The 72,089-nt window shown below is 43.9% G+C and overlaps 2 protein-coding genes across 6 annotated transcripts in view; one reads left to right on the top strand and one right to left on the bottom strand.

The window, feature by feature from the left end:
- Positions 1-26,243: 26,243 nt before the first annotated feature.
- On the top strand, positions 26,244-39,608 carry LOC139263488 (elongation factor 1-alpha, somatic form-like). The gene is made up of 7 exons (XM_070879692.1): positions 26,244-26,387; positions 26,625-26,804; positions 28,104-28,400; positions 28,714-28,864; positions 29,216-29,472; positions 30,430-30,664; positions 39,496-39,608. Exons 1-7 carry the CDS (start codon positions 26,244-26,246, stop codon positions 39,606-39,608), a joined length of 1,377 nt encoding a protein of 458 aa, XP_070735793.1.
- A 30,827-nt stretch (positions 39,609-70,435) lies between these two features.
- Positions 70,436-72,089, bottom strand: part of LOC139271360 (arf-GAP with SH3 domain, ANK repeat and PH domain-containing protein 1-like) — a 525,010-nt gene continuing 523,356 nt past the window's right edge. For all 5 annotated transcript variants that reach the window (XM_070888507.1, XM_070888511.1, XM_070888508.1 and 2 more), the window contains one exon: positions 70,436-72,089. This exon is cut by the window's right edge and continues 1,106 nt beyond it. The gene's annotated coding sequence lies outside the window, so the exon portion shown is untranslated.

Raw genomic sequence — 72,089 nt, 5'->3', positions numbered from 1 at the left:
AAAATACTTTAGTTACACAAAGAGTTAATCAATCAAGACCACAGCCCACCAAACTAATCAAAAAGACCAAAGCGATCAGGAATCAAATCCTTCAAGTTCTGCGACAAAAGCCATCAAGCAACACCAAAGAAAGTAGAAAAAAGGTGGGAAAGGCTGAATCCAGCTTCCACCCGGGAGACTGGGAAACCTCTATCGAGAACACAGAGAATCAAGTGGAAAAATAATTATTCCTGAAAAATATCACAGCGATTTGCCTTTCAGAATTTATACTGAGTGTTGATCCAGTAAATACTTCAGGAATATGGATCTTCAACATCTTCACACTACAAACCTACCTCAAGTCTTACAGCAAGGATTAGGTCAGAAAAGAGGAAAAAAAAGATTACATAGGATATATGGCACAGAAACAGGCCATTCTATGCCAGCATTTATGCTCCACTCGAACCTCCTCCAGTCTTTCCTCAGCTAAATCTATCAGCATAACCCTCTATTTCCCTTCTCACTCATATGCTTACCTAGACGAGGTGGGCTTGCTGTTGGATTAGTACTCACATACATGAGGGAAAATCTTCTGGTTCCAGCTTTGAAGCGGTGAGATCTCAAATCAGTGAAATTGAGCTGGGCTGATCTCATGGGATTTCCTGAGATCAGCCTGATTAGTTATTCATAGAAAGTTCCCAACCAATATATGGCCAGCCTGTGAGAGTTCACTGCCAATGGGGTGGGAAATAGCATGCAGTTACAGTTGTTATTTAAAGGGGTGATGCATCATTGCTGTGCAGAAAAAAAAATGATAGTGAAAAAAGACATTCTCTGGGACATGATTGGAGGTTCTTGTCAAAGAAGTGCAGCAAAGGTGGGGTGCACTCTTTGGCATCTCAGAGCACTGATTCTCACAGAATAAATGTCTGCTTGGTAGGAGGTGGCTACCAGAACAAATGCAGTCTCCAACATCCAGAGGCAAATGAGGAAATAAGTAAATAGCCTGATGAAATCTTCTAAGAAGGCTAGACAGCATTACATTTGATTAAGTGGATGGATGAAATATACAGGCCACTAAAAGTTTCTCATCTTATTACACCTTTAGGCTGATTGTTCAGGCCTCAGAAAATAGCTCTTTCCCGTCTTCCATGCATTGCCCATACTACAGCAGGGAACACTATTACTGCCATTTAAAACTGTTATATTAACATTTGGAAAGGCGACACCATAAAGCAAGCTTACCGCACAGCTAACCTGCATGATGCATGCTCACATTGTCACACAAAGGCTTAGATAAAGGGTAGACATTTGGTCGTCACTTGTTCTTCAAACTTGCAACGTCTCAGGACTGTGTTTTTGCTTGCAGGAAAAAGTGCCACATAACAAAAGAGCACAAAGTCAGAGACTCAACATCACTCACTCCATTTGTAAGCAAGCACAGGGCACAGGTACGTGTACCCTTGGGCAATTTATTCAGTTTGAAATGGGTGCATCTGGTGATACACACAGCGCAAGTGAACAGGAGTAGGTGATGGTGCCAGAGGAGAAGCAGGAACCAGTTTGTGTACTTCCTCAATTACTGGTCACTCCAGCCACCTTGCACAAATGATATGCCAGAAAGCAAAACCAGGCAGCCAACCCAGCAGTGAATATGACATAGCTATTTGTTGGGCCATCTCATGACTAGTACAAGGAGACAGGACTACCTAAGTCCCAATAAGTTTCACTGACACCCAGCAGTCAACCGTTCACATACTCCTCCTACTGGGGATGACTGAGAAAGAACATTAGGTTTAGTTTTAAAGAACACAACACATACACTGTCATCAAAGGAAAGCACTAGAGCAGCAAAAAAGTGAGCATGTATACAGATCAATACAATTTGATTGCACTTTATATTGAGTGTGGAAGAGAGTTTTATTGAGATGATGTGGAATAAAGCAATAACAAATAAAAAGAATGGGATCTATAGTAGCTGAATTAGTGAGGGTACCTTTAGCCACTGCATTGTGCATGTGAAGGATTGTTGATATTTTAGGTGGTTGGGGCATTTAGGTAAAGGTTTTGACAGTGAGCAACTGCTGAATGGATTTTGCTCCATGCAAAGATTCAGCAGCAATCTCTTCCAGCTTCTTATCTTCACCTTGCTCTGTGTTTGGCTGTCCTCTTCCATGCTTATGCCAGAGGACAATGATGTTGGAGAGGCTGGCCAGACTGTATTCTAAGATGCCTCTGCTCTGTCCATGCTCAATTATGATGCTGGTGGCTGCATGGAACATTTTAAAGGCTAGAAATTAGGCAGGTTTGCGCCCGTTTACCGCCGTGGTGGGGTGGAAAAAGTGATTTTTTTTGGGGGGGCAGTAAATGCAGCACACAAAATTTAGCACCCGGGCGGAAAATTCGGCAGCGGTTTTGCGCCGGGGATAAAAATGATCACCCGCTCATTTTTTTTACCGTTTTTATGACGTCAATTGGCGTGCAATGCTTTCGCTATCGCTGCGGGCGGGAAATTCGCCGATACCGTCATTTTTACCACCCACCCAAAAACACGCTGGAAAAAATCAAGTCCTACCTGTTCGGATCCACAACACACCCGGCACGAATGACACCATCTTGAAAAACGGAGATGTTGTTAAGTGCATAAAAGGATTTGGAGAGTAGGCTGTGTTTTACACAGTGAGGTATTTGAGAGTTTATAATTTGTTTTTAAGGCTAATCGAGGTCATTTAAAAAAGGAGGCTATTATATCTCTGCCATTATTGCTGGCTGCTTTTTCTATGCAGCATCGAGCTGGAAGAAGGCTTATTCAAGAGTATTTTGAGCATAATCAAAGAGCTCGCAGACGTATGGGGAGGAGGCCTTACCCCCCACGAGTTTACAGGGAACAGCGCTCATGCCTGCAGCTGTCTGAGGCACAATGCGTTTGAAGGCTGCACTTCCAAAAAGAGGTGGTCACAGAGATATGCCAGCTGATACAGGCAGACCTGCAGCATCAGGACTGTGTTGCCCGGTCAAGTTGAAGATGACTGCGGCACTTGTCTTCTATGCCTCCAGCCCCTTTCAGGCATCAGCAAGGGACATATGCTGCATCTCAGTTCACTACACATAGCTGTATTCGCCAGATGACTACTGCACTGTATGCACGCAGGATGGACTTTTATAAAGTTCCCAATGACCAAGGAGGCACAGAATGAGGGGGCTGTGGGTATTGTAAAAATTGCTGGCTTCCCCAAGATTCAGGCATCCAGTGACTGTATGCACATCACCCTGCAAGCAACTAGAGGAGCCAGAGGTTTACTGAAACCAAGAGGGATTCCACTTCCTGAACATATAAATCATCTGCGACCATACTCAGCACATCATGGCAGTAAATGCCTAGTTTCTAGGGAGCATCCATGATGCTTTCATCTTGCATGAGAGCAGTGTCTCATACCTGTTTGAGCATCAGCCACAAGGCCAGAGCTGGAGTAAATTTTGAATGAACACAATTTGTAAAACTTTTATAAAACAAAAACAGGAAAACTAAGGCAAAACAATCACCCCTGCATCTTTTAACTGTGGCCACCTTAACCCCCCAGATCTTAACCCACCCCCTCGCTTCTTGCCCCTTCCCCTACCCGCGTTGGGAGCAAAACGGTGTGTAGCAAGGTGCGCAGGGCGCTGCTATTGTTGGGCCAGAGACAAGGGAGACGTCATTCGATCGCCTGGAGAAGCTCAGGGTATGAAAAGCCTGGCCTCCGAATCGCAAGGCGCTTGCTCGGCCTCACCACTCAAGTGCTGTTGGTCTGGATGGTATGACACTGGGGACTGCAGTGCCAAAAGTCCAAGACCATCAATTGCCGCAGGGCATTGACAGCCTCGGTGTTCTCCCGGATCGCAGCTGCAATCTGCGACATGCCCTCCCTCACGTTCGCAGATTGTACCGCGATATTGCCGAAAATGACACCCAGGGCCTGGAGGAGTTCCCGACCGAGTTAGACGCTCTCCCTTGACAGTCCCATTATATCCAGGTGTGCGCCGGCCTGTCTTTCAGCAGACTGTCTTTGCCAACCCAACCTCCGAAGAGACGGCATATGGGGTTCAATCCTGGGGGTGCATTGCTGCACACAACTTGGACCCACTGCCTCAGATGGGACAAAGCCTGTGAATGTGGCTTCCTCCGATGAACTTGTGGCCGCAACTAAAAGATGTGCTAACTGCATCGCCCTCTCCGCTACCTCCACCCCTTCCACCCCCTCCAGCCCCACCACCCCCGCAACAGCTTCATGATGTTGATCCTCCCGTGGATGATCCTCAGCGCGGCCCTCATCTGCCTCCTCGACCCACACATGATGGGCTGAGATGAAGGCTTGCATAGGGGGATGTGGCGCCTCAGAATCCTCATCTGCAAAATAGAAAACAACAGATGAGTGGTTAGTAGCAGGGAAGGGGGCAGGGTGACACGTGCAAGGTCACATAGCACCGGCTTATTTGAAGGACCACCACTACTGCGTTATATATGTCGTCGAGAGACACTGCATCACATTACCAGACCCCGAGTCCACAGACACTGCATCATATTGCCCCAACCCAGCCCAGAGATTTTGCAAGACTTACTGTCAGTTCGGAACATGGGCTCAGCACCCGCATGGGTAGTTGACCTCCCGGAGGCACCAATTAAACCAGCCACTCACTCCTCCAGGTCTGTTAAGGGATGGGTTTGGGGCGGACCACCATCTGTCCGTTGCTGCTTGCAGCGATTGTGGGACAACTTTTCCTGTAAAAATGACAATAGGAATGGTTACCAGAGGGCCCTTCTGCTCTTGTAGCACACACAGATAGCCATCAAAGCACTTATACAAATGGTGTGCATTTAATACAGCCGTCTGTTTAATGGCCCTGGTAGTTGCACGTGGTTCATGAGGAAGACATTGACATGCAGAAACATCTTTTAAGATGTCAAAAAGCAGTCTTAATAATGTGTAACTATCATTCATGGCAAATAAGTGCAACACTAAGCCTACCTACAGCAACATGTGTCAGATTTACAATTTAAGTAATCAAGGAGTGCATGAATAAAAATATTACTTCCTCTCACGACCCTGCAATGGTCATTCCACATTTTCCTGCATTGATGATGGTCCCTGGAAATGCCATCTACTGAGGAGACCTCCTCAGCAACACAGGTCCAAAATCTCTTTACAATGGCTGGAGGGTTGGGGGGGGGGGAAAGGAGGTGGGGGGTTACTTCGACCCCTTTTATTAAACTCCCCCTATCTACTCTCAATTGCTGTTATCATAGGCGGTTCCTTGAACGAGGATGACTTGCTTCCACATGAGTTCACAGATGTTTCAATGACGACCCGATGTTCCAGTCCAGAACTCCAATTGAGGGGGTGGAGGATGCCCGTGTGTGGATTTTTTTTTTTTTTTTTTTAAAAAGTGTGGTGATCGTTGCACATCAGCCACCACACTGGTTTGACAGAGCTAGGCCTTTATCCAATGGCAAGGGTTAACCAGGATGACTGGAGACCTGCCCTGCTGCACGGACCTTGTGCGCACACATATCGCAGTGTGGGCTGGCCTGTGCTGCCCCTGGGCCCTCGGCTCTTCTGGGCCCCGTACCATCATTCGTCTCACCTCCACCACAATCTCTCGCCGCTTCTCCACACAAACATTCGCCACACCTCCACTGTCATATGTATACTCTGTATATATACTATGCTGGTACCACTAAAGGGTGTAACTGTGGGAGGCCCAGGCAGGAGCTGTATAAAAGGCAGTGAAGGCACTCTGCAGTTACAGTAAAGAGACTAAGGTCACAGCAGTTCAAGCACAACACTAGGCCTCGTGGCGTTATTCTACAGATAAGTAGAGATATATTAACTGGCGACGAGTACAGATCACAGACTTACACGCAGAGATGGCTGCCGTTGGTAATTTAGAAAAGTTTACAGAGGGTGAAGCCTTTACTCAGGTTTCGCTGGCCAGGTATCGCTTCTACACACACCACCGCACCGAGGGCCAGGATTTAGAGGAATATGTCGCAGATTTACGAAGGCGCATGGAACCGTGCAAATTTGGTGGACTCCTCAACACAGGACGTGAAGCGGACCATCACTTTAAGCCAGACGTTCATGACCTCAATGTTGAGATTCTCCCAGAATCAAAACTCACTGGCAAGTACTGTGCAGAAAATAACTGTTGATCAAAGAATTAGTCCGACTCAGAGCCCGCCAAGGGGTGTAAATGTGAATTGTTTAACATGCTGGCATTGCGGGGGTAACCATAGGGCCCGTCTGTGTCGATTCCGACACGATGTGTGCAAAGGCTGCGGCCAAAAGGGCCACCCACAGCGAATGTGCAGAAAACTGCGACTCAAAACGTGGCAGAGGAGTCAGCATGAGGTTTCCAATCCTGCAAGGATCATAAAGTACAAGCTAGAGACTCAGCCCGAGGAAGCAATGCACGAGGCGCACACCTTCACTACCAAAAGTCCTCCCATGATGAAGAAAGTCAAGATAAATGGCATTCCTGTTTCCATGGAGTTGGACACGGGGGCGAGTCAGTCACTTATGAGCCAGAAGGCATTTGAGAGGCTGTGGGGCAACAAAGAACAAAGACCCAAGCTGAGCCCGATTGAGACAAAGCTGCGCACTTACACCAAGGAACTGATTCCAGTTATCGGCAGTGCAAACGTAAAAGTATCCTATGATGGAGAGATAAATGAATTGCCACTGTGGGTTGTACCAGGCGACGGGCCAATGCTGCTTGGCAGAAGCTGGATGGGGAAGATTCGGTGGAACTGGGAAGACGTCAAAGCACTATCTTCAGTGGACGATGCTCATGTGCTGAGCAAGTACCATAGACATAGACATAGACATAGAAAATAGGTGCAGGAGTAGGCCATTCGGTCCTTCGAGCCTGCACCACCATTCAATGAGTTCATGACTGAATATGCAACTTCAGTACCCCTGCAGAATTACTCATGAAACGTGCACTCAAAACCAGGCTCTCCTTAGTCCATCCCTGACCTCAACGATCAGGTGGAAACCAGGCGTTATCGGCAAAACATGTACCATGATCGCGCGGCTGTATCATGCGACATCACTTTAAACGACCCGGTGTTTGTGCTGAATCACGGCCATGGCCCTAAATGAGTCGCTGGCACTGTTTTAGCCAAGGGGATGAATAGAGTGTTTGTTGTCAAACTGCTTAACGGACAAACATGCGGAAAGCATTTGGACCAGACCAAATTGCGATTTACAGGTAACCAGGAACTACCGGGAGAAGACCTTACCTTCAGCGATCCACCTACACACACCCAATCAGCAACAGACCTAGCTGCCACCCACGAGGATGATGCCAGTCAGACCAACAGTGCTGCAAGACAGCAGTGGCCCGAGCAACTCACCCGTGCTAGAAGTGAAACTCAGACGATCAACCAGGGAGTGTAGAGTTCCGGATCGCCGCAACCTATAACTAACTCGCATCAAAGACTTTAGGGGGGGAATGTTGTCATTATATGTATACTCTGTGTATGTACTATACTAGTACCACGAGAGGGTTGCAGAGAACAAAATTCACCAGAACCCCTCCAATCTGTGTTTGGGCTCATTCGAAAGGAAATTTAATTTGGGACTATCAACCAAAAAGTTTGGAACTCTAAAGTGTTTATGGAAGAAACTACGAACTTTAATAGAATTATGAACTTTTACAAGACAAATTCAAGCCTGTGGGCGGGCCTAGGGAACAAAAGACGGCCATTTGATTATTGGAACTGTCTGGGTGTGAGGACTGAGTTAACCTGTCTGGAAGAACGAGTATTTGGAAATCTTCCTCCACAAGAGACATTACCATCACAAAATCACCCAGAGGTGCCCCCCCCCCCCCATCAACATGGGTCTGGACAAACCACTTCAGCATATACATCACAAAGAGGCCCAATCTAGCTTGTATGTGAAAGACTAAGCACAAAAAGACATTGCAATTACCAAACTAATATTTCCATCAGGAAACAGTTTTCGAACATCAACCCACCCAGGACATATCAACTTTAACGAGCCCGACAAAATATTACAAAGAAGAACCAAGCCCACCAAAATGATACAAAGGATTGTGAACAGATTAGGCGGCATGATTAGTACACTGAAATCGTATAACAGCCCCTGTTTTCAACAGAGGTTAGTGGGGGAGAGAGGTGGTCGCTGCTACCTCATCAAGACAAGGAGAGAAACCAACGTGACAGTTGTAAAACTAACTTCTCCGGCCTCGAAGTCTTGAAGTCCTGAAGGAAGAAAGGAAGGAAGAACATCACCATCTACCATTAACTATCAAAAAGATTGGTAAGCATAAGTCCCTGAATGCCCTGGCATCTAACCTAGCTAGAATTAGGTATTGGGAGGTGGGAAGTATAATTTTACTGCAACCCCCTTTGAATATGGTACTTTATTAGAGTGATTTTAAGTTTGAACTTGTACCTTTCCTTGTATTGTTCTTTATTAGAGTGATTGTAAGTTTGGCTGTGTATTTTCTTACTAGAGTAATAAGCCTGTATTGCCTTGACTGTAATAAAACCAAAGTTCTTTGCATCAAACCAGCGTCCTCTGCACTTTTGTCACCCCCCCCCCAAATAAATCCAGAGTACAGAACCCATGGGAGGGGGAGCGATTCGAAACCGCTCAAGTTGGTCAGAAGGGAACCTGACCCCCTCAGAGGCCACACACAGCCCCCCTTACAGGGTGCAACTTGGGAGGCCCAGGCAAGAGCTGTATAAAAGGCTGGGCACCATGCGGTGAAGGCACGCTGCAGAAATTAAGAGACTAAGGTCACAGCAATTCAAGCACAGCACTAGGCCTCATGGAGTTCTACAGATAAGTAGAGACACATTATCCACCACGATCCCTCACCGTTCCTCTGCCACAAAAACACTCGCCGCACCTCCGCCATGATCTCCTGCTGCACCTTTCCGTCACGATCACCCACCAAATCTCAGCCACAATCGCTCATCTGTCCTGATCACTCGTCGCAAGTCCGCTCCTCAAGTCCGCATCCCACTGTCAGCCACTCCTCTACTGTACCAGGGCCATGCCGATGTTCCTGCCTACATTGAAAACATCGTGGCCACCCTGACCTGTGTGAGAACATCTGTGCAGGGTCCTGATGACATCACCCAGTCACCCGCCTCGAAGTCAGCGCACATATGTGTCAGCTCACGCTGGAAGCTGCAGTGGCATGCTCCAGCTCTTTTTGAAGCCCCGACCTGCGGAGATGTTCTCACACAGGTCGGGGTGGTCCACGGTCATGCTGTTATCAGTGCCTCATTGCTATCGGAACTAAATTTCCTGGTCCTCTACCTGCTATGATCACACTGCTGTATCTTTTCATGTCTGTGAAAAATGGCAGATTGAGACCTGGGTGTACTGCGTATGCACACCCTGCCACCTGACCAGAATCGCGGAGAAAAAAAATTGTACATGCGCAGAAGGTCCGTTTCTTCTTCAGATCACTGAATTCGGCTCCGGCACACAAATGCAGTCGTGTAAGGCCAGATTTTACCACTATCACTACCGCTAGTCACCGTTTGCCGAATTTTGTGGCCTCCAGCCATAGCGGTATTCCGGCACTAAAAAAAATTCAAAAGCTGCGATTATCGCCCAAAGAACGGTCATAGCGCTAATTATGGATTTTCTAGCCCTTTGTATCTTAGCTCAGCTGCTGTTTGTTGCTATTTGAATGGATTGATCGTTGGAGTTGAAGATAGGGTTGCCAATCTTCAGAATTGTCCTGGAGTCCTGAGGACTTAAAGATTACTCTCCTGGACACTGTTGTGAGTAACCCAGGATAAATTTTAATTGATCAACTTTGTTTACTAGTTTTAAAAAAGTGTTGGAGATGGGGGAAAAAGAACGCTTGACTAAACAGAATGGATAGACCTCGGAGGTCATGTGATGAAGCCTCCAGGAATAAGTCCAACCAGAGTTGAAGATGATTTTCTTGGTCATCCCACTGTCAGCCTTCTCCTTCAAATAATTCTGGCACAGTGGACCACCTTAAAATGAAACGGTCAGAACTGCTGTCAGGGACGTGGCAGTAACAGTGGCCACAGATGACTTGCACATTAATGAAGTAAAAGCCTTTTAATTCCTGAAAGTAATGTGATTGTGTGCAGGGAGCCACAGCACCACATGCCTACCATCAATGATAAAGTTCGCTTTTGGGAATCATGCTGTGTGAAAACATTGCACTGCCCTCTCATTCTGCTACTGGCTCCCAGGGGGAAAGTCATTAAACTGTTTGTCACCTGCTTGATGCACCTGTGAACTGCAGATTGATGGATATTACTGATGAGTCCTGTGGCAGCATGGAAGAGCCAGACATGTAAAAGTTTGAGGGTAGTGACTGTCACAATCACTGGCAGAGCCATCCCTATGGCTGGACATCAGCTTCTAGAAGACAACCTGGCAAAGTAGAACTTCACCTATATTCCATGGCAAGTGTGGATCTGCATGACGATCATGGGCCAGAACGCATGTGAGCAGTCCACCTCTGCTGCAATCTGACCTGCCTCACATCCCTCCTTTATCCTCAAAATAATGCAAAAAGAGTGATCCCCATTTTCAAAATTGTAGTTGCAGTAACCGAAAAATCTGTGTCAAAACACTTGGGTAAAACTCTCTGAAAAAGCCTTGTAAAAATAGCACTAAAATAAAACCTAGCATTAAGTCATCAAAGGATTATGAGAAAAGGTTGGTAAAGCTTAGATTTGTCTGCCTTTGAGAAGAGGCATACGTGAGAGGACCAAACAGAAATATACACAACATACTAAGTGGAACTGAAAATAGAAAAGATTAATCCTAACCAGTATTCAAAGGTAAAAAGTGTGTAGGGTAGTGGAGGCAAAAAGCTGGAGCCATTCAAAAGACAGTTAGATGCGTTGATGAATGGATTGTAGGTTTCTATGGAGGGATCGGCTAGATGGATCAAATGGCATCCCTCTGTAATTATTTTTGCATTCTTGGTGGTAAATTCCACATTCAAAATTTGTCTTAAAAATTGTTGAGCTCAGTGCACACTCAGCTTGATTCACAGGTGAATTGCACCTACACTTAAATGCACCCACCTGTAGTATGTTAACAGCGCATAACATGCATGGATCTGGCAAGATCAATCATGAGCCACACTGGCACGATAAGTGATGGCAACTAGAAAATAATACTTGTAGTAACCATACTGGCTACTTTTTTAATTTTATAATAATTGGTAAAGAACAAGAGCAGCGATGAAGAGAAGTTTTATTTCTTTATTTTACGTAGAGCATTATGATGATCTGGAATGACTAAAAGGGTGGTGGATGCAGATTCAACAGTAATTTTCAAAAAAGAGAATTGTATATACACACACACACACACACACACACACATAAAAAGGAATAACTTTCAGGGCTATGGGGAAAGAGGGAGAGTGTGGGACTAAGGATAGCTCTTTCGAAGAGCTGGCGCAGGCACAATGGGCTGAATGACCTCCTTCTTAACTGTATGATTCTATGATGTCATTGAACTTGTGGGTCTTGATATAATACTCAGTTCCCAGGCATTAAGGAGATCATTGATCCAAGATTACTGGAACATCGAGAGAAGCAGATTTGGGCCTGCTCCCACATAAGGCACACAATGGAAGCCATGGAGCTGTGGCAGGAGGGGAAATTCCTGCCCGCATCTGCCTCAATTTCCTCTCAATGTGGAAGAATGCCATTTTGAGAGGTGCTTAAATAAGCTGATTTTAGACCTTGCACCTAGGCTTCCTTAGATGGCTTGTTTTTAGGCTTAGCTTTCCTGCGATCACATTACTGAGGGGGCCAGGCAACAAAGCAAATGAAGTTTGAGAGGGATTCTACCTTCTTTTGCAGCCTTGCCATGGATCTTCAGGGATGGAGCTTCTCTCCCTGCTGTTGAAAAACAGCAACCAGACAGTCCGGAGCCTGGCAGCCAGTCACACAGCCACAGCTATTCAGACTCACAGCTGTGTATGTATTCCTAGCTTAGTTACCAGGCATAAGGCCCTGCCAGTGTAAAGGCCTGTAGAGGATACGACAGACTATGCAAATAGAAACATAGAAACGTAGAAAATAGGTGCAGGAGTAGGCCATTTGGCCCTTCGAGCCTGCACCGCCATTCAATAAGATCATGGCTGATCATTCCCTCAGTACCCCTTTCCTGCTTTCTCTTCATACTTCTTGATCCCTTTAGCCGTAAGGGCCATATCTAACTCCCTCTTGAATAAATCCAATGAACTGGCATCAACAACTCTCTGCGGCAGGGAATTCCACAGGTTAACAACTCTCTGAGTGAAGAAGTTTCTCCTCATCTCAGCCCTAAATGGCCTACCCCTTATCCTAAGACTATGTCCCCTGGGTCTGGACTTCCCCAACATCGGGAACATTCTTCCCGCATCTAACCTGTCCAGTCCCGTCAGAATCTTATACGTTTCTATGGCCTGGCCCGGCCCGGCCCATCAAATTCTGGACAGGGGGAGTGCAGAAAGGATCAGGTACAGAGAGAAATATCAAGATTGCAATGTCACTCAACAAATTAAGTAATTGGTTCAAAAACAGAAAATTCTGAAAATCTCAGCGGGTCAGGCAGCATCTGTGGAGAGAAAGCAGAGTTAACGTTTTGGGTCGATAACCCTTAGCCAAAACTGAAGAGTGTTCAGAAAGAATGGATTCTTAACAAGCACTGAAAGGGGAGGGGAAGAACAAAAAAAAGGTCTGTGATAGGTTGGAAGACAGGAGAGATTAGAGACACAAAAGGGATGATGGCCCAAATTCAAATGGTAATGCCCGGAGTTGGAAAATCATTAGTCCAGATAGGGTGTGAATGGTGGGATAATGATCAGCTGCCATTAGAGACAAGGAGAAAAAAAAAGAAATAGGCTCGGGGTGGGGGGAAGAGGGAGCCAAAGATTGGCAGCAGTTATGTTCTGAAATTGTTGAGCTCAATGTTGAGTCCAGAAGACTGTAAAGTGCCTAAACAAAAGATGAGGTGCTATTCCTTGAGCTTCGCTGGAACAGTGTAGCAGACCGAGGACAGAGAGGGAATGGAGTGGAGAATTAAAGTGACAGGCGACCGGAAGCTCAGGCTCACACTTGCAGACTGAACGGAGGTGCTCCGCAAAGCGATCACTCAATCTACGCTTGGTCTCCCCAATGTAGAGGAAACCACATCGTGAGCAGTGAATACAGTATACTAAATTGAAAGAAGTACAAGTAAATCGCTGTTTCACCTGGAAGGAGTATTTGGGGCCCTGGATAGTGGGAAGGGAGGAGGTAAAAGGGCAGGTGATGAATCTCCTGAACTTGCACGAAAGGTGCCGTGGGAAGGGGAGGGGGTGCTGAGGGGTGATTGCGGAATGGACCAGGGTGTCGTGGAGGGAGCAGTCCCTTCAGAATGCTGAGAGGGGAGGGAAAGATGTGATTGGTGGTGGGATCACGTTGGAGGTGGCGGAAATGGCAGAGGATGATCCATTGAATGTACAGGCTGGTGGGGTGAAAGGCGTGGATAAGGGGAACCCAGTAATGGTTCTGAGAGGGAGGAGAAGGGGAGAGAGCAGAGGTGCAGGAAATAGAATAGACACAGTCGAGGGCCATGTTAACCACGGCAGAAGGGAATACCCTGTTGAGGAAAAAGGAAGGCATGTCAGAGGCACTAGTGTGAAAGGTGGTGTCGTCAGAGCAGATGCGACGGAGACGGAGAAACTGGAAGAATGGAATGGAGTTCTTTACAGGATGCGGGGTGGGAGGAAGTGTAGTCCAGGTAGCTGTGGGACTCAGTGGACTTATAGTGGACACTGGGCAAAAGCCTATCCCCAGAGATGGAGACGGAGAAGTCGAGGAAGGGAAGGGAAGAGTCGGAGATGGACATGTGAAGGTGAGGGAAGAATGGAAATTGGATGCAAAGTGAATGAAATTTTCAAGTTCAGGGCGAGAGCAGGAAATGGCACCGATACAGTCATCAATGTTTTTCTAACTCCTGGCATTACCATTTGAATTTGGGCCATCATCCCTTTTGTCTCTCTAATCTCTCCTGTCTTCCAACCTTTCACAGACTTTCCCTTTTCAGTGCTTGTTAAGAATTCGTCTTTCCGAACACACTTCAGTTCTGACGAAGGATCATCGACCCAAAACATTAATTCTGCTTCTCTCCACAGGTGTTGCTGAGATTTCCAGCATTTTCTGTTTTTATTCCAGATTCCAGCATCCGAATATTCTGCTTTTGTATAAGTAATTGGTTCGGTCATTCAATGTTCTATCCTTGACCTCCCCCTATTCCTCATATATATGCTGCCTCTTGGAAATATCATCCATAAGCATTGGTCACCTTTCATATTGATGCTGATGATACTCAGCTGATACACATGATTCCATGACTGTTGCTGTACTCTGACAAAGACGTGGAGGAGCCATACCTTTATGCAGCTCAACAATGGCAATGCTGAAGTGATCTTGTGTGGGTCTCGACAGAAATTGTGCCTTTAGCCCTGATCCTGTCCACTTTCCCAGAGGTTTACTCAGGCTAAAATTATGGTGTGCAACCTCAGCATTCGGTTTGACCAAGCTGAGCTTCAAACTCCAAATCCACACTGGGATTATTTTCCAAATCCTTTTCCTCCTTCAACCACCTCCCCTTATTACAATCCTCCTCTCTTGTTGTCTACCCCCACAAGCCACACCGGAATTTCTCACCATGATGTGCTCCCTCAGCCCCTGCACTGAAAAAATTCCTCATGATTTCAAGCACCATCACAGCTCCCCTTGCCCTTTCGCTTCTGAATTCACTATCCTCCTCGCCGCCTTAAACCTCTCCCTCCAGATAACTCTTATCCATATTAATGGTCCATCCTTCAATCTCTACTCCCGTGGTCTTGATCATAGGCAAGGTTATCTCACCAACCGCACCCCGCTACCCCCTTCTGTGTCTACCCCTCGAAAAAAAACTCTTCTCCAAAGTCAATTACAACTGAACTTTCCAACTCCCAAATGCCCAGCTTTCAGACCTCCATTTGCCATGATACTTCTCCAGGTGGTCCCAGGGTGCAACAGGCGCAATTGGCGCCAGATTTAAAGGGAGGCTGGAGAATCTTAGATCGCTGTTATCAGCGACTGGCACGGTTACGAGCAGAACGCTGCATTAGTGGACACTATAAAGCGACACATTTATGTGAGTTTTCAAGGTCAGTAAGACATTTCAATGGGGGCAATGCTAGTTAGGCAGCAAATCATGCTGGTTGCTATTGGCAGGCGGCTTCAAGCTGAAAGGCGGCTTATTGGCCATGGTTTGCAATGGAATCGAAGAGGTCGCAGCCATTTGGGGAGGTGGCCTTACCCCCCACGGGTTTATAGGGAACGTTGCTCATACCTCCACATTTCTGATGCACAGTGCATTCGAAGGCTGCGCTTCTGAAAAGAAGTGCTGACAGAGATATGCCAGCTCCTGCAGGCTGACCTACAGCCTACCAGCGCCTGTCAAGGTGAAGGTGACTGTGGCGTTGACATTCTATGCCACCGGCTCATTCCAGGCTGCAGCAGGGGACCATTGCTGCATTCGCTAGGTGACAAGGGCATTGCACACGCGCAGGGTGGACTTCATAAAGTTCCCAATAAGCATGGACAGCCAGAATGAGAGGGCTGTAAGTTCTGCATGATTTGCAGGCTTCCCCAAGTTTCAGGGTGCGATTGACTGTACGCACATCGCCCTCCGAGAACCAACATAGAATGGAAAGGTCTTCCGAAACAGAAAGAGATACCACTCACTAAACGTTCAGCTGGTCTGCGACCACACTCAGCGCATCATCACAGTCAATGCCCGCTAACCAGGGAGCACACATGATGTTTTCATCTTGCGTGAGAGCAGCGCATTATGCATGTTTCAGCGACAAAGACAAGGTCAGAGCTGACTGATCGGCGACAAAGGATATGGCCTGGCCACCTGGCTCATGACCCCTCTCAGGAACTCTGCCTCAGAAGCCAAGCGACACTATAATGACAGCCATGCAGCCACACGCAACATAATTGAACAGACAATTGGCGTGCTGAAGCAGCGCTTCTGATGCCTGACCGCTCTGGAGGCAGCCTTCAACGCTCCCCACAGCAGCTCTCAAGAGTTCATTGTCATGTGCTACATGCTACACAACTTAGCCATCATGAAGGGACAGGCATTGCCAGTGGGAATTGCAGAACCACCTTAGGGAGGAGGAGAAAGAAGAAAAGGAAGAGGAGCCTGGTGCGGAAGCCATATAACGACCACCACGACCACAGGGGAGGCAGCATGGAGATGTGGCCGCTACAAGAGCCTTACGTAGGCAGCTCATCATTGGCCGAGCTGAAGCAAAGCTTGTGCCTGTGATGCGCACGATTTTGCAGTGTGACCAATGACACACGCCACAGACTCTGGAACTTCACTGTCACTTCTAGAGGCCACCAGCCTGAGTGGGCAATGATGGCCTCGTTGGACTCCCGACTCACAACGACAATCTGCGACACTGCCTCCGCAACAGTCTCCCCACCCCCCGCCCCCAAGATGGATCACACCGACTAAGGCCTCACTCACCTCTTGGCTGAAGCACCTGGCACACTGCCTTCCCTCCTGATCCTCCATCTCAGCAGAAGTGGGCCAGTTTAAATGTGTATAGGAAGTTGCCATGTCCTGCATTTGTGTTTGCAACCGGAAAAGAAAGCAAGAGGAAAAAAAAAACAATGCGCTTGCGGGAAATGGCCACCTCCTTCACTGCAGAAAGTTGTGGCTCCGGTACACAAAGTCAGTCGTGCAATGCCTGACTTTGCACTAATGCTCCTCCAGATGACTTTTTTCATGAAAACACATGACAAGATCGCAAACGATTTCTAGGCGCAAACTTTTGCGCTCCGTCCCTATTTGTGCCCCAAAATGGTAAGAGCCAAAAATCCAGCGTTTGCATTTTATATAACGCCTTTCATGACCACCGGACGTCTCAAAGTACTTTACAGCCAATCAAGTATTTTGGAGTTTAATCAGTGTTGTAATGTGGGAAACGTGGCAGCCAATTGCACAAACCAAACTGAGGCAAACAGCAATGTGATAATGAGCAGATAATCTGTTTCTGTTATGTTGATTGAGGGATAAATATTGGCCAGGACACCGGGAATAACTCCCCTGCTCTTCTTCAAAATAGTGCCATGGGATCTTCTACGTCCAGACGTAGCCAGAGGGCAGAAGGGACCTCGGTTTAACGTCTCATCTGAAAAACGGCACCTCTGACAGTGCAGCGCTCCCTCAGCACTGCACTGGATTGTTAGCCTTAAATTATGTGCTCAACTTTCTGGAATGGGACTCGAAGTGTGCTACCAACTGAGCCACAGCTAACACTAGGTGACACAGTGCCAAGTCTTCTATGACATTATGAAATCATTACCTGCCATTTTACCTTCATTTGCACTTTTGTCACCCTAATTGTAATCCTATTTAAAATCATAACATCAAAGGTAGATTAAATTCCTTTCTCAACAAATATAAATCATCTCCACTAAAGCAGAAATAATCATATTCAAAATATATGGGGCTCATAGAAAATACGTTTGTGTGTCTATAGCCATATGTACAAATGTGAAAAAATGGTAGCTTGAAATAGAGGATTTGATTTACTTGTGGCAAAGTTTAAATAGTAAAATAAACAGTTCTTGAAGCTGGATTGAAGGAGGGCAATGGATGGCAAATTACATTGAAACGCTGAAAAAGAGCGGTCTAATCTTGAGAGAAAAAAATATTTGGAATGATAATACTTTGGTGCCCATATCTGAAATGCTTGATAATGACACAAATGTTATTAAACATACTCATATATCAGCAGGCAGAAATATCACATCCTAGCAGCATTGCTGTTCTGCTTCAGTGCAACACTGTGTTTTGTTTAAAATTACTTACTAATGGTTTGTTGCTTCCTGTTGCTGTCTTTGATACTTCGGCCAATTTGCTTTAGTCACATTGCCAATTTTTAGGATTAGATTAAAGTAAATAAATTTGGTAATGCAAACAAGTATTTTGCGACCACACTTCCTGTAAGGATGTTAGCTTGAGAGAAAAATGAACTCTCATTAAGCTTAATTTAACATAACAATCTCCTGAAAGCAGGGGGCGGGGAGGTTTGTACAATTAATCCAACTATACCGCTTTTTGTGGTGCAAGGTCATGTTTATTGTTCTTTTTTTATAGGTGCTTATTAAGGAAAGGGATTTAAAAAGTGGGAGGGTGTGTGTCAAATCAAAGTCTTCAGTATTCATAAGTCAGGTACAATGCAGGTTTTTTGGAATGTTGTCTTATTATATATTGCCCTGGAAATGGATCTATTTTTAGATCCACCAATGTCAGACAGTCGTACTTGTATCCTCAATTTGTTAACTACCTGTTGTAACTTTATCATTTTTTTTCTTCCCTCTGTAAACCTCTAAATATCAACAGTAGGCAGCTACCATTAATGAGCCCCCTCAAAAACAATAAAATGTGACACACATATGCTTGCCATCACAAAAACTGCATACTTCCACCTCTGATATCTTTGGTCTCCACCTGTCCCTCAGTCCATCTACTGCTGAAACATTAATTTGTGATTTTGTCATCTCTAGACTTGATTACCCTAGTGTTCTCCTATCAGACTTCCCATTCTCCACAAATTCCAATTCATCCAAAACTATGCTGCCAGTATCCTATCTTGTATGACGACCTTCTTATCCATCACATCCATTCTCAATGACAAACTACGGCTCTTTGTCCTTCAAAGCCTCAAATATAACATTTTCATCCTCGTGTTTAAATCCCTCTATGGCCACCTCGCTCCCTACCTCTAACCTCCTTCAGCCCTATCATATGTACTCTAATTTCTTCTGACTCCAAGCTCTTGTGCATCCCTCTCTCCTTTCACCTGAACATTGGGGGCTGTGCCTTCAGCTGCCCAAGTCCTACTCTCTGTAATTCCATCCCTAAATCTCTGTTTTTCTACTTCCTGCTTCATTTTTTTAAGATCCTTCTTAAAATCCACCTCTGACAACATTTTTGGTCACCCCCTCCAACTTTGGTTTGGTGGCTAATTTCCTTACACCACTGCAAAGCACCTCAGGACATGTTTCTCTATTGAAGATGCTGCATAAATGCAAGTTGTTGTTTCCACTATTTGACAAAACAGTAGCAAAAGGGCACAAAGTTAAGATCATGGAAAAAATTAAAAGGGAAGTTTAAAAAAAAAGTGTTTACATAGTGGCTGGGTAGAATGTGAATTTTTTTGCCATAAACTCTACATGTAGTAGAGTCCAATAAAAAAAAGGGAATTAGATAGTTGCTTGGAAAGAGAAATATTAAAGGGTATGGGGAACAAGGCATATAAATTGGCCAGAAAAAGTAGCAAACCTGAGGACTGGGAGAAATTTAGAATTCAGCAGAGGAGGACAAAGGGTTTAATTAGGAGGGGGAAAATAGAGTATGAGAGAAAGCTTGCCGGGAACATAAAAACTGACTGCAAAAGCTTCTATAGATATGTGAAGAGAAAAAGATTGGTGAAAACAAATGTAGGTCCCTTGCATTCGGACTCAGGTGAATTAATAACGGGGAACAAAGAAATGGCAGACTAATTGAACAAATACTTTGGTTCTGGCTTCACGAAGGAAGACACAAATGATCTTCCGGATGTACTAGGGGACCGAGGGTCTAGTGAGAAGGAGGATCTGAAGGATATCCTTATTAGGCAGGAAATTGAGTTGGGGAAATTGATGGGATTGAAGGCCGATAAATCCCCAGGGCCTGATTGTCTGCATCCCAGAGTACTTAAGGAGGTGGCCCAAGAAATAGTGGATGCATTGGTAATCATTTTCCAACAGTCTATCGACTCTGGATCAGTTCCTATGGACTGGAGGGTAGAAAATGTAACACCACTTTTTAAAAAAAGGAGGGAGAGAGAAAATGGGTAATGATAGGCTGGTTAGCCTGACATCAGTAGTGGGGAAAATGTTGGAATCTATTATTAAGGATGAAATAGCAGTGCATTTGGAAAGCATGGATTTATGAATGGGAAATCATGCTTGACCAATCTTCTGGAATTTTTTGAGGATGTAACTAGTAGAGTGGACAAGGGAGAACCAGTGGATGTGGTGTATTTGGACTTTCAAAGGCCTTTGACAAGGTCCCGCACAAGAGATTGGTGTACAAAATCAAGGCACATGGTATTGGGGGTAATGTACTGGCGTGGATAGAGAATTGGTTGGCAGGCAGGAAGCAGAGAGTCGGGATAAACGGGTCCTTTTCGGAATGGGAGACAGTAACTAGTGGAGTACCGCAGGGCTCAGTGCTGGAACCCCAGCTCTTCACAATATACATTAATGATTTGGATGAAGGAATTGAGGTAATATCTCCAAGTTTTCAGATGACTCTAAACTGGGTGGCGGTGTGAGCTGTGAGGAGGATGCTAAGAGGCTGCAGGGTGATTTGGACAGGTTAGGTGAGTGGGCAAATGCATGGCAGATGCAGTATAATGTGGATAAATGTGAGGTTATCCACTTTGGTGGCAAAAACACAAAGGCAGAATATTATCTGAATGGCAGCAGATTAGGAAAAGGGGAGGTGCAACGAGACCTGGGTGTCATGGTACATCAGTCATTGAAAGTTGGCATGCAGGTACAGCAGGCAGTGAAGAAGGCAAATGGCATGTTGGCCTTCATAGCTAGGGGATTTGAGTATAGGAGCAGGGAGGTATTACTGCAATTGTACAGGGCCTAGGTGAGGCCTCAACTGGAATATTGTGTTCAGTTTTGGTCTCCTAATCTGAGGAAGGACGTTCTTGCTATTGAGGGAGTGCAGCAAAGGTTCACCAGACTGATTCCAGGGATGGCTGGACTGACATATGAGGAGAGACTGGATCGACTGGGCCTTTATTCACTGGAGTTTAGAAGGATGAGAGGGGATCTCATGGAAACGTATAAGATTCTGACGGGACGGGACAGGTTATATGCGGGAAGAATGTTCCCGATGTTGGGGAAGTTCAGAACCAGGGGACACAGTCTTAGGATAAGGGGTAGGCCATTTAGGACTGAGATGAGGAGAAACTTCTTTACTCAGAGAGTTGTTAACCTGTGGAATTCCCTGCCGCAGAGAGTTGTGCCAGTTCATTGGATATAATCAAGAGGGAGTTAGATGTGGCCCTTACGGCTAAAGGGATCAAGGGGTATGGAGAGAAAGCGGGAAAGGGGTACTGAGGTGAATGATCAGCCATGATCATATTGAATGGTGGTGCAGGCTCGAAGGGCCGAATGGCCTACTCCTGCACCTATTTTCTATGTTTCTAAGTAGGAAATTAGGGGTTAGATTAGGTGGCTCATGGGGAGAAAAACACAATTGTACACTTCATAGGCAGAATGGCTTGTTTCTGCCCTGTAACATTCTATGATAATCTCCAAACTATGCTAAGTTAGCTTAGGTAACAGTAGGATTACTCCAGTTTACTCATATAGGCTAGGGAAAGGAAAACAAATTTAGCCAGAGTTCCTGCTTCTGATGGCAGCCAGTGATCCTTGCTGAGATTTGCATGTATGTGAATGTTAGGCAAGAACAGCCATGGGCACAGCTGTGATGCTCTGCACAGTTGAAAGCCTGTTGGTACTTGGCTTTACATTAACACATGAAGAATGAACACCGAGGTGAACTATTTCAAAGGAGGTGGCCATTCCGGAAACATACTCCAACATGAGTTGAACCTTTGAGAGAGGAGAGGAAAAATTGGGGAAAAGAAAATAATGGAATTTTGAAGCAACATATTTTTCTTAACATGGGGAAGTGCCTTCACACAGTCTAGGTCAACAGAGTTGTGCTGTCCATTGCTGCTAAGATGCACTACAGGGTTGGCAAAGCCAGTGCTAGGACCAGTCAGTTACAGTCCCAAGCCTACATATAGGGGTTCCTGTTGCTTCATTTCTGTCCGTCACTTCTTCATAACTTACCTCTTCAGCCTTGACAAAGATTGCTAGTGTCTAGCTATGCCTTTGGAGCCTTTCAGAGTGGTTACCCTTAGCTCTGTGACACTTCCCTTTAAATTTCACCCACCATTATTGTGCTCCACAACTCTTTTGGGAGACAAAAACATTAGATCAAGTGCTCCCCGATCTGGGGGACACTCCAGACACTTTTCAACTGCTCTTTTTTTTTTTTTTTGCTTTTTTTTTGTGGGTTTTTTTGAGATTTTTTGGGGGGGCATTAAAATCATGTATTTTACAAGTGCCCCCTATAAAAGGGGAGGGGAGGAAATATTCTCTCTTCCTGCCCAAATCTGCACCTGGGTCTATTAATTAAAATGTAAATGAGCCAATCTAGCAAATAGTTCATTACCATGCAGGTGGGATTAGCACCAATCCTTAACCTTTTAGACATCATTTATATTAGTACAACTCTTTTGGGGGGGGGGAACAAAATAAACATTAGATCAAGTGCCCCCTGATCTGGGGGGCACGCCAGACACTTTTAACTGTCCCTTTATTGTTTTTAATGTTGTCGGGGTTTTTTTTGGGGGGGGGGGGGGGTTTTGTGTTTTTTTTTGTGATTTTTCTTTTGGGGCATTAAAACCATGTATTTTACAAGTGCCCCCTGTAAAAGGGGAAGGGGAAAAAAAACTTCTCTCTTCCTGCCCAAATCTGCACCTGGGTCTTTAATTAAAATGTAAATGAGCCAATCCAGCAAATAGTTCATTACCATGCAGGTGGGATTAGCACCAGTCCTTAACCTTTTAGACATCATTTATATTAGTACAGGCATATTGGCTCCAAACAGTTTTATACAATTTGATGATTGTGACACTGGTCATAATCAATCCCACTAGGAGCATCTACGCAATTAGTATTAAATCTGTCCCAACAGAAATTCTAAAAAAAAAATTTTAATTTCAATTGTCAAATTGAGTGGAAGAAGGGAGTTAAACACATACACTCACGAGACATAGAAGGTTTCCAGTGAGGTAATGAGCACCACCTGGCATTATCCCAAGGCTCTAAACATGTGTAAGCAATCAGAGACATCCTGCCCAGTTGCCCTAAACATTCTGGACTTTGGAATAGCTGATTTAGCTAAATCCTGGAGCACATAGGTCCTCAGCCTACTGCTGTGGTTGAACAATATCCACTTGGTCCTGCAGCTATCTATCAGGATCAGCTTCTGAAGGACATTGCCCCTCCCCCCCCAAAAAAGGACACTGGAAAAAATTATTTTGGTGTGTTACCCCCCTTGCAGGGGACATTTGTTTAAAGTGCACAAGTAAAATAGTTGAAGGACATTGCTGCTCCTGGGCATAGCTCCAAACAGGTCCAGGCAGCGGGCAGTCATTCAGCCCGACTGCCTGCCTCTCCTCCATGGTTACATCTGAGCCAGGGTGTCCCTGGAGATGGAGCACGTGGTGTCCATCGGTACGCTCGCGGCCTTCTGCAACAGGTGGGCGCCGGAGGGACTGGAGTGCATCATCACCGCCGGCAACCAAATTTGATGGTCAAAATTTAATTTGTTTATTTGTCAGTTTTAGTGTCCCCTTTAATAAGGGGGCATTTGATTTTTGATTGATGGTTTCAACTAAAATAGTTGAAGAACATTGCTAATCTGTTTCAGTGCCACAATACATTCAAAAGGTATCCCTACATTAGAACAGTGGCAACAATTCAAAAGTACTTCATTGGCTGTTAAGTGCTTTTGGACATCCTGAGGTCATGAAAGGCATTAAACAAAATGCAAGTTATTTCTAAATTGACAGAAACTTCCAAGATAAACAGTCCTCCACCTCCTCAGAATGTGCAAATGAAGAATACAATTGTAGGCTCATAGCAAGGGTTAACAAAGAAATAGGTCTGTGTTTTGAAGCTTCCTATTTTAAGAATCAGTGGCAGTGTGACAGTGAGGCCCATGCTTAAAATCCCATATTCAAAGCGCAAATTTTGATGCCAAAAATATTTAGTGTTCGAGAACCCCAGCAAATCTGATACAGTTTAAGAAATTACAATGTGTGTAATGACAAGGCAGGATGATTTTTTTTTGTTTTTAAGCTGCATGACTTGAGTTAGAATCTGCTATTACACATAAAACGCACCCCCCACCATTACAAGGTTCATTTGATTACAATGTTAACTAGAACATAACTCAATGTTATGAAATAGTTACATATGGTTATTGTTGGTTTTAGCTTATATTGGATTAAAAATAAGACTTGGGTAACCATCTAGATTTCTGAAGGCTTGTCAGTTTGCATGTTCTGATGTAGGTATAACATGGCAAAGAATAACTTTACACAATTTGAGCCAATTAATGGGGGAGGGGCAGGGTTGTGGATCATTACATCTTCTGAATTTTAAAAGGCATACTGCAGTAGTAATATTTTGTTTTCAAAGTTTGTCTTTTTAGGATTTGAATTTTATTAATTGTGCCCCTATAAAAAGGAAGCACTTTTGTTAGATTTATTTTATTTGGGTTGAGGACATTGAGACAGTGTTTAGAGTAGTATGACTTCTTATGGGTTAACAGAAAAGGCATACTGCAGTAGTGAATAACTTACATTGGGATTAGGCATTACCAATATCGCAGTTAAAGAAATATAATTCAAATTTACTTTTAACACCTGCACAAATTTACAACATAAAATGAGATTATACTGGTGTATGTGGAAATACCATACTAATGATTTAATTCCACATTTTTGGGTGATACAGTATGTGTAATGATTATGAACCATATTTGTATCCCATTATATTAATGCAATGTTCTGAATGTGCGCACTGAGAATTTTCACAATTGACATTTTCAAGGAGGAAATAATTTACATTTCAACTAACTCAAATTAAGCCATTATCTACATCTTTAGCAACTGCTATAGACTTCTTCTCACTTAAGAATTTGACTCTCTCACCAAAATACTCCACAACAGTGCCGGCTTCTACATTTACTTCAGCCCTACCAGCACAGAAATCCTCAGCCATGGCTTTGTTACCTCCAGCTTGACTTCTTATTAGCCCACTGTGCTCCAAGCTACATAAACTACAACTCATCCAAAACTCCACTGCTTGCAACCTATCTCACATCAAGTCCCACTTCTCTAATACCCTGTCCACATCAACTTTCTTTGGTTCCCCAACACATTAAGTTCAAAATCCTCATCTTTCTTAACAAGTCCCCTCATGGCCCTTTCCCACCTATGCCTGCAAGCTTCTCCAGCCATTTGTGCCGGTACATGCCTGCCCCTCTTCCAACTCTGGTCTCCTTTGAAACACCTCTCCCATGAGTGGTGCTACATTCAAACTTTCTCCCTCTCTCTCTCTAAAACCCCTTGGGCTTTTTACCTCTCTTACCACCTTCAAAATCCTCCTCAAAACCTACCTTTTTGAATAAGCCTTCAGTAACTTCCTGTAATTCTACTCAGCACCTGCATTCGCCTCTGTGAAACACCTTGGGTCATCTATTAGATTAAAGGCGCCATGTTGCAAATGTCTCTAATTCTAGTAGTTTATTATTAATATTCCTTGCATTGTTAAAAAGATAAAGCATATCCTTGAGCCTCATTCTTTCATATTGATGATTTGTGTAAGATAAAATGGTTACATAGAATTTTAAATGACAGCCCGAATGCCTGCCTCTCTTCCGTGGCTACGTTCGCGGCCAGGTGTCCCTGGAAATGGAGCATGCTATGTCTACAGGCATGTTCAAGGCCTTCCGCAACCGAAGGAATTGGAGTGCATCATCACCTCCGCAAACAAAATTTTGATTTGATTTGCTCGGTTTTCTTAAACATTTTTGGTTAGTTTGCAGGTTCTAGTGGCAAGGGGCACCTGGTTGAATTGTATTATTTTAGAATTTTAAACTAAGCACAGTTGAAATAGATTAAAATGTTGCTTATATTTTTAACTTTTTTCTGTGCTTTCTTGGTTTGTACAAGTTAGCAATCGGCACCACCGGGCAAAACCAATCCACATCACCTATTAACATTCCCCTAAAGGGAGGTTACTAATAAAGTTAAGTCCAGAGTTAGGCTGAACGACTAGATTAATCAACACAGTTTCAAGTGAAATGTTTCAATAAAGAAAGTGGGTAAGTTCTGGTTCCCTGATTAGTGAGCTCCCTCATCATAACATATCGATTAGTTTCTCCACGTGCAATCTCACCTTCATTGTTGGGCCCGGGTGTTTGATTCCGCTATAAAAACTCTACGGAAAAACTATACTTCTGTTTTCTAGAAAAACAACAAAGATGGGCAAAGAGAAAACGCACATCAATCTCGTAATTATTGGCCATGTGGATTCTGGTAAATCCACCACTACAGGTCACCTTATTTATAAATGTGGTGGCATTGAGCGACGAACTATCGAAAAACTGGAACAAGCAGCAGTTCAGGTGGGATTAAGCAAATCTAACGTGTTTTTTTGTAGGATATTATTAATAGTTTAACGCGTAATCAATTGTACCTGCACAAAGTTCTAGGGTTTAGATGCCCGTTGCTTCTGGTACAAGTACAACGAAACTTCTATTAAAAATAATTGAGACTCTTGTTAATATCTTCCCAAAAACTGGAAAGTGTTCGTACTGCTTAAAACTGAATTTACTAACGCAAATTCCAAATTACTTCCACAGATCGGGAAAGGCTCTTTCAAATACGCCTGGGTCTTGGACAAACTAAAGGCGGAACGGGAAAGGGGTATCACCATAGATATTTCACTCTGGAAATTTCATACCCAGAAATATTACTTCACCATAATAGATGCTCCCGGTCACCGAGACTTCATCAAAAACATGCTGACCGGAACATCCCAGGTACAGGCTCACTCAATGTAAACCAATCCCTGAACTTCATGTGAAATGCTTCAAGCAGATTAGATGAAGGGTCAATTAAAGCTAGGATGCAGTGCTTTCTTTAACTAGCCAGAAGCACAATTTCATAACCCTTCATCTAATCTATGCGGGAACAGAGATGTTAACTTTTAAGGTATAACATTTCATTATAACCCAGTTTTGCTTCAGATCTGCATTTGCCCCTGAAATGATCTTCCGCCCATATATCAGCACCATCACCAAAACCCGCCTATTTCCACATCCTCCTCAGGCAGTCCCTCGAAATCGAGGAAGACTTGCTTTCACTGAGTTCTCAGGTGACTGTACAGTCCAATACGGGAATTACAGTCTCTCACAGGTGGGGCAGACACTGGTTGAAAGAATGGGTGGGTAGTCTGGTTTTCCACACACACCTTCCGCTGTCTGCGTTTAGTTTCTGCATGCTCTCGGCGACGAGACTCGGTGCTCAGCGCCCTCCCAGATGCTCTTCCTCCACTTGGGCCAGGGATTCCCAGGTGTCGGTGGGGATGTTGCCCTTTATCCACATTATCACCAGCCTCTGCCTCAGCTCATATGCTGCATTTGTTATCTCTAGACTTGACTATTCCAACATACTCCTGGCTGGCCTCCCACATTCTACCCTATGTAAAGCTAGAGATGATCTAAAACTCTGCTCCCCGTGCCCTAACTCGCACCAAGTACTGCTCACCCATCACCCCTGTGCTCGCTGACCTACACTGACCCCCTCCCTGTTGAGCAAAGCCTCCATTTTAAAATTCTCACCCTTGTTTTGAAATCCCTCCATGCCTTGCCCCTCCCTACCTCTTTAACCTTCAGTCCCACCCCCACCCTCCCCCAGATATGTGCTCTTCCAATTCGGGCCTTGAGCATCCCTGACTTTAATGTCTCAACCATGGTGGCCATGCCTTCATAGCTGTCAAGGCGCTAGCTCTGGAATGACCTCCCTAAACCTCGAAGACGTTCCTTAAAACCTACCTCTTTGACCAAGCTTTTGGTCATCTGTTCTAATATCTCCTTGTGTGGCTCGGTGTCATTTTGTAATATAACGCTCCTGTGAAGCGCCTTGGGACATTTTACTATGTTAAAGGCGCTATATAAATACTTTTTGTCGTTGTTTTCTCCTCCCCCTCAACCCCATTAAATAAAGTTCTGGGTAGACCGAGTCCCAGTTTACTGAACGCACTTATCGCTTGTGCCGAAAGGGCTCCGTACAACAGTACAGCAGCGTGTTAATTCCCTTTGTTTTATTTTACTTCCCAGGCTGACGTTGCCCTCATGGTTGTCTCCGCCGCCCCGGGCGAGTTCGAAGCTGGGATCTCCAGGTCGGGTCAGACTCGGGAACATGCCCTCCTAGCTTTCACCCTCGGAGTGAAACAACTCATCGTCTGTGTCAATAAGATGGATGTAACTCAACCGCCATACAGCCAGAGACGGTTCGAGGAGGTGGTGAAGAATGTGACTATTTATATCCGGAAGATCGGCTATGATATGGCGAGGGTTCCTTTTCTCCCCATCTCGGGCTGGAATGGGGAGAACATGCTGGATCCCAGTCCCAAGGTACGTGCTTGGCCTTCAATTCAACTATAGTGGGAATCTGTTCAAACAAACAACCCCTGCATTGTTACACTTCAGACCCTTGTTAAATCTCAGTCTACGGTACCGGAATCTGAAACGTGAATCGCCGTGACCCAACAGCCGCCCATGTAGCGCGATTGCTTGTCCTCCTGTCCCGAGACGCACTCTAATTCTTGCCTCCCAGCATTTTACTGTGAACTATCCATAAAGGTGCCAGAAACATGTTGCAATCTTATTAGCCCAGTTGGCTTTAACCAGAAGTTTTAAAAGAAACCCTGCATTGATGTCTTTGTAGATGTCTTGGTTCAAAGGGTGGAAGATAAAACGGAGAGAAGGACAGACGTGTGGCTGGACGCTGCTGGAAGTCCTGGACGCGATCCTGCCTCCGGGCCGATCCTTTGACAAACCCCTGCGTTTGCCTCTGCAGGACGTCTACAAAATCGGAGGTAAACTCGAGCAACACTTGATCTGGATGGAGACTTTAAGCATCAACTCCAAACAGTAAATGTGGTCTTTGGCCCGTTGTTGCTCTAAAGATTAACGAATACTTAAATATACATTTATGTAGCGGCTTTTGCAACCTCTGGATATCCCAGAAGTATGTTTTTAGGTAGTCACTTGCAATGTAGGGCACGTGGTAGCCAATTTGCATACAGCAACGTGAAAATGAACAGATAATCTGTGTTGGTTGTATACATCTTTGTAAACTACAGTTTAAAATACCAGGCAAAAGTTGTTACTGACAAGTGTTCTGATTTATTTTAAAAATTATAATGGAAGATGTTTTTGCCTATTAGGCATTGGCACAGTTCCTGTCGGAAGGGTAGAAACTGGAGTCCTGAAGCCTGGTAATATGGTGACCTTTGCTCCGGTGAACTTGACAGCTGAAGTGAAATCTATTGAGATGCATCATGAACCTGTTGCTGAAGCTTTGCCTGGCTTCAATGTGGGTTTCAACATTAAAAATGTATCTGTGAAGGCTATTCGTCGTGGTAATGTAGCTGGGAATTGCAGAAATGATCCACCAACAGAGACCAACCGCTTCACCGCACAGGTATGTGACTGCAGTATCTTTGGAAAAACCAGATGGGAGATTTCCCATCATGCAGGCCATCTTCAAAGCTATAAAGGTGAATGATTTGGGGAATGTGGACTAAGAACTTTTAAAATCTAAATTTCAATTTGAGGTTGGGGGGGGCGGGCGGGGGGTGGGGGGAAGTAGCAGCCTGACTTGGCTAATTCCAATACTGAGACTGTACAATGGTGCATTTGGAACCTGGAAATGTTTTGGCGGAGGCTGGGATGAGGAAAAGTTCACGAGCATTGATGTAACAACTAGAGCTGAGGAATTGTAACTGAAGTGAGATATATTAGATTAGTTTTAGTTTTGGGGCTCAACAGAGCTGAGAACTATTATTCAAGTTTTGATGAATTTGAGCTCTTGAGTTGAGATAATCTTCAGAAGGAAAGGGTGCTGTGACTAGCTCGAGTATTTTGTCTTTACCAGCAAAAGGTCTGAAAACATGAAATCTCACATGCCCTTAAATGGCGTACATGGAGTTGTGATTTAACAAGGGTCTGAAGTATGCTAACTGCTGTGATCTTATCAATGATTGGCAGAGAAGCTGAGGTAGGGTGGAGGAAGATAAATGGAGTCATTGCTACGCAAGAGGAAACTGGGTGGCATAATCCTGGTGGCAGGCCATGTGATTAGTATAGTCCCAGATCTTATTAAAGGACTTGGGCGCTTGCTGCTTTGATGAAGGAACATTCGGTTGCCTGACCTGTACTACCACATCTGTTTAATCACATTAGACTGAAGTATCTGGTGCAAGCTGCCAAACTGGTGGTGGGGAGAGAGGATAAAGTTTTTTGAAAGCAGACCTGCATCCTTCTGTTCTCTTTGGGGTTGAAATGTACTGTGGAGACTAATTTTTTGCTTGCAGGGATTACTGCAGGGACAATAAGTGTCCATTTAAATGATACCAATTGTAGATTTTCATCTTTGCAGATAATTGTCCTCAATCACCCAGGCTATATCAAGGTTGGTTATTCTCCAGTGGTAGACTGCCATACTGCCCATATTACTTGTAGGCTTTCTGAGCTGAAGGAAAGGCTTGACCGACATTCTGGGCAAAAGCTAGAGGATAATCCTATGGTCTTGAAATCTGGAGATGCTGCCACAGTGGAATTTGTCCCAATCAAACCACTGTGTGTTGAAACCTTCTTTGAATATCCACCTCTTGGTAAGTACCATACTGTTCCATTGCCTCAAAAGTTTAGGCATTGGTAAATTTCACACTTGAACATTTATTTATTGCTCTGCAATAGCATAGTTTGGTACCCAACTTAAAGGGGGGGAAAAAAACTAGTTTGGATAACTAACCATTTTGGATCAGTGCTCATGGATAACAAACCTGTTGGGTTCCGTACTTGTTTTTAAGTGTTATGAAATGGGCAAAATAACCAAATTAACATGGGTGGGCATGGTGAATGATGGCTCTTAAGTGATTTGTAATAGAGAAGATGATTGATGTTTGTCTGCTGGCGTGACATTTGGATTGCTGGAACTGGCCTCCATAACCTTGAGGGACTGGGAAATGTTCCAGCAACAGTTACAGGAAACTGGAACTAGCATATGGAGACCAGACTGCCACACATGATCTCATAAGGGAAAAAAATGTACACCTTTTAAGGTAACTGATGCCTATTGACCTTTTGTTCTTCATCATCATCATCATCATCCATCTTCCGTCTTCTTCCTCCCTCCTTTTGAGTAAAGTGTCAAATCTGAGGGTTCTATGCTTGAAAATGAATCCATGTATGCTCAACATAACTGACTAGCAGGTATTTAATTCTGCTTAACAACTAGCTCTTGCTGAAATGGAGTACTGAATTCAACTTCTCTTTATTTGGATTCTTCTAGTTAATAATAAGCAGAAGCTGCTAAACTCGTGAGGATGAGTTTCAAACTTGTACCTTTTTTAGATGTCCAATGGGGAAACACAATTGGCCTCAGATTTCCAAAGGGGGAAATACCACTTCCACTGTCCCACTGTCAATCTGAATACTTGTCTTTTTACTATGATCAAAGTTTTAGCATATCCTGATCAAATATTCTATCCTGAAGTTGTGTGGCTCATCAAATTATGCTTATTCAGTTTGTACAAACTGATTCTTACACAAGATGGAATTGAATCATTACTAGTCTTCGCTACATGGAATTGGTTTGCAGCTCTTGACTGTTAAAGACAGGATAGTAAACGTTGTCATTTTCTAAGGTATTGCAGGGTTATCCACTCGGCAATGGTTCTATTACTAAAAGTGCAGTATACAAATATTGACGAGTTGAATAAGACCATTCACTCGTAATTGTTCTCATCATAACCATCACCTTTTTGATTATTCTAAACGGATGTTTGTTTCTTAACACACGCACGCACTTTGTCCTGAAGTCAAATTACTATCAGACTTGTCTTAATGTTGTGCTGAATTATAAGCAATTTTGCACTATGGATCTAAGCATTCTTGCAAACTCTCTGCATAGAACCCTTAAACAAGCAATCAAGAGAATTTCAAAATAGCCCAGTGAATGAACTGTGCTCCCCATTCATTGCACTTGCACTGCGTATAGACTTTCCGTGGGCTTATACACTGCGATGCAGCAATTGGAGAGCTGAAACAATGCAACACCCTCTACAGGGAATCTGGGATCTGTGAACAGGGCAAGCTCAATGGTAAGCACTGATTACACAGGATTACATATGATTATTTATATATATATAAATATATATATATATTAGCAGAGAACCAGGCCATTTGGCCCAACCAGTCCACTCCAGCCTCCTCCTGTCTTTCCTCCTCTAACTCTATCAACATAACCCTATTCCCTTCTCTCATATGTGCTTATCTAGCCTCCCCTTAAATGCATCTATACTATTCACTTCAACCACTTCCTGTAGTAGCGAGCTCCACATTCTCACCACTCTCTGGATAATGATTGAAAGAAGAAGTTTATTGGGCCCAAGTTTCCACACGATAAAAAACGGGCACCCCTCCGAGCTGGGCGCCCGTTTTTCGCGCCACAAAGTGCGCCTAAAAAAACCCTCCGTATTCTCCACCTCCCTGCAGGTCCTCTGGCCCTCGGCGCGGCGCAGCAGGAGCTGTAGGGGGCGGAGCTAGGACCCTGCGCCGAAAACAGTGCTGGGAGCTCTGCACATGCGCTACAGTGGGCACGCAACTGCAGTAGCTCCAGGCACCCGAAACTGTGGGAGGGGCCCGAAGCACGCAGCCCCTAGCCCTGGCCGAATGGCCTCACTGGGGCTGTGTGAATAAGGCTCCTCCCACGGCCAGCTCCTGCTTCCTGCCGACTCCTGCTCCTGCTTTTCCTCCCCCGCCCCCCCCCCCCGACTCGACCCACCTGTCGCTGCCGCTCCTGCTTCCCCGCCGCTCCTGCTTCCGCCCCCACCCCCACCGCCACCCGACCCGTCTGCGTCTGCCGCTGCCGCTCCCACCCGACTCGATCGACTCTACTCTCGCCCCCGGACTGTATCCGAGCTGACCTCCCCCTCTCTCCCCGACCTGACCTCCCCCTCTCTCCCCGACCTGATCTCCCCCTCTCTCCCCGACCTGATCTCCCCCGCCTCCTACCTCTGGTGCTGGGGACGGGCCCTGCCCGAAATCTCGGGCCCGGCCTGTTCAGCCTTCGGTCCCGACGGCAAACCGCTTCCTAAAGGCCTGCCTGAAGAACTTTCACACAGGTAGGAACATGGTTTATTTAATCATTTCTTTGCTTATAAATGTTTATTCAGGTTGGATTTATTTGTATAATATTTGTATAAGTATAACGAAGGATTTATTGTAGAATTTAATGACTTCCCTCCCCCCCCCCCCCCCCTCGTTCCCTACGCCTAATTTGTAACCTGCGCCTGATTTTTTAATGTGTAGAACAGGTTTTTTCAGTTCTACAAAAATCTTCTCTTGCTCCATTCTAAGTTAGTTTGGAGTACGTTTTCACTGTGGAAACTTTGAAATCAGGCGTCAGTGGCTGGACACGCTCCCTTTTGAAGAAAAAATTCTGTTCCAAAGCAGAACTGTTCTACCTGACTAGAAGTGCAGAAAAGAAAGTGGAGAATTGCGATTTCTAAGATAGTCCGTTCTCCACCAGTTGCTCCTAAAAAATCAGGCGCAAATCATGTGGAAACTTGGGCCCATAATGTTGTGAAAAATAGTAAGCATGAGGATTGGGAGTTTCAGAAACCAGCAAAGGATGACCAAAAAATTGATGGGGGGGAAAAAAAGACAGAAAACTAGCAAATATAAAAAGATTGCAAGAGCTTCTACAAGTAAGTAAAAAGGAAGAGTAGCAAAAGTAAACATTGGTCCCTTAGAGGCTGAGGCAGGAGAAATTATGGGAAAGGAAATTGCAGAAACGTTAAACAAATATTTTGTATCTGTAGTTACAATAGAAGATGCAAAAAGCATATGTAAAATAGTGAGGAACCAAGGTTTTAATAAAGGTGCGGAATAATGTAATTCAAAAAGTGCTAGAGAAACTAATGGGACTAAAAGCTGACAAATCCCCTGGACCTGATGGCCTACATTCTAGGGTTCTAAAAGAGGTGGTTGCAGAGATGGTGGATGAATTGGTTTTGATCTTTCAAAATTCCCTAGATTCTAGAATGGTCCCAGTGGATTGGAAGGTAGCAAATGTAACACCGCTATTCAAAAAAGAGAGAGAAAACTGGGAACTACAAGCTAGTTAGCCTGACAGCAGTTGTCAGGAAAATTTTGGTATCCATTATTAAGGAAGTGGATCAGTGGTATTAAATCATAACATGATTAGGCAGAGTCAACATAGTTTTATGAAAGGGAAATCATGTTTGACAAATGTATTTTTTGATGTAACTAGCAGGGCAGATAAAGGAGAACCAGTAGATGTAGTATATTTGGATTTATAAAAGGCATTTGATAAGGTGCCACAAGATTATTACACCAGATAAGGGCTCATGGGATTAGAGGTAATGTATTAGCATGGAGGATTGGTTAATGTTCAGAAAATGGAAGGGATAAACGGATCATTTTCAGGTTGGCAGGTGGTAACTAATTAAATACCGTATCAGGAAGCGTAAACTTTAGTTGAATATGTAGCAATATATTATGTATTTATCTTATAGTTGAGGTGAACCTTTTGAATTGTGTAATAATTGATGGTGTTACAGTTCTTTCACAAATGTTGAAAAAACTTAAGTCACTAGTGCCACAGGATGCAGAATGCAATTCTATTCCAGTTTTTCTATCACTAATGGCTAGAAACAAGTACAGGATATTGTACTCTTTTACAGGGGTAATTTTACAAGAGTGCTCCTGGCACTAAGCCTTACCCATTTTGAATAATTACCCCAGCCTGCAAGTTTTCATCCATTCATAAAATTATCTTTGTGTGTGAACACAGGCAAAGACTTTTGGCTTTGTTGGTATCCTAGCACATGTTTTGGGTCGGTGGGCGTGATTCTGCTTCCCCTTGACCATGGTCAATATTTTTGGAGTCAGCGTCTTTTTAATGCTTTTGATGGGCTCCCAGCAGAATTTCTATCTCGGTCAGGGAACTCGCCTGTTGGGGCTAGGAAATGGCTGCGGCAGGCCTGGAGAATACTGGGGCTGGTTATGGGGCAGCTGAAGAGAGCGTTGGAAATTTTATAAATAAAACTTATGGAGTTGTGGATTGATTCAACACCTACCTGGTCCATCCCTCTCCCCTCCTGCTGGACACCAGGAATACACAGGTTGGGGAGGCTGGTGGAACTCTTGCAGAAAGTTTTGCCCACAGTTAGGAGTTTATTTTCTATGTAAACAAGGCAAGTACAACTTGGTGTATATTAAAATTAGGAGATGTAGACTAACAAAGTATAGCCAAGATAAGTGACAAAACAAAGGAATTAGATGTATATAATGTCATCTATCTTAAATTTAATGGCACCTGGACCAAGAGGTATTTGGTTATTTGTGCAAAATTTCAGAATTATACTTAGTTTTTGAAAAAATGATCCCTAAATGAGTCCTCATTTCAAAATGTCTATTTTGGAAACAAAACCACCATATAAATGTTTTACCAGCAACCCTAGTAGTTCTGACACAACATTAAAAAAAAATAGCTATTCCATCTGATTGACCTTTGCTATAATTTATTTGGTTTTGTTTGCAGACAAATCCTAATTACTGTATATTGCTGTAAGGACATGGATGGATGGTACAGAAAGTGTGGTTTTTAAAATGTTTAGATAATGGAGTGACAACTCCATTTATTGAAATCAACAATAACTTAATAATGCATAAGAGGCCTGAGTCAGGAAGAGAGTTCGAGGGCGGGGCAGGGGGTGCGTGCAGTTGTAGGAGATTAGATTGGGTGGGGTGAGGCAATGAGATTTAAACACCAAGATGAGAATTTCAAATTTGAGCTGTAATGGGATTTTGAGCCAATGTACGTCTATAAGAACTGGGTAAATGGCCAAGCAGGACTTGGTGTGGGATAGGATACAGACAACAAAGTTTTGGTGAGCTGGAGGGTGGCAGATGCCAGGTTGACCAGAAGCACATTGGAATAGTTGAGTCTGAAGGTAACAGAGACATGGATGAATGTTTCAGTGACAGAAATGCAGAGGTAAAAATGGAGGCGGACAATGTTGTAGAGCTGGAAGTAGTCAGTCTTTGGTGGAGTGTAGTGCGGGCAGGCACAGCAGGAGGGTGAAGGAGCAGCAAGAGTCTGTAGAGGGAAGTGACTGGGGCCCAGGAGAGGGGTGAATGTGGGGGCCAAGGGGCAGCATGGGCCAGTGCCCACTGCAATATGTGTGCACGCTCGATCTGTGCAGCAGAGCTGGTCTCCAGTTAGTCTTGGGTAATCGTTGCCACTGCACCAAGACCTAGCTCTGTCAAGCCTGTGTGGTGGCTGGTGTGCAACGGCCACCACACGTTAAAATCCAAGCACAGGTGTCTTCCACCCTTCACGATGTAGTTTGGGATCTGGAATATTAAGTCCTTCATTGAAACACCTGTGAACCTTTTTGGCGTGGAAGCAAGTCATCCTCGCTTCGAGGGACTGCCTATGATAAGGATCAGTGCTGGGGCCTCAGCTATTTATAATCGATTAATCTAGATGAAGGGACAGTGTGTAATGTATCCAAGTTTGCTGACGATACAAAGCTAGGTGGGGCAGTAAGCTTTGAGGAGACCACGAGGCCCCAATATTGATGGCCTTGCAACAACTGCCACTGAGTTTTGCCGCTGGTCTCCCTTCTGTGCCAGTTTCCACTCGGGCTGCAGCTGGCGAGAGGGGAGTACCACCAGGAACTGACGGCTGCTGGTGGCCAAGTAGCACATGTGTCCTCCCGCCCGCCAAGCTGCCAGATTGGTGTGGGTGGGAGTGGCCACCAGCAGGGCGAAGGACTAGCGTGGAGACATGTCTAACCCCGATGGTAAGTATGAAGACCTGCAAAAAAGGTTGGTGAACATCTCTTAAAACATTTTTGACCGTCTTACCTGGATGGGGTCCCCTGAAGGTCTTCCGGTGTTTATTATTTCTTTTGGTAATGGTTTTTATTTTCAGCTCCTCCACCCTCCCTGTGCCCGACTCTATCCTCTGCGCTTGGGCGGCAAGCACAGATTGAGCACTCCTGTCCGTTGCCGCCCAGATTGACGGCGTAAGCCATTATTTTGCTGCTGGGCAGTACTGTCACCTCTTAGAGGGATCTTCCTGGCAAAGTACCGCCCATTCTCTCAGCAACCATCGGCATTCCTTTGGGTGGCACTTGGGCAGGCCTTGGCTTCGACCAAGTTCGGGCCCCAAGTGTCTGCAAAGGAATATCAATAGACTGAGAGTGGGTGGTAAGCTGGCAGATGGAGTATAATGTAGGGAAATGGGAGGTTATTCATTTTGGTAGGAAGAATGGAAAAATGGAATTTTTTTTAAATGGTGAAACATTTAAATTTTGCTGTTCAGAGATTTGGGTGCCCTTGTGCAAGAAACAAAGTTAGCATGCAGGTCCGGCAAGTAATAAGGAAGGCAAATGGCATGTTGTCCTTTTATTGTAAGGGAGTTGGAGTATAAGAATAAAGAAGTCTTGCTACAATTGTACAGGGCCTTGGTGAGACCACACCTGGAGTACTGTGCACAGTTTTGGTCTCCTTATCTAAGCAAGAATATACTTGCCTTAGAGTGCAACGGAGGTTCACTCGATTGATTCCTGGGATGAGGACTGTCTTATGATGAGACAATGGGCTTATGCTCTCTGGAGTTTAGAAGAATGAGTGGTGATCTCATTGAGACATACAAGATTCTGAAGGGGATTGACAGGTTAGATGCTGAGAGGTTGTTTCCCCTGCTGGGGTGTCTAGAACTAGAGGGCATATACTCAGGATAAAGGGTCAGCCATTTAAGATAGATATGAGGAGGAATTTCTTCACTCAGGGTTCTGAATCTTAATTCTCTGCTCCAGTGGGCTATGCTGTTGAGTCTCTGACTATATTCAAGGCTGAGATAGAGATTTTTGGCATCTAGGGGTATCCAGGGATATGGAAGTCGGGCAGGAAATTGGAGTTGAGGTCAATGATCAGCCATGATATTGAATGGCTGAGCAGGCTCGAGGGGCCATATGGCCTACTCCTGCTCCTATTTCTTATGTAAATAAGTTTCTTCTGAATTCCCTATTTGATTTCTTGGTGATCATCTTGTATTGATGGCCTCTGGTTTTCCTCTTGCTCACAAGTGGAAACACTCTATCTACTCCTTAGGTCAACCTTCCACCTTCCCTTTACAAGAGACCCAGCCTGTTCATCCTTTCCTGATGGGTATAACCTAATTTCTGGTATCATCCTTGTAAATCTTTCTTGCACCCTTTCCAGTGCCTCTATTAATGACCACCAGAATTGTATGCAGTATGGTCTCAACAAAGGTTTGATACACTAACTTCTCTACTTTTTCAATTCTATCCCTCTAGAAATAAACCCTAATGTTTGGTTTGCTTTATGACCTTATTAACCTGCATTGCCAATTTTAGTGATGTGTGTATTTGTACTCTGATCCCCTTCTTTTACCCCATTTAGATTCTTATTTTCCAAGTAATATGTGACCTCTTTTTTTAATTTTACTTTCCAAAGTGGAATACCTCATTTATCTGTGTTGGAATTAATTTTTCCCATTCTGCAAGTTTATTTTCTTTATCTATCTAATTTGTTGCAGTCCTCAGTATTATCTTCCCTGCCACCCCCCAAAAAAATTGGGTGTCATCTGCATATTTAGAAATTGTTTGATTTCCAGTCTAAATTGTTCATATAAATTGTGAACAGTGGTCCCAGTGGGACCCCAATTTTCACCTGCCACTCTGAATAGCTACCCTTTATCCCTACACTCTGCTTTCTGTCTGTGCACTCTGATTGATTAAGACACTCCACTGATGGCCTCACCATTATTCTTCCCTCAAAATACAGCCAATAAAATATCAACTGTGGGTCAGTGGTAGCACTCTACCTCTGTGTTGGGAGGTTGTGGGTTCAAGTCCTACTCGAGACTGGAGCACAAAATCTAGGTCAATACTCCAGTGCAGGACGGAGGGAGGGAGTGTTGTTCCAAAGGTGGTGCAGTTTTCCGGATGAGATGTTAAACCAAGTCTCTGCCCTCATCAGGTGGATGTAAATCCCATGGCACTATTGAGCAAGGGAGTTTTCCCTGGTGTCCTGGCCAATATTTATCCTTCAACCAACATAACATAACTGATTATCTGGTCATTATCACATTGCTATTTGTAGGATCTTGTAGTCTGAAAACGGCTGGCATGTTTCCTACATTACAACAGTGACTACACAAAGTGCTTTGGGATGTCCTGAGGTCATGAAAGGCACCAGATAAATGTAAATCTGTTTTCTCCGCTCCTTGTTCTCCCCAACCCTTGCCCACCTCTTTCCATTACATAGTATTGAAATGGAGTGTGGTGCAATCAAATGTATTCTAAAGGTGTTGGTAGAGTCTGTCTCTTTTATAAAAAAAAAATTATATACTGACTCAATCCAGTTTCTGTTTCCACAGGTCGCTTTGCTGCCCGTGATTTGAAGCAGACTGTTGCTGTTGGGGTAATTAAATCTGTGGATAAAACTTCAAGTGCTAAGAAGCTGACGCAGAAGCCAGTTAAAGTGTTCTAAATAGCATATTTTGGCACTCAATCAAATCTAAGTAGCAGATCTCTTATTTTGGTGGGAATGATTTGAGTTTATAATTTAGTACAATAAATTGTTTTTGGCACTGCAGTTGACGTGTCCTGTGTTTCTCCTCTTCTCTCTTTCTCCCCCCCCCCCATTGTCTGCTACAACCAATAATAAACTTGTGTGCATGTGATGTAGTGGTTAAAGTTGTCTAATTCACATCATTCTCGCAAACTTTGAGGACTGTACTTTGACACATTGGATTCATTTAAACCTCTTCAGTCGTGAATGTTACTGCTCATTTTCATGTCCAGCTACAGTGCATAATCCAATTATGTGCTACAAATTGTTTTCTGTTAGTTAGCTAATCCTCTATCCATATTACACCCAACCCTGTGAACTTTTATCTTGTGCAGTAACCTTTTTAGTGGCACCTTATCGAACGCCTTCTGGAAATCCATATACACCACGTCCACTGGTTCACCCTTATCCACCCTGCTTGTTACATCCTCAAAGAACTCCAGCAAATTTGTCAAACATGATTTCCCTTTCATAAAACCATGCTGACTTTGCTTGATTGAATTATGCTTTTCCAAATGTCCTGCGACTGCTTCCTCAATAATGGACCCAGCATTTTCCCAACGACAGGTGTTAGGCTAACTGGTCTATAGTTTCCTGCTTTCTGTCTGCCTCCTTTTTAAAATAGGGGCATTATATTTGCTGTTTTCCAATCCGCTGGGACCTCCCCAGAATCCAGGGAATTTTGGTAGATTACAACCAATACTATCTCTGCAGCCACTTCTTTTAAGACCCTAGGATGTAAGCCATCAGGTCCAGGGGACTTATCCGCCTTTGGTCCCATTATTTTACTGAGTACTACTTCATTAGTGATAGTGATTGTATTAAGTTCCTCCTTACCTATAGCCCCTTGATTATTCACTATTGGGATGTTTTTAGTGTCTTCTACCGTGAAGACCGATATAAAAAATTTGTTCAAACTCTTTGCCATTTCCCTGTTCCCCATTATTATTGGCCCTGAAATTCAGGCCGGAGGTTTCCCATGGGCAATTGCCTCCAACCAGAGAATTTTTATGAATTTACCTGTGGTCACGGAGGTACCCCGGATTCCGGTGGGGAGGCATTCTCTTCCCGTGCTGCGAAGCGCACTGCCGTCCTCGAGGTTCCCACACACAAGATGTAGTCATGTGTGACTGTTCAACCAATCAGGCACAGTATTCTCAATTAATAGCAATGAGAACTCCGTATCTACGAGTTCTCATTGCTATTAATTGAGAAAAAAACAAACAAACACAATAACAGCAATTAAAAAATAAAAAACACACCTCACCTAATTAAAATTAATTGAAATTAAAGTTAATAAATATCTTAGAGAAAAAAAAAATTCCGAGTTTTTACAAAGTTTTATACATTATGGTTTAAAATAAATTTAACGTAGTGGGCAGGGTTTTAAAAAATAAAATGTGTATTTTTAATTTTATTTTTCATGTTTTAAATGTATTTTAAAAGGCTATGCGCCTGCTTTTATCAGGCGCAAGAGTTTTGAGGACATTTTCTGGGCAAGATATGGGTAAATACCGCAATCTTGCCCTGGCAAATGTCCTCAATCCCGAGATGCAGATGATCTGTCAAGCTAGAACTTGACAGATTGGAAAAGCCGGTTTTCAGCGCATGCTCATTGCATGCTAAAAACCAGCCTTTCCAATGCTTTCCCGGGGCTGTAGAAACTCCGTACGGATCCGGGGAGGCTGGAATTTCTGGGCCATTATTATAATCCGGTATTGTGCAATGAGAAAGGGTTAATTAATAGCCTTGTAGTAAAGGGGCCTTTAGGGAAGAGTGACCATAATATGATAGAATTTTATATTGAGTTTGAAAATGATTTTTAGTTAAATCCAAAACTAGGGACTTAAATCTAAAGAAAGCAAACTATATAGCTATGTCGAGAGAGTTGGTTAAGATAGATTGGGAAACTACATTAAAAGGTATGATGGTAGACAAGCAATGGCTAGCATTTAAAGAATTAATATAGAATTTACAACAAACCTACATTCCTTTAACGCAAAAAAACACCACTGGAAAAGTGATCCAACTATGGCTAACGAGAAGTTAAAGATAGTATTAGATCAAAGGAAGAGGCTTATTTTGCCAAAAAGAGCAGTAAGCCCGAGGGTTGGGAGGATTTTAGAATTCAGCAAAAGAGGACCAAGAAATTGATAAAGGGAAAATAGAATGAGAGTAAAGTAGCGAGAGACTTAAAAACAGAATGTAAAAGCTTCTGTCGGTATGCAAAAGGAAAAGACTAGTGAAAGTAAATGTGGGTCCCCTACAGGCCGAGACAGGAGACATTATAATGGAGAATAAGGAAATGGCAGAGAAATTAAACAAATACTTTGTCTGTCTTCGTGGAAGGCGGCACAAAAACTTGCAGGAAATAATGGAGAACCAAGGGTCTAGCGAGAATGAAGAACTGAAAGAAATTAGTATTCGTAGAAAAAATGTACTGGTGAAATTAATGGGACTGAAAGCTGATAAATCCACTGGACCTGATGGCCTACATCATAGGGTTTTGAAAGAGTTGGCTATAGAGATAGTGGATGCATTGGTTGTCATCGTCCAAAATTCCATAGATTCTAGAACAGTTCCCGCAATTGGAAGATATGTAATGTAACTACACTATTTAAGAATGGAGGGAGAGAGAACATGGGGAACTACAGACCAGTTAGCCTGACATCAGTAGTAGAGAGAATGCTAGAATCTATTATTAAGGAAGTGGTAACAGGGCACTTAGAAAATAATAATAGGATTGGGCAGCGTCAACACGGATTTATGAAAGAGAAATCATGTTTGACAGAGTTTTTTGAGGTGGGGGGGGGGGAACCAGTGGATGTGGTGTATTTGGATTTTCAGAAGGCATTCCATAAGGTTTCACACAAGAGGTTATTAAACAAAATTAGGGCTCATGAGATTGGGGGTAATCATCATCATCATAGGCAGTCCCTCAGAATCGAGGAAGACTTGCTTCCACTCTTAGCATGAGTTCTTAGGTGGCTGTACAGTCCAATATGTGAACCACAATCTCTGTCGCAGGTGGAACAGACAGTGGTTGAAGGGAAGGGTGGGCAGGGAGCCTGGTTTGCCACATGCTCCTTCTGCTTTCTGCACTTGATTTCTGCGAGCTCTTGGTGGCGATACTCGAGGAGCTCAGCGCCCTCCTGGATACACGTCCTCCACTTAGGGCAGTCTTTGATCAGGGACTCCCAGGTGTCTGTCGCACTTTATCAGGGAGGCTTTGAGGGTGTCTTTGTAACATTTCCTCTGCCCACCTTTGGCTCGTTTGCTGTGGACGAGTTCTGAGTCGAGCGCTTGCTTTAGGAGTCTTGTGTTTGGCATGCGAATTATGTGGCCTGCCCAGCGGAGCTGATCAAGTGTGGTCAGTGCTTCAATGCTGGGGATGTTGGTCTGGACGAGGACGCTAATGTTGTGCGTCTGTCCTCCCAGGGGATTTGTAGGATCTTGCGGAGACATCGTTGGTGGTATTTCTCCAGCGACTTGAGGTGTCTATTGTACATGGTCCATGTCTCTGAGCCATACAGGAGGCCGGGTATTACTACAGCCCTGTAGACCATAAGCTTGGTGACAGTTTTGAGGGCCTGGTCTTCAAACACTCTTTTCCTCAGGCGGCCAAAGGCTGCACTGGAGGCGGTATTGAATCTCGTCGTCAATGCCTGCTCTTGTTGATAGGAGGCTCCCCAGATAAGGGAAGTGGTCCATGTTGTCCAGGGCCACGCCGTGGATCTTGATGTCGAGGAGGGGTGGGGGAGGGGTATTGCTGTGCGGCGAGGACAGGCTGGTGGAGGATCTTTGCCTTACTGATGTTTAGTGTAAGGCCGATGCTTTCATACGCCTCAGTAAATACGTTGACTATGTCCTGGAGTTCAGCCTGTGTGTATGCACAGACGCAGGTGTCGTCCGCGTACTGTAGCTTGACGACAGAGGTTGGGGTGGTCTTGGACCTGGCCTGGAGATGGCGAAGGTTGAACAGCTTCCCACTGGTTCTGTTGTTTAGTTCCGCTCTTGTCAACTGCGGTGACTGGATGGCTGGTCCTGGCTATTCGGTCTCCACCTTCTCCCCCCATCTGGACCTCTCCTTCCCCACTGATGGCCTGGCCTCCTCTCCTCCAGCATGTGGTGAGTACAATGGCTGTGATCCCCCTGCTCCCCCATTCTGAACGCCAGTGCACCACTGGCTCCCCCAATGCCCGCCACCAACCAAGCCTTGGACCACCTACGATCAAGAGCGCTACCCAGTGCCGAGCCTGCGGCCAACATCTCACCATAGGTAACTAGGCCCATACAGCAATGCCTGGTCTCCAGTCGTCATGGACCCCCTTGCCACTGGACCAGGACCTTGCTCAGCTCAGCCTGTGTGGTAGCCGGTGTGCAACGAGCACCCCACATTAAAAGAATTCATGCACAGACATCTTCCACTCCTCTAACATGAAGTTCGGGACCTGGAGCATCAGGACCCTCATGGACAACCCCAACAGCGACAGACCGGAACACCGCACCGCCATAGTTGCCTGGGAACTTAAACGCTTTGATATTGACATCGCCGCCCTAAGCAAGACCCGGTGGACAGAGGAAGTCCAGCTCAAGGAACAAAGTGGAGGTTACACCTTCTTCTGAAAAGGAAAACCAGAGGCAGAACGCCGCCTCTACGGAGTCGGCTTCGCCATCAAAAACGCGCTGGTCAACCGCCTCAAAAGACTCCCACAGAAAACAGAGAGTAGAAATATACAGGTTATTTTTGGTTTGGCAGACTGTAACTAGTGGGGTTCCATAAGGATCAGTGCTTAGGGCCCCAGCTATTCACAATCTATCGATGATTTGGATGGGGGAGCTAAATGTAATATATCCAAGTTTGCTGATGATACAAAGCTTGGTGGGAATGTAAGTTGTGAGGAGGATGCAAAGAGACTTCAAGGGGATATAGACAGGCTATTTGAGTGGGCAAGAACATGGCAAATTGAATATCATGTGGAGAAATGTGAAGTTATCCACTTTGTTAGGAAACATAGAATATTTTTTAAATGGTGAGAGTTTGGGAAATGTTGATGTTCAAAGGGACCTGGGTATCCTTGTACAAGAATCACTGAAAGTTAACACGCAGGTACAGCCAGCAATTATGAAAGCAAATGGTATGTTGGTCTTTATTACAAAAGGATTTGAGTATAAGAGTAAAGACGTCTTATAGTAATTATATAGGATGAGACTGTACTTGGAGTGTTGTGTATAGTTTTGGTCTCCTTCACTAAGGAAGGATATACATGCCATAAAGAGAGTGCACAGAAGATTCACCAGATTGATTCCTGGGATGGGGGGGAGGGGGGCTTGTCCTATGAGGAGAGATTGAGTAGACTAGGCCTACATTCACTACAGTTTAGAAGAATGAGAGGTGATCTCATTGAAACATACAAATTTCTTACAGGGCTTGACCGGGTAGATGCAAGGAGGATGTTTCCTCTGGCTGGGGAGTCTAGAACCAGGGGTCACAGTCTCAGAATAAGGGGTCAGCCATTTAGGACTGCGATGAGGAGAAACTTCTTCACCCAGAGGGTGGTGAATCTTTGGAAATCTCTACCCCAGAGGGCTGTGGATGCTCAGTCATTGAGTATATTCAAGACAGAGATCGATAGATTTTTGGATGTTAAGGGAATCAAGGGATATGGGGATAGTGCAGGAAAATGGTGTTGAGGTAGAAGATCAGCCATGATCTTACTGAATGGCAGAGCAGGCTATTCAGTAATAGCCTACTATTATGTTCCAATTCTTATGTTCCAACAGCAGTGTGGGAGTACTTTCACCTCACAACTGCAGCGGTTCAAGAAGGCAGCTCATCACCACCTTAAGGGCAATTATGGATGGTCAATAAATGCTGGCCTTGACAGCAATGCCCACATCCCATGAATGAATTTTTAAAAAAAGGGCCTTGCAATAAAACCATTGTCCTTTTGAAGTGGCCACTTTGCAAAATCTGTTCATGGGCAAATCTAGCATTTATTGCCCATCCCTACTTGCTCTTGAGTCTAGTGGTTGGCGACTTTCTTGCACTGCTGCAGTCCATGTGGTGAAAGTACTTTACAATGTTGGGTAGGGAGTTCCATAATTTTGACCCAGCGATACCGGAACATTGATGCATGTCCATGTTTGGATGAGGTGTGACTTGGAAGGGAACCTGGAGGTGATGGTGTTCCCGTGTCCTTCCAGGTGGTGTAAGTTGTGGATTTGTGAGATTCTGCCAAAGAAGCCATGGCAGTTTGCTGTAGTTAATCCTGTAGATTGTACACAATAGAGCCACTGGTGGAGGGAGGGGATGGAGATAATGTGGATTGCTTTATCCTGGGTTGTATCTAGCTTCTCGAATGTTGTTGCAGCTACACCTATATGTATTAGCTGAGCAGCAGGGAAGTGACTTGGAAACGACTGTGTCTCAGCACTGTCCCATCTGCCCCCACCACTGTCTTAAGCAGACAGGACCAGCCATCCACCACATCAGTGGATGAGGCAGAAATAATCGCAGGACTATTCTGTGACCCAGGACAAGGAGGCAGAAGAACATTTCCATTCCTAGAGGTTCCCAGTAAGACCCAGCAGACATCAGCTTTGTGCTTTCCTGGGGGGCACCTCAAAGGAGGAGTAGGTCAAGTTGAGCAAGTCAGCTTGTACAAGGGAAAGCAGTGGTAAAAATACACTGGGACCATACTTGCTAGTCAGGAATTTAAATTTACTTTCACATTATTGTAACTATGGCTAGTGCAGAATTGTGCCTTGCAAATCTAAGATTTGGAATCCACGGTAGTTGGTTTAGTATGAAGGGCATACCTGGTGAAGGTGTATTGAGCCATTGCCTAGTACATATGTGGATAAGACTGTTGAAGCATTGATGGATGAGGCACTGAAGTGAAAGTCTTGTCTATTAGATCCTGTTATATGAGCTTCAGGAAGAATAGCTTATTTGTTCGGCACCCTGCAACCCTCTAGTATGAACATTTTCAGTTGTTTCAAACTTTTAACTATAAAATCCTCTTGAGAAACCTGTTTTAATTTCATGTCTGACCTTACTTACCTTTGTTTTATTCAGTGTTTTATTTGACTGATCTGTTGTATCATTCTTGTGCTTCATTTTTGTTTTAACATTCCTTTTTTGAATTCCTATCTATTTCTTTTTCAGTTTTGAAGAAGGGTATAATCAAACCGATTCTGTTTTCTCCAATTGATTAACTTCAAGCTGTTTGGCAAGTGAATTGGGTAATGGTGCCTGTTGCTTTTAAAGCACACCAAATCTTGGGCAAGTGGTATAAGGTCAAATTATGCTAGAAAGTTTACCTGGTACCATCATCATCATAGGCAGTCCCTCGAAACAAGGATGACTTGCTTCCATTTCAAAAAGTTCACAGGTGTTTCAATGATGGACCTAATATTCCAGGTCCCGAACTAAATCTTGAAGGGTGGAAGATGCCTGTGCTTGGATTTTTTTAACGTGTGGTGACCGTTGTACTCCAGCCACCACACGGGTTTGACAGAGCTAGGTCTTGGTCCAGTGGCAAGGATTAACCAGGACGAGTGGAGACCTGCTCTGCTGCACAGACCTAGTGCGCACACATATCGCAGTGTGGGCTGGCCCGTGCTGCCACTGGGCCCCTGGCCCCGAACTCACGCCTCACCTGGGCCACGATCACGTCCCTCTGCAATCTCTCACCGCTCTTCGCCCCTACCTCGCCGCTTCTGGTACCTGGTACCTGAGCTAGAATGGTTACATCTGCCATTATGCCATTTTTGGCTGCAGCCCTGGCATGCCTATCTGACAATGAGGACATCTGCCTTGACAGGCTCCAAGTCAGCATAATCAGCTGCACTGCTGTGCTATCTGCTGAAAGCATAGTTGCAGCCAACCTGCAATTAGTGGCACAGTCCTCATTTTTTTCTGCCTTCCATGTTTGTAGAGATCCTGTACGGTATCAGTTAATGTGCTGCCCCCATGTGCATCAGTAATGCATTGGTCATTAATTTATTTTTCCACTAAATAGTAACAACTGCATGATACAGGTGCCCAATACCGATGTACTCGAGATGAGCAAGTTTCATAACCCTAGAACCAGGTTCCATGTCAGCAGATACTACTTTTGAGTTGTTAATATTTGGAAGTTTGCCAGCTTGTGCAGTGAATGTGGATTTGCTGTAAATATTCAGAAGGGAGCTCGATAACCTCCTCACTATAGATAAAAGGTAGGTGAGGAACTGGGGGATGTCTCTTGACCACTATGGTCACCTGGAACTTATTTAATTGACTTTGGAGGTCAGAGGAGTCTGGTTCCCCTCCCCCTTAAATTGGTGTAGGATTTTTGCTTCTCTCAGAAGGTTGGCTGGTGGGAGGGCACCATGACCGTATGGGATAGGGTTGATGGACCAACTTTTTTTTCCTGTCCATTTTCATAGAGAGGGGGATATGTGGGTGGATTGTGTTGCTTTTTTGTGCTAGGTTGCCTACAAAATGCTTTTCTGGGCCTAGAGTGACAGAAGAGTAATATGCTACAATGCTGGCTCCACAACAGGGAACCAAGGGCCTGATTTTTGCCCCTCCCCTTTAAGTTTGGGCCTGTAGCCTTGTATTACATGAAGCAATCTTGATGTAAGTTGAAGGAGCACATAATGAAACATCTGCCCAATTTGCAAAACATCCAGCATGGACAATGGAGCTAAGTTGTGTTGCAATAATTTACTGTGAAGCAGTTGTACAATGCCAGTGTGCTAATGATTGCAATTGTAATTTGCATCTTGAATGTGTGCCCTGGAGTATGGGCATGCATGGTAAAAACTGAAAGCTGCAATCTGTTGTTTGAGGACTTTGCATAGCACTAAATATGTAGCAGATTGAAGGGCAACACTTTGCAACACATATATACTTAGACCATCTACCTTGTGTATAGTATCACATAGTTGACAACTTTGAGGTCTGCCATCTGTATCTGTTCATGTCTTGGAGGTACTATTTGCAATATTGCAATATTGATCCTGATTGCAGCAACAAAGCTGTTTCCAGAGGCAGATCCCATGAACCAAATCATGTGTGGAGTGCATGAGTTAGATTAACTATTGCCATTTACTGGAGACAATTTATGCCAAAAATAATATACCAGATATTCACCGAGTGCTCCTGACCTCATCAATTGGCAGAAAAATGTCATGCTATCAGACTTTATAGTACATTTAAAACCACAAATTGAACTTGCATTACCAAAATATACAAAGCGGAACTTTTTACCTTTCACATTACTTAATTCCTGACTCAACAATAACATTGTTAGGGAATCTTTGAGGTTTTATTTTTCTTTCACAATCTTTAAACTGAAATGATCTTCTATGTGGGTGGGTGCCTTTGCTGCATGGAATGCTCTGTAATGTAAAAATATATGAGTGAAAATTCTAGATGTCTTGCCTTTCAATTTATTGGAAGTGGATACCAGTTTCTTTGATGCCCCTGGTCCTTTGGTGGCCTGGTAAGTATAAATACTTATAATCACACAAGTAGATAGGAATGTAAATAGCTGTCCAATTACTGCCTGGAAGATAGTTGGAAGGAACAAGAGGCCAAAATTGCCCCCTTTTTTAAGACCCATTAAGCGGTAAGGCTTTGCCACCCAGGGGCAGGAGGTGGGTGCAACCCGTCCACAATTGCCCCCGGGTTGGCAAATGCCCCGCCAAGTTTTTCTCGCCCTGCCCGGCCCCGACCTCTCTTGTGCCCAGCGGGAGTGGATTTGGGGCCCTCGACCGCTTCGCAGAGTGCAAAGCTGCCCTTAAAGGGGAGGGCGTACCACCGCAGCCACCATTTTGTTTTAATTGTCAGCCGACTCAAGTCAGCCCGACAATGTAAGCCGCTGATTCGGTGGGGCCGTCAACAGGCAGCCTGGCACCCCCTCTTGGGTGCTAGGCCGCTGGCCCAGCCGAATCCTGCCTGGTGGCAAAGTGGGTGCAATGGAGGCCTCACTGCGTCCCTCCCCTTTAGTGAAGAGGGACATTGCAATGCATCAGCATGATGAAGCACATCCACATTGCACCTTCTGCCCCACTCTCGCCTCCAACAGCGGCAGGAGTCTTCTCAAAAAACAAAGTTTCGAATATCGTTCCTTTCTCCACTCCATCTCTATGGGTGCTAAATCTTCAGTTGCCTGGGAACTTAGATGCTTCGATGTTGACATCGTCGCCTTAAGCAAAGTGGAGGTTACACCTTCTTCTGGAAAGGAAAACCAGAGGAAGAACGCCGCCTTCACAGAGTGGGTTTCGCCATCAAGAATGAGCTGGTCGACCGTCTCTTAGACTCCCCGTGCGGGATTAGCGAACGTGTCATGACTCTCCGACTCACCCTATCCCGGAACCAGTACGCCACAGTTATCAGTGCATACGCCGCAACACTCGACGCAACAGATGAGGCCAAAGAGGGATTTTACTCCAGCCTCGAACAATCCTTGTCCCGTATCGCTACGGATGACAAACTGATCCTCCTCAGCGACTTCAACACCAGATTCGGTAAGTACACAGACCTCTGGGGAGGCGTGATCGGCAGAGAGAGGGTAGTGAAAGCCAACTCCAACGGTACCCTGCTCCTGACAAAATGCCTAGAACACGACCTTGTCATCACTAACACCTTGTTCCGCCAGAGGGTCAAGTACAAGGCATTGTAGCAACACGGTCGCTCCAAACACTGGGACCTGCTCAACTACATCATCGTTCGAGTCAGGGATCGCAAGGATGTGCGCATCACCTGCCCCATGACAGGAGCTGACTGCTGGTCGGCCCACCGCCTAATCCGCTTCGTCATCACCATCAATATAGCCCCAAATCAGCGACAGCAGCAGAAACAGTGCTGCAGAAAAATCAACGCCGGGGCACTCAAAGACCCAGGTAAGAGAGCCCTATACAGCCAGTGCCTCACTGCTAACCTGGCATCCCTTGATGACCCCGAGATGCAGAATGCCCACAGCGCTTGGTCTGCCCTCCAGGCCACCATGACCAATGTCTGCGAAGAGACGCTCGGTTACTCAACCAGGAAACACCAAGACTGGTTTGATGAGAATGACCAGGAGATCCAAGAGCTAATAAATCGCAAGCGCAGGGCATTTCTGAACCTAAAACAACCCAACTGGGGAGCAGCAAAGCAGCTTTACAGATGGATTAAAGCCGAGGTCCAGCAAAAAAACCCACGGCTTAAAGAATGGTGGGTGGAGAAAGCACAGGAGATTCAGCAGCTGGCCGACAGCCATGATGTATGAGGTTTCTTCACCGCAGTCAAGTCCACCTACAGCCCAAGCACCCAAGGCCCCACCCCACAACAGGCCAAGAACGGGGAGACACTCATCAAGGACACCAAGGCAGTCGGGACCCGTTGGAAGGAGCACTTCGAAGATCTTCTTAACCGAGACTCTGCCTTTGACTCGAGTGTCCTCGAGTCCATCCCGCAGCATGTTACCTGCCACCATCTCAGCAAAACCCCAGCCCTGCATGAGGTAGAAAAGACCATCCAACAAAAGGCAACGGGAGCATATAGAATCGCCGCTGAGGCACTAAAGTATGGCGGCGAGGCACTATTAGCACAAATGCATGATCTCATCGCTCTCATCTGGAAGGAGGAGAGCATGCCAGGAGATCTCAGAGATGCAGTAATCGTGACCATCTTTAAAAAAAGGGGACAAGTCCGACTGCGGCAACTACAGAGGAATCTCCCTGTTATCAGCCTCTGCGAAGGTCATTGCTAGAATCCTCCTCAAACATCTTCTCCCTGTGGCTAAGGAGCTCCTCCCGGAGTCAGTGTGGATTCTGTCCACTATGGGGTACAATGGACATGATCTTTACAGCATGACAACTGCAAGAGAAATGCAGGGAACAACACCAACCCTTGTACATGGCCTTCTTTGACCTTACAAAGGCCTTTGACACTTAACCATGAGGAACTATGAAGCGTCCTTCTCCGTTTCGGCTGCCCCCAAAAGTTTGTCGCCATCCTCCGCCTGCTCCACGACGACATGCAAGCTGTGATCCTGACCAACGGATCCACCACAGACCGGATCCACCACAGACCCAATCCACGTCCGGACCGGGGTCAAGCAGGGCTGCATCATCGTGCCAACCCTCTTCTCAATCTTCCTCGCTGCAATGCTCCACCTCACACTCAACAAGCTCCTCGCTAGAGTGGAATTAAACTACAGAACCAGTGGGAACCTGTTCAACCTTCATCGCCTCCAGGCCAGATCCAAGACCGTCCCATCCTCTGTCGCCGAGCTACAGTACACGCACAACACTTGCGTCTGTGCACATTCAGAGGCTGAACTCCAAGTCAGAGTCAACATCTTCACTGAGGCATACGAAAGCATGGGCCTTACACTAAACATCCGTAAGACAAAGGTCCTCCACCAACCTGACCCCGCCACACAGCACTGCCATACCCAGTCATCAAGATCCACTGGACGGCCCTGGACAATGTGGACTACTTTCCATACCTTGGGAGCCTATTATCAGCTAGGGCAGACATCAACAACGAGGCTCAACACTGCCTCCAGTGCACCAGCGCAGCCTTTGGCCGCCTGAGGAAGAGAGCGTTCAAAGATCAGGCACTCAAATCTGGCACCAAGCTTATGGTCTACAGGGCTGTAATGATACCCGCCCTCATGTATGGCTCAGAGACGTGGACCATATACAGTAGACACCTCAAATCACTGGAGAAATATCACCAGCGTTGTCTCCGCAAGATCCTGCAAATCCCCTGGGAGGACAGACGCACCATCGTTAAGTGTCCTCGATCAGGCCAACATCCCCAGCATCGAAGCACTGACCACACCTGACCAGCTCCATTGGGCAGGCCACATTGTTCGCATGCCTGATACAAGACTCCCAAAGCACGCGCTCTACTCTAAACTCCTACACAGCAAGTGAGCCCCAGGTGGGCAGAGGAAACATTTCAAGGACACCCTCAAAGTCTCCTTGATAAAATGTAACATCCCCACCGACACCTGGGAGTCCCTGGCCAAAGACCGCCCTAAGTGAAGGAAGAGCATCCAGAAGGGCGCTGAGCACCTCGAGTTTCATCGCCGAGAGCATGCAGAAAACAAGTGCAGGCAGCGGAAGCAGCATGCGGCAAACCAGACTCCCCACCCACCCTTTCCTTCAATCACTGTCTGTCTCACATGTGACAGAGACTGTAATTCCCATCTTGGACTGTACAGTCACCTAAGAATTCACTTTTAGAGTGGAAGCAAGTCTTCCTCGATTTTGAGGGACTGCCTATGATGAAATCTTCAGTTAATTCAAATTATCCACCCCAGACAGGGTGGAGGGCAATTTTGGCCCCAGTCTTTAATTGTAGGTAGTTATTGCAGATCATTGAATTCCAATTCATTGCCCTTTCTCCATATCCCCTTTTTACTTTTGCTATCGTATTTTAAATATCTCAATTGACTTTGGATCTATGGCCTTCTGGGACAGTGCTCCACGTTTTCAACCCTGTTTTTACTGAATTTAAGCAGTTTACTAAAATTCTTATTCCTTTGATATTCTACTGCCCTCAGTGCACACAGAGCACGAAGCCCAATTCAAAGATTGCTGTGTATATGAAATGAGAAGATCCTGTTGAGTAAACCATTTCTAGATCATGAGTGCAAAACTTGAAACATCCATACTTTTCTGAGTGGAGCTCGAACATCCTATCCTTAGAAGTCATCCCACTGAGGCAGTCTGAGAATTCTTTGCTGCTTTCAGTCCACTGCTCCTGTGAATGTTATTTCATGGAAGGGGGTGAAGATTCCAAACTACTGTCTTCCTGTCCCTTCAGCTGCTGGTGAATTGGCCCCTTGCTAAAGCAGTTGTATTTTATGATCATCAGTATTGCTTCACTGCCGTCCTTTAAATGTAGTTACTAATTTCCCAAGCTGACCTCCTTGGGTTCCAGCATTTAACTTTTGATCTTGATAAAGAGCCTCCCTTTTCTCTCCCACTGGTTGAGATGGAAATCTTAGTTCTGAGCCATACCAAGAGGAAGGTCCCAGGTTTGAACTGTATGCTGCTGGGTTAAGCTGGGATGCTACAGTGCCCTTAGGAAACAGAATATTGAATAGGGTTCCTGTTCTTGATATATGGCGAGCCGTACTCAAATGCAGACAGGATCATGCTCAGCTGTGATGTCCTCCACTGTCAGTCTGCCAATACTCAATATGACTCTCAAAAGGAAAACTACTAAAGTACTGCAGGGAAGTCACCTGTTGAACTGATTATCACCTGGGTAATGTATTTAGGAGGGAAAATTAGAGCTGGAATAAATAATCTTTTATTGCTCTACTTTAGGACCAATTATGATCCTCTCTGGGTTTGTCTGATTCTTTGCTCTCAGAATACCAATTAAACCACTAATGCCAATATACCATTATTCTCCAGATGAGCGCATTCCAACCTTTACCTGTTGTGTAGTTTCTTCAGTCTTATTCCCAGTCAATCTTTACTCCTTTTGGAGATTTGTTAATGTTCATCCCCCTCCCCCCCACCGCCAAGTAAAGTAAAGATCCTATTACCCTTTCATCAGTACTGTCTAACATTATGAAAGCTGTTAACTCTCAAAGTTCAAACCTAATCCATGATTGGTGGTAGAGTTGTCAGTATGGTCATTCTGCTGATGGTCTTGTATTCCATGCTGCATGCCCCTGGAAATATGTCCTTCACACGCTGAATTGTCTGTTATTGCCTTAGACAGGGTCTATCTCTGTGCACTTCTAAAACTGTTTACCATCATATAGCTTATCAAAGCTATGTCCTTGATCTCCTGCTCAACTCAGCTCAGCCCTATGTTCCTTTTTCATATCAGTGACTTCCTTCACTTGTCAACTGTATCCAATTGTTTAGATGAATCCACTCTATATTCAATGTGTGTACACAATTTCCAATATTATTACAATCCAATGGTACACCAAATATTGGAGGAACTGAAAACCCTAAACCATTGAGTATAACACTTGTGACCTTTGCCTCAACTCTTTCTGCTCCATTTGGCTCCCTTTTCCCCTATCTGTTGAATTCAGAAAAAACTCAATTTTCTCATCTATAGTAACAACAGTAAATGTTGAATACACAGGTCAATCAGCATCTGCAAAAGAAAATGCCAGGTTTTGATGTTTCAGATGTATATCGTTAATCATGGGCAGTGCCTCGAAATCGAGGAAGACTTGCTTCCACTCTAAAAGTGAGTTCTCAGGTGACTGTACAGTCCAATGCGGGAATTACAGGTCCGTCACAGGGGGGACAGACAGTCGTTGGAGGAAAGGGTGGGTGGGGAGCCTGGTTTGCCGCATGCTCCTTCCACTGTCTGTGCTTGATTTCTGCATGCTCTCGGCGACGAGACTCGAGGTGCTCAATACCCTCCACTTAGGACGGTCTTGGACTAGGGATTCCCAGGTGCCGGTGGGGATGTTGCACTTTATCAAGGAGGCTTTGAGGGTATCCTTGAAACATTTCCTGTGTCTACCTGGGGCACGCTTGCTGTGTAAGAGTTCTGATGAAGAGCACACACCTGAAATTTCAGTTTTTTTAAACAGATGCTGATTGAGCTGCATACTTCTAGAATTTTGTTTTTATTCTGATTTTTCACCATTGCTAATGCCGTCTCAGTTCAGTTTCTTCTTTCATGCCAAATATTTGTATTTATTTCAAAAGCTTGTACTATTTGTATAAAACCCAAATGTAAATACTGCTCCTGAAACAGTGGAGATTCTTAATACCTTTCTCGTATCTTATAACAGATTGTAGGAAAATATAGTCTCTGGCAGCTCCTTACCTTTAGTTTCCACTTTCCCTATTTGCTCATTATCTTCCCAACTTAATAGTTATGCGAGTAATGAACTTTCCTCTCAGCCTTTTAAAATACACTGGCCTCCATGCTCTTCCTCCTCTCGACATTCTTACTGTGTTGAAATCAAGGCTCATTGCACAGTCCACAATCTTTCCCAAAACCTTAACTGTTTATATCTGTTAACTATTCTTTCCTCCTACACTCTTACTCTTTTCGGTCATGTCCTTATTGCCTGGGCCTTCATTTAAAATAATTGTGGACTTAAATAGATTCCTATTTAGGGGTATTCTACAAAGGCAAGACTTTAAGGTAAGGTTGCATAGCTGCTCCGGTGAAAATAACTGACACCTGTTGACATGCAAGCATCTGGGTGCTTCATTCTCAATTCTAGAGTCAAACATAAAAGCTTAGTTCTATGCACATCGACCAGTGGATTTCCTGTGGTGTTGTACCACAGCAATATGATGGATCAAAGTAAAAATTTGTTACATCAGCTAAAGGAAAGTGAGGAATATAGTCTAACATTCTGAGGGAGAAAATGGCTAAGGCCCTAGAAATTATATTCCAGGGCTCTATTGTGTGGATGTGCATTGAAGGACCAAAGAGTAGTACTCATTTTTAAAATGGGAGACTGAGCGAATCCTTGTAATTACAGGCTTAAAATCTGCGGTACGGAAAATTTTAGTCTTTTCGGAGTGAAATTGCCGTGTATCTAGATAAAGAGAAATAGTTAAAAGAAGCCAGCGCAAGTTCAAAAGGGATGATTATGCTTTAGAAACCTCAGAATTCTTTGAGGTTGTAACAGATGTGGATAGTGGAAAGGCAATGGAATTAGCATACGTGGACTTTAGGAAAATCTCAAGGTACAACATGAAAGATTACTAAAAGATTAAGGGTATGGAAATGAAGGATAACAAAATGGAAAATTAGGTAGCAGGGAGAACTCAGTAGTTGAGGGCAGTGAGTGCTTGGAAGTAGGTAGTGGTGTCTCTCAGGATTCAGTTCTGGGACCACTTCTGTTGACTGTATATCAATGATCTGGCTATAAACCTAAAAGGAATGATTATGAAATTGAGAAATCAAAATAGGAGGCATTAAAAAAACTTGCGGGAATGGGCTAAAAAGTTGCAGATGGAATTCAATGTCTAAGTGTGACGCGTTTCACTTTTGTTTTTTTAAAAACAGTAATTGTACTCTGAATACAAGGAGGCTTGGTACTGTGGAAGATACTGGGGATAGAATCATAGAAAGAGGCCATTCAGCTCATTGTGCCCATGAAAGAGTAGTCATGCTTAGTCCCACATCCCTGTTTTTTGTCTGTAACCCTGTAAGTTCCTCATTCTCAAACACCTATTCAACTCCCTTTTAAAATTTATGGGATCGGCTTCCACCACCTATTCAGGTAGCGCATTCTAGATCCCGACAACGCATTGTCAAAAAAAATTCTCCCCTCCTCTCTAGATCTTTTGCCAATGATTTAAAATCTATCACCTCTGGTTATTGACTCACTTGCCAGAGGAAATCATTTTGCTCTATCAAAACCTCTCCTCATCTTGAAAACCTCTTGGCACAACTCTTAACCTTCTCTGTTCCAAGGGGAACAATCCTAACCTCTCCTCATAACTGAAATCCCTCATTCCGGGTAAACCTCTTCTGTACCCCAAGGCCTTTATATCTATCCTGGTGTGGTGCCCAGAATTATCCACAATACTCCAGCGGAGGCCTAATCAGTGATTATTATAAAGTTCTTGCAAGGATACAGATCAACAGGACATTAAAGGCAACATCATAGGTTGGTAAGGCTACTTTCTTTTTAAAAAAAAAAAAAGCACAAATTGAATACTAGGTTTTATCACAAAGTATAGAATGATGAGCTTCAGAGTGCTGTGTCCAGTTTTGGGCTCCACACGATAGGAAGAATATTGAAGCTTTAGTGAGGGTACAAAAGATTCACTGAGATGGTTTTGGTTAAGAGGAACTATAAAATATGAAGAAAGGTGTGCAAAAAGTTAGCTTCCCCCCCGCCCAATACAACAATGCAGATTATGGAGTGATGTGTTTAAATATTGAAAGGATGAGACAGGTTAGAAAGAATAAGGGGTCAGGAACAAGAGGCCATACATAAAAGATTAAATATAAGATTTAGGGGCTGATTTCAGAAAGGCCTCCGCCTGCCCAAGTGCCGCCAATGTACCGGACAGTACTTTGGGTGGGATATTCATGAAGAAGGTCCCTCGAAGGTCGACGGGTGGCAAATGGAAGACGTACACCGCCAATCTGGGTGGCAGTGGGCAGAAGGTTGCATTCTCGGCAGCAGAGTCGCTTGCCGCCCAAGTGCCGCCGAGGATAGAGTCGGGCCCACGGAGGGTCGAAGACCTGAAAATAAAAATCACAAATAAAAAATACAAAACTATCTGAAGACCTTCAGGGGACCCCATGCAGGTAAGTCGCTGTGGAAAATTTAAAAAAAAATATTCACTTACCTTTTTTCAGGTTCTTCAGACATATCGTTGGGGACAGACCGGCCTGCAGCCAGCGGTCTACCCACAGGAATCTGGGAGCTCGGCGGGCGGGAGCTCAGTTGCGCCACTCGGCCGTCTGTTGACGTCAGCGGGCAGTTCCCGGCAGCTCTCTCCTCCCGCCCGCTCCAGGCCACCCCGAAGGTGGCACTGGGCGGATCTGCAGGAGGAATGTCGGTGGGAGTGGCAGCAGGCTGCTGAAAATCGGTCCCTTAGAATAGAAGGCATGTTCCAGGGTTGATGGTTGAAGCAGTTGTGCCGATCAGAGCGGATGAAGAAAAAGGGATTTCAAGGAATAAGGCAATGGTAAATATGGGCTTTTAGTTCTTTGTTGCGGTTTGTTTTCCCTTCGGTTTTTGTATCTTTCCTCTCCCTAACTCTGCTTTTCTCTGTATTCTTCTCTCTTTTCTATGTGGGAAGTGGTGGGGAGACACACCAATGACTGCAGACTATATTTTTTATTAGGGCGTGTGGGGAAAATGAGGCCCACAAGGGCCCCTCTTGCTCCACAACTTGTGCTTCCTTCCTCATATCCTCTATCCCATTAGTTTCTCCCTAACTTCCACCATCACTATTCCTACCTCTTCCCATACGAATGAACTATCTGCTCAATCCCTCCATCCTCACTTTCTGCCACACCGTAATCTTCCATCTGTTCCCCCGAAACGTGAGTGAGGCCAGAAGTCCCTCACTGCTTCCTTCAAATATGTTTTGTTGGCTTTCAAAATTGAATTTTTAAAAATAATAAAACAAATTAGAATGAGAAAGACTTGGGACTAGACTTTCCATTATTTTTGCATGCATACCGCCCACTTAACATCCATTTTAACGCTGAAATGAGGCGTAACGCCCATAAAGCCACAAAATGGAAAGTAACGCCTATTTCTTGGTCACTTTTCGGCGAGCGTTACTTTCGGCATTGACGTAACGCCGCTAAAAAATACTGCCCGTCCCCTTTTTTTTGGCCGGAAAGATCAGAATGGGCAAAACCAACGGCCATAATATCGGCCAGCATTACTTTCGGCATGTAATTAACGCCGAGATTTAATAATACCGCCCGGCCACTGTTTTTTGTCGTAAAGATCACATTTGCCGAAACTAACGCCCAGAAAATTGCCCAGCGTTACTTTCAGCACCTCGCACACATCTCGCCGACAATGTCGCTCGCCGAAAAAAACGCTGTGAAAAAGTTGAATTGACCTGAACTACTCACAGCGGTATGGATGCCATTTTCTAAATCACAGGTTGCATCATTTAAAAGGCTGCTCTGCTTCAACTTCAGACGAGTTTGGATGTAGTCTGGAGGTCTTTGAAGGTGATGTGAATATCTGAGCCAACATCTTTTCATACTGTGGCCGATTGGAATTTACTTTTGGTGTCTTAGTAAGGACATTTATTGTTTGTGAATAATCGGTGTAATTCTGATAGCTATTGGATTGGGGCCTGTCATTTCTCAGCCTGTCTTGATGACCACGTACATGCAGCAGACGATGAGATGGCAGAAGGAACATTTGACAGCGTTATGTGCCCAATGTAAGACGTGCCAGACTGATGAGGACCACCAGACGTTACCCCCCCCCGTACTTACAGGGAGAAGCAGTCGTACCTCAATTTGTCTGACACCACCTGCCTTAGGAGACTGTGCTTCCACAAGGATGTTATCAGTGAGGTATGCCAGCTCATCAGGGGAGATGTGCAGCCTGCCAGCACCATCAGAACCGCACTGTCGTCGAGGTCAAGGTCACCACGGCACTTTCGTTCTACGTGTTGGGTTCCTTTCAGGCCTCAGCTGGTGACATTTGAGCTATATCTCAGCATACCACACATTGCTGCATTAGACAGGTCACTGAAGCCCTTTACGCACGCAGGATGGATTTTATCAGCTTCCCTATGACCAGGGAGACTCAGACTGAGAGGGCTTTAGGAGTCTAGCGAATTGCTAACTTCCCCAAGGTGCAGGGAGCAATAGATTGTACGCACATCGTGATGCGGGCACCTTTTCAGGATGCAGAGGTTTTTAGGAACCGCAAGGGATTCCACTCCTTGAATGTGCAACTCGTTGTCGACCACCAGCAAATTATTATGGCAGTGAATGCTAAATTTCCGGGCAGCATCCATGATGTTCACATCCTGCATGAGAACGCTGTATCTGACTTGTTTACCAGTCAGCCACAAGGTCAATGCTGGATGCTTGGTGACAAAGGATATGGCCTCGCCACGTGGCTGATGACCACCTGCCGTGACACCCACACCGAAGCCGAGAAGCGATACAACGAGAGCCACAGATCCACTCGCAGTATCATTGAGAAAACCAATGGAGTGCTTAAACAGCGCTTTAGATGCCTGGACCACTCAGGAGGTGAGCTCCAATACCACCTCAATTCTTTGTGATGTGCTCCATGCTGCACAACCTGGCTATCAGGAGGGGACAAGAATTGCCAAAAGGGACTGACGGTCCACCTCAGGAGAGGAAGGAGGATGATGCTGACCTCGGGCCAGACAATCAGGCTGATGATGAAACCATGCCCCCGCCCTCCTCTAGACCACAGGAAAGGGCCCGTGGTGGCTACATAAGCTGCAAGACTCTTACGTCAGCAGCTCATAAATGAGCACTTTGCTTGAAAGAATGTTGTTGTTATTTACAAATCTGCAACACTGCTGGGTGTGCAGGTCATACATCAATGGTGTGCATCACCTTGGTGACAGTTAAAGTTTAAGTTGATTCAAGTTAAGTGTAATTATACCCTTTCATGTTAAGGAATCACCAGTCTGTAACGGTGCAGCTATAAGACAATGCGCAACAAGGTTATGTTAAATAAAAAACATTTAATCTGACCATTTGTGTGAAATCATAATTATAACTGTAAAAAACACCCCAAATTTATCACATTTACATCATTCGACTGGTCACCATTTCCAGCAACACAGAACACAAATGCAAACCAGCAAGGTAGCCCCCTGGCCCTTTCCCCCGACTCTCCCACCAAAACAACACAAACATAAACAACATAAAAATAGGCCCAAGACACCTGCGGCCATGCACCTCACTTTCCTTCCCCGCCCTGCTTCTCCTCCCCATCTCTACCCCTTCCTCTCCTGACTCCAAGCCACCTGGCCAAGGAGTTCCTCAAGCATTGCTTCATTGGGGAGGGATGACGGCAGAACCACTGCTTGGACGGATATGGGAGAGGACGGTCCCGAGGTGGGACCGTGCTCCGAACCAGAAGCAAGATCTTCCTCATGTATCGTTGGCAATGGGGGTGCGGCACCTTGGGGTGCAGTACCACGTTCCGGGATCACTGGGAGCCCTCTGCCACCATTGTTCCTAGCTAACAGCTCCAGGGTCTCCTCCATCCCTTCCATGTTATATATTATTTATTGGACAAAAACTCAGTGCCAACTACCTTCTTCGTGCTTAGTAGGCTTTTTGCTGCTGGTGAATCTCCCTCCTGCCTCGCACAACCGCCAAACAAGCACACAACACACTCACATATGCTTTCAGTCCCCCTCTGCTCCCTCTCTCGCTCCTCTTCTGTGCATGTAATGATGACCCCCGACCTCCTGAAACGCGGGAAACGAGCGTTGCCATGCCGTTGCTATGGTCGGTGACACATTACGGCAGGTCAAATTATTTTAGCGCTAACGACCATTTCAGATCGCTCACGGTAACGCCCATTTAAAAAAATAGAAATTTGGTCGATTTGCACAAAAGTGGAAAGTCTAGCCCTTGGTCTCTGCAAAAGTTGCAAATCCAGGCCTTTAGATGAGACTGAGGCCTTCACATAAAAATTTTAATGAAGGCATTACATAAAGTTAGTTATACAATTTGAATTTGTTGAAAACCATATTTTGGATATTGCATTTCAAAATAGTTAAGGATCTTATGACATATATAAACAGTCTGTGCAACTGTGTACATGACAGGCCAGGTGGGAGTTCAAAACTTAGAATTTATCAAAACTGATCACTGTCCCACCCGTAAGTTTGGATATTTTAATTAGGTTTTTCTACTGGAAACATTGACACAAGACTTTTGAATGGAACCAAGCCACATGTACTAAATGTGATGACAGATATGGCTCATAATGGGAACCCTCTTGGTATCTATGCAACTGAGCATATTTTTTAGATTTAGGTAAAACAGAACTGAAATTTCAGTTCTGTCCATCAAATGTAGGGAGTGTTGGTTGTAATTTACCAAAATTCCCTGGATTCTGGGGAGGTCCCAGCAGATTGGAAAACAGCAAATATAACGCCCCTATTTAAAAAAGGAGGCAGACAAAAAGCAGGAAACTACAGACCAGTTAGCCTAACATCTGTGGTTGGGAAAATATCAGAGTCCATTATTAAAGAAGCAGTAGCAGGACATTTGGAAAAACATAATTCAGTCAGGCAGAGTCAACATGGATTTATGAAAGGGAAATCATGTTTGACAAATTTGCTGGAATTCTTTGAGGATGTAAAACAGGATGGATAAAGGGGAACCAGTGGATGTGGTGTATTTGGACTTCCAGAAGGCATTTGACAAGGTGACACATAAAAGGTTACTGCACAAGATAAAAGTTCACAGGGTTATGGGTAATATATTAGCATGGATAGAAGATTGGCTAACTAACAGAAAACAGAGAATCGGGATAAATGGTTCATTCTCGGGTTGGCAACCAGTAACTAGTGGGGTGCCGCAGGGATCAGTGCTGGAACCCCAACTATTTACAATCTATATTAATGACTTGGAAGAAGGGACCAAGTGTAATGTAGCCAAGTTTGCTGACGATACAAAGATGGGAGGAAAAGCAATGTGTGAGGAGGACACAAAAAATCTGCAAAAGGACATAGACAGGCTAAGTGAGTGGACAAAAATTTGGCAGGTGGAGTATAATTTTGGAAGTGTGAGGTTATGCACTTTGGCAGAAAAAAAATCAAAGAGCAAGTTATTATTTAAATGGAGAAAAATTGCAAAGTGCTGCAGTACACCAGGACCAGGGAGTACTTGTGCATGAAACACAAAAGTTTAGTATGTAGGTATAGCAAGTGATCAGTAATGCCAATGGAATCTTGGCCTTTATTGCAAAGCGAATGGAGTATAAAAGCAAGGAAGTCTTTCTACAGTTATACAGGGTATTGGTGAGGCCATACCTGGAATACTGCATAGTTTTGGTTTCCATATTTAAGAAAGGATATATTTGCTTCGGAGGTAGTTCAGAGAAGAGTCACTAGGTTGATTCTGGAGATGAGAGGATTGACTTATGAGGAAAGGTTGAGTAGGTTGGGCCTCTACTCATTGGAATTCAGAAGAATGAGAGGTGATCTTATCAAAATAAGATTATGAGGAAGCTTGACAAGGTGGATGCAGAGAGGAAATAGTGGATGCATTGACAGTCATTTTCCAACATTCCATTGACTCTGGATCAGTTCCTATGGAGTGGAGGGTAGCCAATGTAACCCCACTTTTTAAAAAAGGAGGGAGAGAAAACAGGGAATTACAGACCGGTCAGCCTGACATCGGTAGTGGGTAAAATGATGGAATCAATTATTAAGGATGTCATCGCAGTGCATTTGGAAAGAGGTAATATGATAGGTCCAAGTCAGCATGGATTTGTGAAAGGGAAATCATGCTTGACAAATCTTCTGGAATTTTTTGAGGATGTTTCCAGTAGAGTGGACAAGGGAGAACCAGTCGATGTGGTATATTTGGACTTTCAGAAGGCTTTCGACAAGGTCCCACACAAGAGATTAATGTGCAAAGTTAAAGCACATGGGATTGGGGGTAGTGTGCTGACATGGATTGAGAACTGGTTGTCAGACAGGAAGCAAAGAGTAGGAGTAAATGGGGACTTTTCAGAATGGCAGGCAGTGACTAGTGGGGTACCGCAAGGTTCTGTGCTGGGGCCCCAGCTGTTTACACTGTACATTAATGATTTAGACGAGGGGATTAAATGTAGTATCTCCAAATTTGCGGATGACACTAAGTTGGGTGGCAGTGTGAGCTGCAAGGAGGATTCTATGAGGCTGCAGAGCGACTTGGATAGGTTAGGTGAGTGGGCAAATGCATGGCAGATGAAGTATAATGTGGATAAATGTGAGGTTATCCACTTTGGTGGTAAAAACAGAGAGACAGACTATTATCTGAATGGTGACAGATTAGGAAAAGGAGAGGTGCAACGAGACCTGGGTGTCATGGTACATCAGTCATTGAAAGTTGGCATGCAGGTACAGCAGGCGGTTAAGAAAGCAAATGGCATGTTGGCCTTCATAGCGAGGGGATTTGAGTACAAGGGCAGGGAGGTGTTGCTACAATTGTACAGGGCCTTGGTGAGGCCACACCTGGAGTATTGTGTACAGTTTTGGTCTCCTAACCTGAGGAAGGACATTCTTGCTATTGAGGGAGTGCAGCGAAGGTTCACCAGACTGATTCCCGGGATGGCGGGACTGACCTATCAAGAAAGACTGGATCAACTGGGCTTGTATTCGCTGGAGTTCAGAAGAATGAGAGGGGACCTCATAGAAACGTTTAAAATTCTGACGGGGTTAGACAGGTTAGATGCAGGAAGAATGTTCCCAATGTTGGGGAAGTCCAGAACCAGGGGACATAGTCTAAGGATAAGGGGGAAGCTATTTAGGACTGAGATGAGGAGGAATTTCTTCACCCAGAGTGTGGTGAACCTGTGGAATTCTCTACCACAGAAAGTTGTTGAGGCCAATTCACTGAATATATTCAAAAAGGAGTTAGATGAAGTCCTTACTACTAGGGGAATCAAGGGGTATGGTGAGAAAGCAGGAATGGGGTACTGAAGTTGCATGTTCAGCCATGAACTCATTGAATGGCGGTGCAGGCTAGAAGGGCCGAATGGCCTACTCCTGCACCTATTTTCTATGTTTCTATGTTTCTATGATGTTTCCACTGACAGGGGAGACTAGAACTAGGGGGCATAATCTTAGAATAAGGGGCCGCCCATTTAAAACTGAGATGAGGAGGAATTTCTTCTCTGAGGATTGTAAATCTGTGGAATTCTCTGTCTCAGAGAGCTGTAGAAGCTGGGTCATTGAATAAATTTAAGACCATGGGAATAAGGGGTTATGGGGAGCGGGCAGGGAAGTGGACCTGAGGTCATGCTCGGATCAGCCATGATCGTATTAAATGGCGGAGCAGGCTCGAGGGGCTGTATGGCCTATTCCCATTTTTTATGTTAGTTCTCTATACTCATGCCAATACATTATGATACTTCAGTAATCTGGGACATTGTTTCAGTACTATAACCTGGTTTTCTAGCTGTGGAACATTTACCCCAACAATGGATTCAAAGGGAGGTTATATTTAATCAAGTTCAAAATAACTAGATATTCCAGAGTGCTTAAAATTGATGGATGGGGAAGGTGGGTACAGATTTAAGAAAATTCTTCATGGGGAGATGAAAAGTCAAAAGATGAGAGAATTAGTTCAACTACCCTCAAATAAGATAGATGTGTGGGTACAAAGGACAGATTCCATGATCCTTATGGAAGCAGTACTCATCGAGTATGTGATGGAGATAAGACTACAATGCTGCACACTCGCCTCTGAGCCAGAAGGTTGTGGGTTCAAGTCCCACTCTAGGGACTTGAGCACAAAAATCTCGGCTGACACTCCAGCGCAATGCTGAGGGAGTGCTGCACTGTCGGCAGTGCTGTTTTTCAGATGAGACGTTAAACCGAGGTCCCGTCTGCTCTCTCAAGTGGACGTAAAAGATCCCATGGCACTATTTCGAAGAAGAGCAGGGGAGTTATCCCCGGTGTCCTGACCAATATTTAATCCCTCAATCAATATAACAAAACCAGATTATCTGGTCGTTATCACATTGCTGTTTGTTGGAGCTTCCTTGTGCGCAAATTGGCTGCCGCGTTTCCTACATTACAACAATGACTACACTCAAAGTACTTCATTGGCTGTAAAGCGCTTTGAGATGTCCGGTGGTCGTGAAAGGCTCTATATAAATCCAAGTCTTTTTCTGTAGAACAAATCCATAACAGTGATTTCCCACTGGTAGTGTGGAATAATTTCTTGAATTTGTATTGTGGGCTTTGCTAATGATAATGATAGATCAACTGAGTCGATTATGCCAATTATATAGGTTCAGATGCCAGAAATAAATCAACTTGTTGCTTTTATTAATATAGAAAGTACAAGCAAGGCATATCTATATTTACTAGTAGAATAGCCATTTGGTCTGCAAACTACTAACCAATCCTAGCAAAATTCTCAAGCCTGGAACACTTATTACTGAAAGTGAGCCTATTTATACACCTGAATGGATGACGTCCGATGACTTGCTGATCAATCCTGAGATTGTCATGTGATTTTTGGCATCTATTGGTGTAGTATCATATAATGTCACCACTCACTGGAAAGGGGGTATCATTTAGGTCGAAGATTACACAATTTTGCATAGTTATAAACATTACACCGTACCACTATAGGAACAGTTAAAAACGAGACATGTTTATTTCCAAACTAGCTCTAATTCTTACACACACTCTGATGCTTCTTGAATTGCCTTAACATGACACCTTCTGCTTCCTTAATACTCCCCTGTGGAATCCTAACAATCTAATCTAAACAATGCATTAATCTCCATCACACACACACTATCGGTTCAAAATTTTGTGGGAAAATAACAGCGAGCTTAGTGCATATGCATTAGTGAGTAAATAATCCAGCAATTTGTGGCAAGGAAGAGATACTCAGTTGTAAATTGCTGGACAATTTGTGCTGCTCCACTGTTAGCCTCACGAAAATGGCAGCTTGTCATCAACCTCCCTTTCCTTTCAAGAAATTGTTACATTTGCGCTGTTAAAATGAAGTAAACTTGCCGCAGAAAGTTAGGGCTGATAGTTGACGATGCAAGAATCCTTTTAATGACTAGATTAATGTTCCTGCAACCTCTCCGGCTCAGAAAGGGGACATTTGAAACTGTGAAGTCTCAATCTTGCAGGTAGCAAATTATACTGGAGATTTTTAATTATAAAAAAAAATTCTCTTACATTTCTTGTCTTTCTTAATCTAATCTATCTTTCCCTCACTCTTTCTTTCTGTACCTAATTTGACTCTAATTCCATTCTATTTCCTTCTTCGCCTTTCCTCCGATTCTTTACTAAATCGTATTGTTAAGGAGATGCACTGTTAGTTCCGCCATTCTCCACGTCCCAGATACCCTGTTGGCTTTGCCACACCGTTATCAACCGACATTTCCAGTAATTTGCACCGCATAAAATATTCAAGTAGATGGGTGAGCAAAAAAAAAATCCAGCAAACCGGGCAACTGCAAGATGGCCTGCTCCAACAAATTCTTGGCCAATAATGCTGACTTCTGCATTAATGTAATTTTCCTATATTATACAATACACTATCCTACACTCTGCCATAATCCTAACCATAAATCAGTGGCAACTTCGTGTGACTGGCGAACAGCACACAAACTAGAAGCACATATTGAAAATTTAGATTAATGCAACATGATTTTCCAGCCATTTTTAACAGCCTGAAAATCAAGCAATTCACATGTTAAATTTCTAGTGAGTAAGACTCCTTTCCCCAGGAGCACAAGCATCAGAAAAGCAGTAGGCTGAAATTGCAATTTATCTCTTCTGTAATCTGGTTGTCAACTATAGATTGGCTGGAGTTTGATGCTTAACTCATTTTCTGGGATAGCGAGTATCGTAAGGGAAAGAGGAAGTAGAAATGCAGAGGAACCAGGTTTTTGTAGTCACTATTATGCAATGTTCACCTGTACCCTTTTTTCTCTACCCGTGTCATATCTACTCTTGATTAGGATTATGCTATTGTGAGGGATACCATTATGCAATTCTTCACACTTACTAGCTATGGAATGGTCAACAGTACACCATGTCTCATACACTTGTGTCCCATCTCTAGGGCTTCTGAGACTGCTTTACCATATTTCTTGTTTATGTACCTGACTACTGTATCATCACTCTGTACCAATTTGCTGGGACCTGGTGCTAAAATGCTCTAGGCATATTGAAACAAATGGAATATTAATTAGCAAGGTGACCAAATTAAATCCAGAATCCGTTTGAATCCATTTGTAATAATGCAATGTGTGAAACATCATAAAATGACCACAAACATTATAGAAGGTCTTTAAAATCAAGAGCAGCTATAACAATTCACTCTCGTATTTGCATGACTTGGAGGCAGGCTGGACAAATGTCTAAAAGCAAGATCTGCCATTAATGGAAGGGTTAGAACGAAGTGGTAATACATGTTTATTGTGGGCATTGGCACTAGGTCTAGGAACTAGATGACTATACATTGGAAAAGAAAGTTCCAAGGTCCAAACCCAGCTTTATGCCAGAAGGAAACACTCACCCCTTTGATACATTCCAAAAATGCTTTGGGAAAATTTCCATGAAGTGAAAAATAGTTTGATGAAAAGCATTATGTGTAATTGGCCAAAGTAAAAGCATTCCTAAACTTTGCTTGAATTAGATTAGGAATTGCATAATTTCTTTTTTGGATAAGTGAAGTGTACTTCCACCTAAAAAAAATACAATGAAAAGCTTTCCCCACTATTGCTATGATCACCCTCACTTCTAGAGTGAACTGGTTCCCAGAACAGCTAAGCTCTGGTGTAGCATTCTCACCTTCAGTCAAAAGATTGTGGATGTGAGCACATACTAACTCCATCTATGCTGACAATCCAGTGCAGAACTGAGAAGGCACTGCCCTTTGAGTGGATGTTAAATATCCCTTGACACACATGCAGAAAATGAATGGTAGGGTTCACTTGCATGTCCAAAGTATTTATTTGAGTGAATCAAGATTCTGAATATCATTTTAAGAGCTTAGTTTGTATACATCCAGATAGATCCAGCTTGAAACACAAAATTACGAGCTTTATTGAAATGCACAAAAATAAACTGGAATGTCTTAAGTTACTTTCTTAAATTGCCATAGCAAATGTGTTTTTATCCATTTTAACAATAGCTTGTTGCACATAAACAGGAACCAAACTATCAATAGCTTCTAACTGTATTCTATTGATTGAAAACGAAAGGGCATTTAAATGAGAACTTTGGTACATCTCAGATACCACCTCGTAAAATATACTAAGCTGCAATTCAGCAATAATCAATAAGGTATGCATTAAGAACACTTGTCAAGCCAGTATTGATACAAGATAAACGCCACTTAAAGTGCATTACTCAATTATTACACAATAGGGCTGATTTTATGACCCGTGCTCTCGATTGAAACTCTCTCCCACCAGAAGTGCATATTAGGAAATTACAGCTATACTTGCTATGATTTCCTGTCCATTAAAATTAATGAATAGAAAATTGTGGAGAGCGCACCTGCAATTTCCTTTTATGTAATCTAGTAGGATTGCTGAGAGCTGCAATTCATAAAATCAACTCTTGAATGTATTGTGATTCTCAAATTTTAATATTTGAGTCTAAGTAATCCAGCGGGTAATTGAATATTTTTCCAAAGCTACCTAGCTACAACTATGATCAAAGTATGGTCAAGCTTTCTGTTGAAGAAAGGAACATTTCTGCATGGCATCAAAGTATTTGAACTAGCAACATTTTTGATGTCTCAAGTATTTAACAATATTTAATAAAGGTAAGATGCAAATTCACCAAAGACCAGTGTTTGGTAGCTTTTAAAATTAAATCTAGATTTCAATCCAATTGTTGATGTGCGGGTCAAATATTAGACTTGTGCTTTGGTTTTTAAATTATTTTGCTATACAAGGTAAAACAAGAGGACCTATATGGAATTATGGTGATCTCTTTATTCTATTCCTCTTGTTGATTGTAACCCTTTTTCTCCTAATACCAGGAAGTTGATAAAAATCAACAAAGTGACATTACAATTTTCACTAAACAGTTTGGGATTAAACAGTTCAATCATGGTTATTTTTTGTTATAACAAGTCTACTGTCATTGAAAATGTCTAACATCAGCATGCACTGTCGCATACATTTTGACTATGTAGTAGTTCCAGCTACTAATTAACTGCAATTTGAAGCATGTAAACTTAAATTGCAGTTACAATGCCATTCAAACGTATTTGTTGTACACTAAGCAGAGCCACTGATTAGACCTAAACTACTTGCTTCTTACCTGAAAACTGACCATGCAATTAATGTGATTGACTAGTTTTATGATGCTTCTGTTTAAACAGTCATTCGAACAGTAACATTGATTTCAACTGCTATATTATCTAGCAATTAACCAAATTTGTGTGATACCTGCCTTGGAATGGTAGACAATACTTTGTGACCGATTGCTTTATAAATGGCACTGGCTATGGAAAATATGCAGGAAGTAGCAGTATTTATATTAACTTCTTGCTATTTTGATGGAGGAAGGAAGAAATGAGAGAAAATAACTACATTCAGTTTAGAACATGTCACAGGATTTTATATTGCAATATGACAATATCGGAACACAAACAATTTTGCTTTTTAAAATATCTTCCCATAGCAATTCTTGTACATAACTAAAAAAAAACAGACTGCAAATACATGATATGGTAAGCTGCGGTCATATTGCATACCTTTACATCCAGTAGGTTGACCGTACCGCCTGATTTACTTAATACATACATTTTTAAGGGAAGCCCAATCCAGGATAAAAGGGATACATTTTTGAAAGAACCAGAGCAAAGTGCTAAAATCCACAATAGTTGCTTATCATTCTGTATGTGAGTAGAAGTTATGCATTTATAACAATTATTTTAAAATGAAGTAAATTCATCTGAAATAAGGAACAGCTTAAAATTGTGGCTTTAAGCACAACGCACAAAGTTCTGAATATGCTTAACCAAGTATTAATCTTCAGCTGTCCATGATGACACACAATGGTTTGTACAAAATGCTCTGGCAAACCAAACTCTGCCAATTTGATGTAGTAACTGTGGCAGTTGCGTGTAATGAACGCGCCACAAAATCCATCATCAATAACTTGTCCACATTTCTATTTGGGACAAAAACAAGACACAATTAAACAACTGAAAATTTCAAATTGCTGGGGGAAATTTTTGGGACCCAGCCACATTCTGTGGACATGAATATTTGTGAGGAATGAATATAGGAAGTGTACTGGCAACAGTTTAGCATAATATAAGACCACTGCAGCACCAGGCTAGAAGTTTTGTCTTATACAGGCAATACATGATAATCAATTTAACTTTTTATTCCTTTTCATCTAAATCTACTTACAGAAATATGTACCTTATTAAGAATTAAATTACATCCTTTTAAAGAATAATGTAATCAGTTATCATTAGAGTTAAGTAACCCCACATTAACTGAATATTTTAAAAATTGTCCCAAGACCTAGCTTGTTCTTGGAAAGGTATGAAATGTAAGCAGACCTCCTTTCAGAATTGTATTTTATTTTTTGGTCCCTAAAATAAGTTGGAGTAACTGAATATCAATAATGAATATGAAAGTGTATAGTCATTAAAGCCTTAAGCAACAAATCCACTATGTCACTTTGTTCCCCAAGCAGTTTAAGATTTGTGCAAATAATGCAATTTATTTTCTATGACACACAGCACAAGTAACCAGGTTGAATACGTAAGTATTTAGTTTAAGGACATGTAAAGTCTCTCTCCCGCCTCCGAAATGGTCAATTATCCATATAATGATTAATTTAATACATTCAAAGACAAAGTCTGTTTCATGTGAATGTATACTGTATCACGAACAGCAACTTTCAACATCTTACTTGCAGTGAGTGTCCAAGCGTAATGTTCAGATAACAGGAGAAAGGAGGGAGAATTAAGTAATTAACAGATTTTGGAATGGTATCTTCAGCTTAAAGTTTTATGTGGATCAATGATGTACTATTCCAAATAAAGTATGTAAACATATGTAATATAACATATTAAAAACTGATAACTGCACACCTTTCATAATGTGTGTACAGCTGCTGCCTGCGCTGTATACTGCTTGAAGTATCATGTGACTAAACATCAATTTTTGAGGCCCCCTCCCAGGTGTTGTTACCACAGCGAAGAATTAATTCCAGGACACCCATTTCTGGGGC

Source organism: Pristiophorus japonicus, chromosome 1, assembly GCF_044704955.1.
Source record: "Pristiophorus japonicus isolate sPriJap1 chromosome 1, sPriJap1.hap1, whole genome shotgun sequence".
Lineage (NCBI taxonomy): Eukaryota > Metazoa > Chordata > Chondrichthyes > Pristiophoridae > Pristiophorus > Pristiophorus japonicus.
Note: the sequence above shows the minus strand (reverse complement) of the source record. Positions and strands in the feature narration are given on the sequence as shown.

Bases quoted from the DNA above. Each gene is read 5' to 3' on its own strand.
- LOC139263488 (XM_070879692.1), top strand. From the start codon at position 26,244: ATGGGCAAAGAGAAAACGCACATCAATCTCGTAATTATTGGCCATGTG. The intron at 28,865-29,215 runs GTAAACTCGAGC...TTTGCCTATTAG, and splicing joins GGACGTCTACAAAATCGGAG to GCATTGGCACAGTTCCTGTC. The intron at 30,665-39,495 runs GTAAGTACCATA...CTGTTTCCACAG, and splicing joins CTTTGAATATCCACCTCTTG to GTCGCTTTGCTGCCCGTGAT.